At 43.4% G+C, this 72089-nt stretch overlaps 1 protein-coding gene and 1 non-coding gene across 2 annotated transcripts; both read left to right on the top strand.

Annotated features, from left to right (window-relative positions):
- Positions 1–32889: 32889 nt before the first annotated feature.
- LOC145416386 (5S ribosomal RNA) lies at positions 32890–33008 on the top strand. The gene has a single exon (XR_013900276.1). It is a non-coding gene; the product is annotated as a 5S ribosomal RNA (ribosomal RNA).
- Positions 33009–42548: 9540 nt separating this feature from the next.
- On the top strand, positions 42549–44983 carry LOC145416260 (uncharacterized). Its single transcript, XM_080285259.1, has 3 exons — positions 42549–42721; positions 43108–43393; positions 44729–44983. The coding sequence occupies exons 1-3, from the start codon at positions 42549–42551 to the stop codon at positions 44981–44983; spliced, it is 714 nt and encodes a 237-aa protein (XP_080141385.1).
- The last annotated feature ends 27106 nt before the right edge of the window (positions 44984–72089 follow it).

Genomic DNA, 72089 nt, shown 5'->3' with positions numbered 1-72089 from the left:
AATCGTGATAAGTCTGCTCTTCGCTCTACTAAAAATAATTTCATCCATACTAAATGCTCTCAACTCTCCAACTCGAATTCTTCCCGCTCCTTCTGGCATCTTGCCAAAAATCTTTCTAATAACTTTACTTCATCATCCTTCCCTCCTCTTTTCTACTCTGATGGTTCTGTAGCTATTTCTTCTACTGATAAAGCAGATCTCTTCACACAGACTTTCTGCTCCAATTCTACCTTAGACGATTCCGGTGCTGTTCCTCCATCACTTCCCCCCTCTGACTTCCTCATGGCTGACATTAAAATTTCTTCAGTTGATGTATTTTCTGCCATCACTGGCCTCAGTACTAACAAGGCATATGGGCCTGATGGGGTCCCTCCTGTTGTTCTCAAGAACTGTGCTTCTGTGCTTACACCCTGCCTAGGCAAACTCTTTCGTCTTTGTCTGTCAACTTGTACCTTTCCTTCTTGCTGGAAGTTTGCTCTCATTCAGCCAGTCCCAAAGAAGGGTGACCACTCCCAACCCTCCAACTATCATCCAATTGCTTTAACGTCCTGTATTTCAAAAGTTTTTGAGTCAATTCTTAATAGAAAAATTTTAAGGCATCTTTCCTATCACAACCTTCTTTCCGATCGTCAGTATGGGTTCCGTCAGGGACGCTCCACTGGCGATCTTCTCACCTACCTTTCAGACTCCTGGTCATCCTCCTTTCGGGACTTTGGCGAAAGCTTTGCCATTGCACTTGACATCTCAAAGGCTTTCGATCGAGTCTGGCATAAATCTTTAATTTCCAAACTGCCCTCCTACGGTTTCTATCCTTCTACCTGTGCCTTCATTGCTAGCTTCCTTTCTGGTTGTTCTATAGCCGCTGTTGTAGACGGCCATCGTTCTTCTAGATCTATCAACAGTGGTGTTCCTCAGGGCTCTGTCCTATCACCAACTCTCTTCCTTTTATTCATCAATGATCTTCTAAGCTGTACATCTAACCCTATCCACTCATACGCTGATGACTCCACCCTTCACCTTTCCATTCGGTTCCCGCAACGCCCATCTCAACAGTTACTTCAACAAACAAGGGATGAGGCTATGGCACACCTAATGTCTGACTTGGCTCGTATCTCTGACTGGGGTAAAAATAATATGGTTGTCTTTAATGCATCTAAGACTCAGTTCTTACACCTTTCAACCCGACAAAATCTTCCACAGGTATACCCACTAATGTTTAATAATATTCAGCTTAATCCTGCATCATCCTTGAACATGCTTGGGGTTTCATTTACTCGGGACTTATCTTGGAAAGATCATATTACATCTCTTGTAAAATCTGCTTCCAAGAGATTGGGTGTGCTAAGCCGACTCTGCTCTTTCTTTACCCCTGCGCAATTGTTGACTCTATACAGGGGTTTTATCCGCCCCTGTGTGGAGTACAACTCTCATGCGTGGGGAGGCTCCCCTCATACAACTCTTCTCAATAGGGTGGAGTCAAAGGCTTTTCGTCTCATTAACTCTCCTCCTCTTACTGACTCCCTTCAACCTCTGTCTCTTCGCCGCACTGTTGCATCTTTATCTCTTTTCTATCGCTACTTTAATGGTCACTGCTCCTCTGAACTGTCTGCTTGCATTCCTCCACCTCTACGACGGGCGCGTAGCACCCATCTGGCAGCAAACTCTCATCCTTTTTCTGTCCAACTCTCTAATGCAAGAGTTAACCGTTACTCCCAGTCTTTCATTTATGCAACAGGTCAGCTCTGGAACTGTCTCCCTCTGTCTGTATTTCCTGCTGCCTATGATCTCCAGTCTTTCAAAAGCAGTGTGTCCAGGCATCTCAAAATGATCGGATCTTGAATTTGGCTCTATATTGTATTTTGTTTTTCTCTTGGAGGGAACTGTTACTGCGGGCTCATGGCCTTTGGTTCCTTCTTCCTCGCATTTATATATTTAAAAAAAAAAAAAAAAAAAAAACTGGACCTGAGCAGACCTAACTGGACCTGGCTGGATCTAACTGGATCTGAAAACTTATGGATCTTAACAGACCTGAACATGAGTGAACATATTGGGCCTGAATGGACATAACTGGACCTGAATGGACCTAAATGGTCCCCAAAGGACCTAGCTGGACCTTAGTGGATATAAATGGACCTGAATGGGCATAACTGGACCTGAATGGCCTAACGGACCTAACAACATGAACAGACCTCAGTGAATGTCAATGGAACTACTTAGTTTAATCGTGAACAGCTCTGAATGGCTGTAGCTGATATAACTGAATTAGACTGGGTGTAAAGGACCTGAATAACCAATTAAATGGCCTGAATGAAACTGAAATTCAACTGGATGGACCTATAACTCACCTAAATGGTCCTAATTGGACCTAAATAACTCCTAGGTAGCTAAGAAACAGGTATGCTAATGTAATGGCAGAACATTAAAAGCTGGTGCAGCTTATGGTAAAAAAAGAAATATATATATATATATATATATATATATCCATCCATCCATCCATCATCCAATCCCAAACTGCCCCATGAGGAGCGTAGGAGCCCGGGGCTAGGCAGTTGGTCCCGACATTCAAGATGAGAGTGACCAGCCTCACCCATCCCTGAGTGGCATCACATGAGCAATCAACCCCAATCACCCCTTGGATATAAACCTTCACCAGCTCAATCCGATTGGAGGGCAATAATTAACGACTAAACCACCAGGCGCCAAAATTTGGTTCTACGGTTACCACCCAGCATAGTAAATTGTTTCCTGGTGCACAGGAAACCAATTGGCTTGTCACTCAGTGTAGAGTCACCCACAGGCTGAAGGAAGTGGAAAGAATGAAGGAAGGAAAGAAAGAAGAGGGAGTGTAAAGTCACCCGTAGGCAGAAGGACAAGGAAAGAATGAAGGAAAGAAAGACAGAAGAGAATGGAAGGAAAGAAGGATGAAGAAGAAAGGGCAGACACCCGAGAGCAGCACTACATCAAGTGAGTGATGAGTGCCCCCACCTACCACATATAAAATAACTATCACACAGAGGCAGCTTTAGGACACACGTCATAGTCACTTGGATCCCTTTCAGATTCAAACAACTGCAGTTCCCAAATGCACATTATCATCCTGCCCTCTTTCCTCATCGAAGAATGTGGTGAGGTAGGTTCCATAGAGCAAGAAAAAAACTGAGGAAGAACTATAGAAAGTCTATCTAGTTCAAAGGGCCACAGTCTCATTCACTCAGCATTCAAGCCCCCATAATCCTGACAATAAAAATAAAGGGAAAAACTTACCCAATGAACTAAGCACCCTCAGTGATTGAGAGGGAACCCAAGAAGTACTATGACAAAAGGAGCACCAGTAGTCGTTGTTGCTGTGGTTCCATTCTCATCATGACGTAAGCCCAGTTTACTGAAGGGGCCCGGCAACTTCAGGCCAACACTCCCAGAAATCTTTTGTTGAGGTTATGCTGAAGATTTGTCTGCGTTGTGAGAAAGTGATGCATAAGGTGAGTGTGTTATGGTGGTGAGGTAAGCTTACTGCCAAAAAGTTTTTTATTTTCAACTTAGGACACCTAGCATCTCTTCCTTAGCAATTTATTTTGCATACACACCTTACCACTCCCTTGTATGGTATTTGTCATTGTAATTTTGACATAAATGGCATAAACAACACTCATGATAATAGCATATTCCTTATACTCTAACATGGCCTAAAACTGCCATCTCTTCACCTTTAATGCTGACAGATAACAAAGGAATAACACTAGAGTAAGATATTAGTCATGAAGAAGTGCTGTGGAATGGATGTGGAGACATATCATTGTCTTTTTCTGCCACTGATATACATGAAATAAGCTGCAAAAGGACAAAAATCTGGGCCAGGTTAGAGTTAAAATAGAATACTGTGTCACATGAAGAATTAACTGGCAAGGAAGAGGTGCCTGGAGGTCCTTAACTGAATACATGTGCCAAACAGTGGCCACCTGTTGCACCCCATACAGGATGCAAAGGAGGCACATCACAGAACACCTATTCTGAATAAGAAGACAGTATGTCAACAGCCGTGGGGTAAGGTTGTTTGAACTGGACACAAGAAGCAACTTACCCTCTACTCAGCTACACTGATCTGGAATTATTATTCTCACAGTCATTTACTGTACAAATAAATTTCTACATGTACTTCTCACCCAAAATTTACAGGCTTCCACACATATACTACTGCAGTACATACACACATACCATTTACAATGCATGAGTGGTATCATACAATAGCCGAAAGACTCTTCCTCGGGGAGCATTCAGAAAGGGAGTGGATAGTGAAAAAATATCTGCTTTTGTGATTTACTTTCACTAAAGCCAGACAATTATACGAGTATTTAGCTTCACTAAAGCCAGACAATTATACAAGTATTTAGCTTAGGAGAGGCCCCTCACTTTAAGATATTATACACAATGGCACACTTACAGGCCTGACAAAAAGGACCAGCTTCAAAATGGTACCCTTGGATGTTAAAGGTTATAAAAAGAAAAAAAGGCTTACATATATATTTCTATATATTTTAACTTTAAACTCCCCCTTAGGTGGGTACATATAACTTCTAGACATAGCACATGAAGGTGAATAAACGATAAAGCCCGTAAGTATGAATGGCACATTTAATATACGGTTTTCCTAAGAAAATTTCATTTAAACGAAGGTGGGTTGTGAACAGGTACATTATTAAGAAAGAAGAGAATACTGGTACTGTACTAAATGCACTCAGTGTATCTTTTTATAATACACAAACTGAATTTAAATGATTTCATTACTTCCATTTTGCTATAAGTTTAGAAAGTGTCTATACTGCTTTCACCTTAACTTGGCCCAGATTTTTGTCTTTTGCAGCTTGTTTCACATAGCTCAAAGTAGAAATCAGGCAATGCTATGGTCCGATATCCTTTCCTAAGGATTTCTTCATGACTAGCATCATATTCTAGTTTTGATCAACTGTTACGGCTCAGCATTCAAGATTGGGATATGGCAATTCTAGGCCCAGTTAGAGTAAAAACATCATAGCAGTAAGATGATTATTATTTTATGGGTATATAAAGTTTGAGCATTATATACAAGCATTAACTACTACTGGTAATTCAGATTAGAAACAATCTCAATTAACTTCATCCCAAAGACATCATTTACATTCTCTTCCACCTACCACACCACCAGACAAATCTATTCAGCTCTGGACAAATCCTTCACAGCAAAGGAGTTGGAAACAAAATCTGCCAACCCCTTTTCAACCCAAGAAAAACAATAATAATAACCCACAGTCCTTGTGCAGGAATGAATGGGAAATTTTGATAACAAAAAACAAAGATTCTTCTTGGTTACTAACTCATCCCACACTTTGTTTTCAATCTAAACCATCTAGACATTCTTGAGGGTGGTGTTGCATGAAGAAGACTGAGAATGACTTGGAACAAGGTCATACAGTGACCCCATGGAAAGGCTGCTAGAAATTAAGCAGCATGGATAGCCACCATTTGGGGTAACTAAGGCCAGTGCTTGCAAGCATGCTGGAGCCTTTATAAATGAAAATGAAACAATAGGAACTTCACAGCCACAGGCACAGTCCATTATTCCCTGGGCAAAAAGGTATCTGCTGCAGTCTTCAAAGATCAGATGAGAGAGCTGGAACCAGACACCAAAATCAGGGTTCATAAGGCTTTTCGTCTCATTAACTCTCCTCCTCTTACTGACTCCCTTCAACCTCTGTCTCTTCGCCGCACTGTTGCATCTTTATCTCTTTTCTATCGCTACTTTAATGGTCACTGCTCCTCTGAACTGTCTGCTTGCATTCCTCCACCTCTACGACGGGCGCGTAGCACCCGTCTGGCAGCAAACTCTCATCCTTTTTCTGTCCAACTCTCTAATGCAAGAGTTAACCGTTACTCCCAGTCTTTCATTTATGCAACAGGTCAGCTCTGGAACTGTCTCCCTCTGTCTGTATTTCCTGCTGCCTATGATCTCCAGTCTTTCAAACGCAGTGTGTCCAGGCATCTCAAAATGATCGGATCTTGAATTTGGCTCTATATTGTATTTTGTTTTCTCTTGGAGGGAACTGTTACTGCGGGCTCATGGCCTTTGGTTCCTTCTTCCTCGCATTAAAAAAAAAAAAAAAAAAAAAAAAAAAAAAAAAAAAAAAAAAAATTAAGAGATCCTGGTACTACTGTTCCACATGGATGTACTGTACATGAACTCTCAGGCATCAGCAACTAGAGAGACACTAATACATCCTGCTATAAGTGGTACAGTACTGCAACTCTCCCATGATCAAAGCTCTCATGGTTCTACTAATTCATGTTCCAGACCCTGGTGATACTTCCCTCAAAGTGGATGCCCTTATCATTTACTCAAGACCAAGCTGTTTTAATGCTGTGAGGGCACTTGCTCTGACACATTTTCCATGGAGACAGATGGGGTGAAGTGGTTGAGATCTCCAAGAAATTATGATAGTGACATGATTCACCATGTGACTTTTCCACCTAAGTTATTGAGTTAGTCAAAAAGCCCTAAATGATATCAGGATGTACAGATTCCAAGTAAGATACACTACCTCATGCTATGGTAGCATCTATTCTGGTCTAGCACTGAAAAAAAAAAAAAAAAAAAGATAAATGAAAGATTTTGCTACAGAAGTGTTAGCCCACTCAGCCTGGAAACATCTTTCTCATATTTTTCTTGGTATCTCTAAATGATCTGATTCAGCTTAGGATAAAGTTTTTAATCTGGAAGTGTTAGATATACCCTATAATACCCCTTTAATATGAAAGATATTTCCTAACTTAAATATAAATAACAAGAAGTGGTAAGAATAAACTAAAAAAAAATATATACATCAACAGACTGAAGAGTTAGCATTCTCATACATAATTTTTCACTTTCCAGGCAGTGACTACCTGGACCTGCTTAACCTACTATGAACGTAACACTGCATACTGGTACATACACGTATAAGGTTGAGTTACGACATTAATCCACAAGAATGTTTACAGCACTGTGTAGACCAATGAAAGCAGGTGCAGTATTAAAATGCTTAAGAAGTATCTAACTTCTTCCAGTATAAGATTTACTTCAGAAGACATTAAAACTATCATTCACTAGCCCATGGTGTCACAATGAACCATACATAACAAAATAATGATTCTCTTATTTATCAACCAATTATCCCCTTATCATTCTATCAGGAGTGTAATGAGATTACTAACATTCACTGCAGATTATTAAACAGGTACAGGTTATGTATCCGTGTGACCAACTTCCCTGATCTAGTGATGTCTTGACACTATTTTTGCAGGAACTGCCCTATGAAACTTTGGTATTATTTATAAAGCCATTACAGTATCACCCACACAGGTAGATAACTAGGTCTGGTTAGTGACAGCCCTGGATCAAACCCTTCTACAGCCAGGAATACTGGCAGATACATGTTTAAGAGGTAAGAAAATAAAAGATACAAGGTAAACATTACTGGGAAAGCACTGTTTACAACTGACAAGTTAACTGCCTTAGAGGTAGGGGAGAAGATGAGAGAGAGAAGAGAGAGGTATATGTGAGCAGGAGAAGGGAGGTTAAGAGACTGGTGAAGGAGAGTAAGAAGAAAGTGGATGAAGAGTTTGGGAGGAATCTGAGTGTGAAATGGAGGGAGAGTAAGAAATTGTTTTGGAAGGAGGTAAAGAAAGTAAGGCAGTGTGAAAGGGGAAATAGTAGGGGAGTGAAAGATAGGAATAATAGATTGTTGGTGGAGAAGAGAGAGAAATTGAGGAGATGGAAGGAGCACTTTGAGGATTTGTTGAATGTAGAGAGTGAGAGCAGTGTGAGTATAAGTGGTTGGGGAATGGCTGGGAGAAGAAGAGATGAGAGGAGGGAGGAAGAGATCAGTAGGTCGGAAGTAGTGGAAGCGATGAAGAAGATTAAGCTGGGAAAGGCCCCAGGAATTGATGGAGTGTGTGGTGAAATGCTTAGGTATGGGGGTGAGATTGTTGTGGAGTGGATATGGAAGTTGTGTAGATTGGCTTGGGAAGAGGGAAGGGTTCCAGAGGACTGGAAATCAGGTATAATTGTTCCTCTGTACAAAGGAAAAGGGGAGAGAGAAGTATGTGGTAACCATAGGGGTATTTGCCTTCTTAGTGTGACTGGTAAAATATATGGTAGAATACTCATTGATAGGGTTAGGCATATGACAGAGGAGCTAGTTGGAGAAGAACAAGGGGGATTTAGGAAGGGAAAAGGGTGTGTAGATCAGATATTTGTTCTAAGATGTTTAGTGGAGAAGTATCTAGAGAAGGGAAGGAAAGTGTACGCTGCCTTCATGGACTTGGAGAAAGCTTATGACAGAATAGATAGGAAAGGTATGTGGAAGGTATTAAGAATATATGGAGTGGAGGGGAAATTGTTGAGTGCTGTGAAGAGTATGTATGAGGGAGCTAGGGCTACGGTGCGAGTGGATGGTGAGCTGAGTGAGTTCTTTGATCTCAATGTGGGACTGAAACAGGGGTGTGTAATGTCTCCTTGGCTGTTTAATATATATATGGATGGGGTCGTAAAGGAGGTACAAGGTAGGGCAGTGGATGTGGGGGTGGCCTTAATGAATGAGGGTGAGATTTGGAAGCTTCCGGTGTTGCTGTTTGCTGATGATACAGTATTGTTGAGTGAAGATGAATGGGAGTTGCAAGGTTTGGTGAATGAATTTGGGACAGTGTGTAGGAGGAGGAAGCTGAAAGTTAATGTAAACAAAAGTAAAGTTATGGTGTTTGAGAGGAATGAAGTCACAGAGTGTGCAGTGAGGTTGGATGGTGAGGATATGGAGAATGTGAGTGCATTCAAGTACTTGGGTAGTGTGATGAGTAAGGATGGAACTTTGGGGGATGAAGTACGTGAAAGGGTACAGCAGGGAAGGAAGGTTGTTGGCACACTGAAAGCAGTGATGAGAAATAGGGAGGTGAGTATGGAAGTTAAGAAGTCACTGCATGATGGTATTGTGATCCCTACCCTGACGTATGGAAGCGAGGCGTGGACCTTGCAAGAGGGGAACAAGTCAAGAGTGAGAGCAGTGGAAATGAGTTACTTGAGAGGAGCATGTGGAGTGACATGGAGGGACAGGTTGACGAATGAAGAAGTGAAGGAACGTTGTGGGGTAGATGTGGATGTGGTTGAAAAGATTAGGAGAAATACACTGAGGTGGTTTGGACATGTGGAGAGGATGGAGAATGAAAGACTGACTAAGAGGGTGTATGTAGGTGAGGTGGAGGGAGGGAGAGGGAGGGGTAGACCGAGGATGAGGTGGAGGGATGGAGTTGAGAGGTATATGAGGGAGGGGGGGGTGAGTTGGGGGGAGGGGAGTCAAATGGTGGGTGACAGAGTGACTTGGAGGCGTTTTGTCTGCGGCCACCCTTTGCGGGATTAGGGCATCGGGCTATAGATAGATAGATAGATAGACATATAAACGTGGCAAATGCAATACCAGCAACCAACGTATAATAACCTTTTGTCTGGCAGGAGTCTCCTCTATTGACTAGAATCATCAGGAGGTAGCCAAAATAAAACACCTATATGACTTCCTGCCCTACAAAGGGTTACGTGAGATTATTTCATCACTCTCATCAAGGAAGGTTCTCCCTCATATGACTAGAATCATCCAGCAGTAGCCAGGATAAAATACTACAGGAGAAATGCTTCCCATATACTGTAAATGGTTAAACACAGACATGGGACAAAGCAGGTACAAGATACTGTGCTGGAGATCATTAACTAGACTTTTTTGTTTGATGCATACTGGCTGCCAGTTTTTGCTAAGCCATATCACAAATTCAAATGACATGATGTTCTAAAACATCACCAGGAGCTGTATTTTAACTCTTAAACTTAAATTGTGTATAAGTTTGCCTGCATTTATGTCTGTCTTCATTCCTACATCTGCCAAATACTTCACCCTCAAATCACACTGACCATAAAAGCAAAAACAGGGAAGAAAAAAAAAAGGGTAATACCGTAAATAACCAGTGCGGAGACTTGTTCATCTTGTACATTAGATAACATCCTTTATAAATACTTCTCCAGCTATGTGGGTATATATGCCAGTGGCAAAACAAATATACACAGCTGCAAGAGATACTGTAAATACCAGTGGGGCAGGCTTTACAACGTGATTATTTAACCCCTTCACCACCAGGACACAAGTTTCATTATATTCTTTCTATTGCTAGGCACTTGTATTTGGCTTAGGGAATTTTAAGGATTACCTGTATTGATGAAGGAGTTAATGAAGGCTATATCTCACACATGCAGTTTCAAAAGCCTTCCTTATACTGAATAAAATCATTAGGAAGTACAGTAGCACAAATAAAATTAAAAGTACATCATCATGTTGAAGAGGTATTAAAATCTCAGGCTTTTTGGAGGGATGAGCCTTACATAGAAAAATGTATCTCTTACATACATAAAACACTGTGCTTTATTTTCACTGAAATATATGGCACTCAATAGAAGGTCATACTATCACAATCAACAATTTGCTGACAATCCACTTAGTTCTCATTCCTCCCTGAACTCAGACAGTTTCCTCCCTTTTCATTCTCCTTGTTTTGTGCATCATATCATCATCATACAAAAAGGTTCCATGGAACATCTTCCATTGTTACAGGTGGCAGGGAAGTGTCAGAGTGCATTTGATTGCGATAATACAGGCAGTTGTCATTTCAAGTGAAGGATATATCAGACTACTTTTCCCATACAACTTATGCTGTAAACTAGAAAATGCTTGCAAATCAGCCTTATTGGAAGCAATGGAAGCTTTGACTGGGAATTACTCTGTAATATATTTCCACTTTAAAGCAAAATTGCTGCCGAAAAACAACGCTTTATAATGAGGACTGCCTGCTTTACATTCTAGCCTGTTATGACATCATCATCATCATCTATTTCGACATTTGTGCCAGTACACTGTGCGCATAAGTCATAAATGAATTCTGGAGGTGGGCTGCAAGGGCTGCTGAATGGCATTGGGGGATATGGCCCCTAAACTCCTCATGCCGAGCGCTGGGCACCACGCGCAGGAACACATCCAGTGGAGCCGTCAGTACCAGCTCACCCAGCACATCTAAAACATTTCATACATTCACAAAACATGTAGCATACCCAATTCTTGTGTTGCAGGGGCAGCTCAGTTTGCTGATGTGAGGACAGCACACATTTTGGGCTCATTTGTTAATGTTCTAGTCAACTGTGCAATCAACAAACATATAAAAGCAAACACTACAATACATGAAAAGGCTTATGGGAGCAGATGATGGTGAGAAAACAACGGTAGAATTGACTGAGCCATCCCTGCAACATATAACAATAAGTCTGCATAATATATGAACCACCCTGTACAATAATGCTAAAATACCCTTACATCAGAAAGACCCACTATAAAAGGAAACAAATATAATAATAACAGGAAATCTGCAAGGCCAAAAACCTACTTTTCATGTAATGAGTGCATCTGCAGGCACTCATGAGGAAGAGACTTTTCAGCCATCTTCCAACACCATCCAGGCAAAGTGATAAGGTCTTGTGCTGCTCCCATAGTGGTGTGAGTGACAAATGTAGTAATGCATTACATGAGGTGAAGGGAGGTGGATGCTTCATTTGGTCTTGGTGAAGTCATCGGACGGTGTGTTGGTTGTTTAATTAAATGTGCTGGAGAATGATATCCTCTTGTGGTAGCAACAAAATGGCCAGATGGCAGATGTAACTGAATATATAAATGCCTCTTAACTTCCCTACCCTGAGTGAAGGATGGTTAGCAACCTCAATGGCACAAAGCCTTGCTACCATGGAATACATTTTTACATAATTCATCCTGAGGGTATATCCGAGCCTGCCAATCCCTCATAGTCCTCTTAGCTAGAGATACTGTATAAAGAACAACCCAGGCCCAAACAAACACTAACAAATTAGCCAAACATACACGATAATCATTACCAGTACAGTACGTCCAGACAACGGTCAATCGATTGTAGCTGCTGCAGAGTGGTTACATCCTGCCTATACCTGTATGCCAACATACTCACATAGCAACTCATAGTGGCTATATGGATACTGGTGAGTACACACGCAAGCATGCATGTACTGTTGGCCCCAATCACGGTCTTGATACAGGGTATATATAAATGACATGCTTGAAGGGTTGAGTACTGGGTATGAGTTTATTTGCTAATGATGCAAAAATTATGAAACATGTTAAAGGAGTAAATTGTTATAAAGAATAGAAAAAAGATCAAGATAAACTCTACAGGAGGAGTCAAACATGGAAAATGGAATTCATTACTAATAAATGTCATGTACTGGAAATGGGAGTCAGTGATAAGAGACCAAGGTATGTGCATAAGATGGGAGATGACATACAGTAATAAGGAGGGCAAAAGAAGAAAAGCACCTTGGCATGACAATACAGGATAAGTTTTTGCCAGAGAAAAATATAAACAGGATTACTGGAGGACCTTCCAGGCTACTGACTAACATGAAAGTGGCATTTTATTATATGGATGAAGAGATGCCGAGAGAGTTAACAGTGACCATGACAAGGCCGAGATTGGAATATGCAGCAGTGATGTGGTCACCACACTTGAAAAAGCATACCAGTAAACTAGAAAGAATACAAAGGGTGGCCACAAAATTGACACCAAGCTTGAAGGAGTTGTCTTATGAGGAGAGACTGGAAAAGCTGAAATTGCCAACCCTGCGAGAGAGGAGAGAAGGGAGATTTGATTACAGCGTTTGGCAGAGTATGAGGAACAGAACATGAGGACAGAGAGGACCTCTTTGTGAAACATGATGGAAGAACAAGAGGACATGAATTCAAGCTGAGGAAGAGTCGATGCCTCAGTGATGTAATGAAATTTAGTTTTCCAAACAGAACTACAGACAAATGAAATAATTTAGAAGGAGAAGTGGCATGAGCAGAGAGCATCCATGTGTTTAAATACAGATTGGATAATATATACTTGTGCAAAAGAGATGGGACAACTCAAGCTTAGCTCAAATCCTGTATAATACAATTAGGTAAACACACACACACACACAGGACTTTCATTACAGAACATATATAACAGATGGAGTGGAAAGATATATAAGGGAGGGGAGTGCAAATTGTGGGATGGACAGCCAAATGGCGAGGACAGAGCACCATGGCGGCAATTTGTTTGTGGCCATCTCTTATGGATTACGGCATTGGGCAACAGACAGATGGACATATATATACCACAGATAGATAGATAGACACAGACATAGATAGACAGACAACTAAAAGGTCTCCAACTTTACCAACACCAACAGATTGCTGTTAACTTACCATTAAGTACATTTGTGTACACCTGAAGGCTGGGGTCTGATTCTGGCAGGCTGGATTTATGACTGATCAACTTAGCCACCAACTCCTCCCACTCCAGGGGTGTTTCATACATGTCCTAGAAGTGTAAGTTTTAGGGAGAGATTGGATATTTATGAAAACAGAACACTCTACATAATGAGACATCAATTGACTCCTCAGGCTACTGTATTTTATGACTTTTTCATTCTAATCCTGCTGGCATCAGATGAATTTAATCAATTAAAGAGAATGCCCTAGTACTTGAGGAGTATAGTGAAGGCACATCAAACCTCTCCTTGCTCAAGGTCCAATCTATTAAAAAAAAAAAAAAAAAGTAGATAAAGTAGCATGAATACTGCAAAACATAGGGCACCTGGAATTCTTTCACATGGGTGAAGTAACTATTGTGTTGGAACTTCAACAAGATACAGTAAACTCTCAATTATTCGTCATCGCACTATCCAGCCTAATGCAATATCTGGTGCTGCTGGCTCAGTTCTATTAACCCCTAGATGCCGGGCATATTTCAGTGCAGCCATTCTCTCCCTATGGGCATTTTTCCCCAAATACCGTTTTCAAACCTTAATATCTCGGAAACTATAACAGTTTGGGAAATAAAGACCATATTACTCAACAACTCTTCTTCTTGCAAATGAAAGCACCCCCAGGTCTGCAGGTGGTCACAATGATGAATAAGGATGTGAAGAAAATTAATAACTTTTGATGCTTGATATGGGATGTATTTGTGCATGTGCGCACGGCCCTGACTCTGGTTTTGCTCACAACATGATAACTTCTCCACTACTAGATAAGCTAGACACAGTGGCATCCAAGGCATGCCCTATGGCACTATCAGAGAGCCCTTTCCTAGTATCCTTGGAAAGAGGCTTGGCAGGGGTGGATGAGGCAAGGGGTCGGCGTGAGACGGGAACGGAATCAGAAGAGGTTTCAGACACCATCGTTCTAAACCTGGCAAAGTGACAGAGAAGACTGAGGTACCCATGCATCAGGTGGTGGGAGTCTCTCTCTACCCTTTGGTGACAAATCAAATGGCAGCCACTTCAAACTGTGGCACTAAAACCAATTGTGACTATTACCAACACCTGGCGGCCTCTGTCCAACCCTTTTGCGTTGGTCCATACCGACATCTGGTGCATAGGGGTTGAAGCAATATCCAGTGGAGAAACAGGATGTAAATGGCGGTCTATGAAATATCAGGCGTTAAGAAGTAACAACCGGGTAGTAAACAGTAGCCAACCGGCACTGTAATGCTGTACTGTTTCATTATTTCATGCTATTTTATGCTTCACTTTCATATTTTACTCATGGGAAAGTTTTCAGGATAAAGGTGTGAGACAGTAACACAATATCCGGCTTGACACCATATACTGACCCGATGGGGGATACTATGCAATATCCAGCATTTTGCTTTAAACCGTACCATCCCAGGCATTTTTGCAATTTTATACCCACCCAATTCCAGACCAAAAACAGAAAAAAAATTTATTGCATAAAACAATTCAAAAGGACATATAAATCAAGGAAAAGCAAAGAAAGTACTCCTTATAGGAGAAATAAGAGCAGGATGGCTGTCCGTCGTGTTTTCAGCCCAGTTTCCCAAGCCGTGAGCAATGTTTTCCCACCTAGCTGGGCGGGATGAGAGAGAATGGGGGATTCCCGTTTTCAGTGTCCTTCACTGGCTCATATTCCTCCCCAGAATAGTCATTCATATCTTTCTCTTCTGAAGAATCACAGGTGTGAAAAGATTGAATTTGCTGGTGAGTCATTTGAGTGTGTGGAAGAGTTTTGTTATTTGGGAGACATGTTAGGTGCTGGAGGTGGGGCTGGAGCTAGCTTTGTGGCTAGAGTGAGGAGTGGCTGGAAGAAGTTCAGGGAGCTGTTGCCTCTCCTGACACAGAGGGCTCTCCCTCCGTGCTAAGGATCTTTGTATGCAGCATGTGTTAGGAGTGTAATGCTGTATGGTAGTGAGAGCTGGGCGGTAAGATATTTGCAGGCTCAAACGTGCAGAAATGGCATCCCTGAGTGTGAGGCCTGGGAGGGCTAGGTTCATGATGGAAGAGTTGAGGGGTAGGATGGGACTGGAGTGTAAATATTGGTACTGTGATGAGGACAGGTAGATTGAGATGGTTTAGGCATGTGGAGATGATGGGGGTTAATAACTGGGTGCAGAAAGTGAGAAATGTTAATGTTAGGGGTAGGGTTGCAAGAGATAGACCGAAAAAGACCTGGGACTGAGTGTGACCTTAGGGATAAGAGACTGAACAGGGAAGCTGCCAGAGATAAAGCAGCATGGACAGCCGCCATTAGGTGACCAAGGCTGACGCATGAAAAAATGTTGGAGCCTTCAAAACGAACAAACGAACTAAAGCACAGCAGTTAGAACATAATAAAAATTACCGTATATGTTAGTAAAGGCATTACAAAATTACTACAGAAGACTTAAAAAAAAAATAAAAGTAAAAAAAAATCTGATGAGTTGCTACTATCATGTGTCGGGATGGTCCCAGATTTCCAAACTTTGTGGAAACATTACCACCCCACTTGGTGAGGCAAAACACCAGTAGCTACAGTGAAAAAGGGGACTGCCACATCTTTACATGCTTGGTTGGTTCTAAAGCTTGCACAGTGGTTGAAAATTTAGTGAGGCGCTGTCCTACTAACAATGAAAAGGTTCTAAAAATACTGGTATATATATGAAAGGGAAACTCTGTGCCTCATGTGTGCTGTATGGGTGCAAAACATGGACAACAAAAGAACAATGTTTGCAGACCTTGGAAAAAAGAAAAAGACAGAATGGCGATTAATGCATATTAAACATGAGGGGCAAAATAAACACCGTGTGTAATGGCTCCCTCCAGTAACCTTTTTAGCATTTCATAAATGCAACTAATTGTTCAAGTGAGTGAGAACACCATACTTTAGCCCAGATTTGGAGTGTAAAATTCTTGCCCCAAATGTTTTGTATATTTTCTCTGCTTGAGGAGCACTAAAATCATGTTTTCTTCTCATCTTGGCTAATGAACTAATCTTGATTTGTCATACCATTATGAAAATGTCATGAAAAATGTCTTCCGGTGGTATCAGACTTTTTCCAAATGGAAGACCAAACAATGTACAGTACCGTACTGTAAGAGCTGAAAAAATATGCCCAAAACATTTCTGCTAGACAAGAACAGGGCACCAGTTTCTATTTTCACTCTCTTATTAGGCAAACTATAGCAAGTTGTACCTTTCAAAAATTCCTTTCAAGTGAAACCAGCCAATTAAAAAGTCCAGTGACCAAAAATACAGTCTTGTCCACAAAGACACATTCCACATCAGTGGTGTAGACATCTAGGACTATTTCCTATATTTCAGAAGAGATTGTCGTTTTGTGTTAGTTAAGGACAAGATAACAAGACCACTGTAAACACCCTGGCTGCAGTCAGGCAAACCAAACATGATGTGGGTCGACGAAGTACTGTTATGTTCCAATAAACAAAGACTACAGTACAGGATCCTGTGTTGCCCGGGGTGGGGCACTGAGACCTTAGATAAATAACAGCTGATAATGATGTAGAGAGGCATCTTGAAATTGTAGGCTCTGTGGCATAAGCAGCAAGCCATTGCAAATAAACATTAAGCTGAGAGTGAAGACTGGCTGTGTGGGCATGGTCTGTGGTCTGTTTCCACGTACCATACTTATTCCAGTTATGAAAACTGGGTGCATAGGTACCCAACAGATATAAGCTACAGTTATTTGACTGCCTAAATATGTAGTGCCAGCAACAAATCGGATGCATGATTCACATCTGGCAAGGTAGGTTGGAGGCCTAGGACATGGTAGATGGTGGTAGGGCTGCTACATGGTGTGATGGGAGAGAAGTGCTGTCCTCAAAGGCATTAATGCCAATGGCATGAGTTCATCATCTGAGACAACCTGTACTGAAGGAGGATGTCACCCCAAGTTGGCTGAGGGGGGTTGTGGAGCACAATGGGTGAATCTGATGATGGGACAGTGGTAGCGATTACAGTTCTGGCATCAGGGAGTGTGTGTGTTTTGTCTTATGAAATAAAGAGAATCATTTGAAATAAGATGAATGGTCTTCATCAACAAGCAGAGGTGTAGATGACATTCGTGGTTGGCCAGCTGACGGTACCAAGGCAACTGATGGAGGGCAGATAGGTTTATTGAGGGACTGGAGGCAGGAGTTAACCTCCTGTAATGTGGTCTTTCCTGAACCAAGGTTTGGAGAGAGGTAGCCTTACCATAGACTGGGCACAGCTTGAAGACAACCCTGTGGTCTCCCCCACAAAGATAGCAGCTGGATGGATTAATGCAGGTCTGGCCCTCATCAGAACAGTATGGGTGGAAACCACTGTATGCTGGTCACCAGACCTTGTTCCTTTAGGCTATTTGACTTGGCTGTGACTAAACATGTGACAACTGTAGCATCACAAGAGGGAAATGTAGAGATTGTCACGATAAACCACATGCCCAGAGTGACCTTGGGGAGAAGAGAGCCTAAAAAGCAGACACATACACCACAGGAGTCCTTACTGCCAGATTTTATCAGATCCTAAAGGGAAACCAATACACTTCCAAAACATAGACACACTCCCCACCCAAAGGTTGGACGTAGGCCCATAGTTCTTCAATAGTCACATCCAAAGCAATGGGCACAATCCATCCATAAGTAATGTCTGGTTCAGGATAGTCAATGCCTTATAGGCAGGGTAACTGCTGCCACCACAATGGCTCCATGTTGATGAAGAGTATCAAGCCCTGGCCTAGCACCTTCAGCTCATCTTCATAACAGTACGAAGGTAACTGAATTCTTAATACGGTAGCTCTGGTGATAGTCCTCAGGTCATTAAAACAGGCAGTACATCTGCAGATTTTACAATAAATGACATCTGACCATCTTTTTGAACGGATCCAGTTCTCGCTTGTTTGTCAACTGGTTCACAGATGCTAACGTCCTCCACACAGTCAGAAAACATGCACCTGACACCTGATCCACATGGAAATACGGGGTTTGTAGCTGGGGTCACGGAGCACTGGGCCATGTCCATGTTGGCCTTGAGTCAACAGAGTCCATCACCATGACAATAGAGGTGAGGAGAGCTCATCAAATGTCCACACATGGTAAAAACCCACGAGCATATCGTGTAGAATATATGCCGCCTGGCCTTTGTTTAGCTACAAGCAGTCGTTTGTCCTATTTACATTGCACATTACAGAAATGTGTCATGTACTGTGGAGTGCTCCATAATGTGTTATATGGGCATATTCTACAAGTAGGTTAGGGCACATGTCACCTGTGGCTCTATCCAATGCAAATCTGAGCTCGTATCTGAAAAGGGCTCGTTGATTACCTCATCTAAGCCTGGCTTGGTGAACTCAATCATTTCTACTAAATGATACCTTTGATGTAGATGTTTCTTCATTGCTAGTATTGTAATATCAGGAAGTTGCATGTTGCTGAAGTGGGTTTGATGATGTTGCTGTGCTGTTTTATGTGCTTAATCTTGTATGGCTTTATTGTATAGCTAATAACAGGTGTTGTGTGTGAGCACTAGGCCTAGCAGCCTCAAAGAATGCTGTGTCTTTCATAGTGAGATATTCTCCTACAGGGAGGACTTTGGTATCAAAGTGGGGTGTGTAGCCAGTGATGATATGTAGGGCAGTGTTCTGTCTGCAGGGTGCTGTAGTGATAGGATTGCCTGTGCCAGGGAAGCTGAGAACATCACTGATCTGATGTACCGGGTAGGTACTGTTTGTAAAGTAGGTCGAGTGCATCATTTTGCTGTCCTAGGTCTGTCCTTGTAAGTGTCCTGAGTCTGGGGGTGCACCGCCTCTTGAGGTTTTGTATACTGTCCTTGAAGGTGAGTCTGGTGTCATATGTCATTCCAAGGATCTCAGTGGAGGTTGGCATGTGTGGTACTGGTACACTGTTAAGTGCAATGTAGGGGGGTATACCAGTACCTGTGGTCATGTCTGCTGTTGGTAATGAGTGAAGTGGTGGATTTGGCAAGAGTGACTGTCAGCATGATGTCCTCAATCCATTTCAGAAGTGCGCTGAGGAAGTCATGTTGCAGTGTATGGTACTGGCTGTGTCTGTGATGTTGGGAAGTGACAGAAAAGTAAAAACCTCATGGAGCAAACTATGGTTGTAACTGACTTGAATTGCACACAGTTAGTCCAGTGTGGAGAGTCAGTAGCTATATTCAAAACAGTAATGAAATGAGTTTCTGAATAATGGACTCCTGGTGTCATGTGTCAACGATCATACGGGGTAAATTCGAAGCAAAGAAATGGCTAGCAATGGAACAGAAACAGAAAAGAAGATGTAGAAACGGTTTTGGCATTGAAGTGGTCTTGCTGTAGACGTGGTCTTGGCATTGAGGTGATCTTGGCGTTCAAGTGGTGTTGGTGTAGCCGTGGTCTTAGTGTGTAAATGGTCTTGGCATTGAATTGGTTTTGGTGTAAAAATGGTCTTGGCATTGAAGTGGTAGTGGTTTTGGAGTGGTCTTGGTGTAAAAATGGACTTGGCGTGTAGGCCTAAGTGAAGAGGAACAACTTAAAATACCAATAAAAGTTCTTGTTTGGTACATAAATCAATCACTGTTATAATCAATCGGCTGTTTTCCTTCGTTTACGAGGCCTTAAATCATTGGTGTCATCCCTTTTTCGCTTCCGCCCACCACCCTCCTGCCTGATGCTGAAATATCTGTACTCGGGACTCCCTAACTTCCTTCGCTTCCGCCCAGCGTCATCACTAGCCTCTCTCTTTCTCTTGCGTCCACGACTTTCCTTCTCCACATTCAAATTTTTACATGCACAGCACTGTATTTTATCAGTTTTCCTACGCTTCCGTCCTACATCAACACATTCTCCCCTTTTTCTCTTACGTCCACCACCTACCTGCCTCCCAATCAACCTCTCATACAATGCAATAACTGGCTTTTCACAACCCTCCACACTCTCACCTGTCAGTCCCAGACACTTCCTCAGCTGGGACTCGATAAACCTCCGCTCAGCCATCTGTCCCTCCTCCTCCTCTTCACCCAATCCCTAGCCATATGTGGAGCACTTCAGACACCCCAGATGCTTCAAGACATCCATCCCGATCAAAACCTCTGGAGTGTCCATCACCTCAAGCACAACACCTTTCTCAAGATACACCGTCTTGCCACAAATTTCAACACTTACATTAGGTACAAACATTGATATAACATACATTTTGTCAGGCCCCATTACAGTTATAGGCTCATCTAATGGTTTGAGTTGCCAATTATGCATGGACACAACTCGGGGTGGAATATTAACCCGAGCTGCCCCTGTGTCCGCTCTGACCCTCATATTTATTCCCAATACCCGAGCCATCATTGTGCCTGCATACCATGGTAGTATTGGCTCATTAATATATCTAACAGGGAAAAATATATGCGGTATTTCTGAATCCATGTTAATTGTGCATTGATGGCTGAATAGCACATCTGTGCCCAGAACACATTCCCTCTCAGCAACATTATAAGTTACCCCAAAACAGGGCCTGATGACCAAATGGTCACTCAGTCCTAAACGAAGCTACCCAACTGAACCAGCAAACCCAACCAGGGGTATATTTTCCTCAATAAACTTACTTTTTAACGAAAATCTCTCGACGAACCTGAATGGAATTGCAGTTATGGGGCACTGGGTGTCCACTAAAAATGTTACTTTATGACCACAAACCTCCCCCTCTACAGTTAAACACCCCCATCTCCACTTGGCCGGGATATAGAACCCACTAGCCATTCTTTTAGTATCAGCAAATACTCAGTTCGTTATACCCTCAAATTATATTTGTACAACGTATTAGTATAACAAATATTTTGATAACGGTATACGGACGAATAGTCAATTCCTAAGAACTAATGAACACCAACCCTTCTTCCACCACATCACCGACACAACTGACATTATTTTTGTTTGGGATCCGTTATATGGCGTGATTATTTACACCAACCGGTATGTTGTTATTTGCACCAACTGGTGAAAATAAGTACAGCATTTATTTGCACCAAACGGTGAAAACGAGAGACCTCAGCGGGCGCTACCCATGAGCAAGTCCCATACGGGCCGTACTATAAAATTAAACGCCAGTATTGCCGAATGTGAACGTCTGACGTTCCCGTGTTTCGTAACATAAATAAATTTCCTGGTCACGCCAGACGTTCGTCTGCTTTGTATGGCGTAAAATAGTATTGGAATGTGACAGGAAGATGAACTCCACAAGAGACACCCCTTTCGTACAACAGTTTTAAATATTCATAAATATGATAGCCGGTTTTTCAGTTTATAAGTACTGAATAATTCAGGAATAACGCTTTCCTTAGCAGGCTAAAATATATTTGAAATACAAGGCTGTTCATATAATTTTACAAGACTACACGTTTCCGTAACGAATACGAGTAAACAAAAACTTCCATTGTGGCCATGTGGCGTGTAATATTGGAGTTAGGATAATAAATTGTGCATTCTAGTTTATTTCCGGCTACCTGTGTACTTTCTCAATAGATTTTTGAAACGGCTGTTGCCTGAAAATTTGTGTGTTAGCCAGTTCAGTGCTGTAGTTAGCACATTTGAGGGCAAGACGGTAAGCTTCTTCCCCTAACCCATCAATACACATGTGTGACTTGCCTGTGAAAAATCTCGAAATGAATTACGTGTAAGAAGAGTGTATATACAGTGTTATATTACATGGCAGAAATTACACATATTGGAGTTGGGTCAGCGATGCTCAGTGGCTAATTACGTTTGTATTTTTCACTACCTTTAGTGCTCTGTTTTAAAGTTACGGAAATTGATAATAAAACAAATTTTTTTATCAGTACCAACAATATTTGCAAATCACTTAAGTTCTTGTTATGCTGAGTGTTTTTAGGCCGATTCCTCGTACTAAAGACACTAGCTACTGAACGGGGTCCTTTTTCCGGACCGGAAGTAATGCACTAACAAGGGAACAGGACATAAAAACTAGGCAGTCCACCTTTAACACATCTATTACCTTAATTACAACACCTTAACAATATCACATAGGATGGTATTATAAACAGAGGATACAGACATACAGAGTTACGTTAACGTAATATGGGATATTCACACACTCCTTAATTATGCTTTATAATAGGTTAAGAGTCCGTAAGTGGATGGGATTCACTTGTATCAAAGTCCAAAAGGTCTTAGCGTGTCGGGGCAATGGAGATGCCTGGGCTTGATGAGCCGAGGAGGGATTATTACTATAAGTTAGCAAGGGAGGTAGAGCACTAGAGTTCACTGTTTAGGCTCGGCGCGGCAACTCTCGCCCGTGCGTACGCTGACAATGGGGGGGGACTACTCTAGATTGGACTTTGGGATAGCACTGTTCGGATGAACCCAGAACTTATAGTCTTCGTTAGGGGAAGGTATTTACGGACACTTTTTGGTGTATTCCCGCTGGTTCACTCTGTCACTGGATCAGTACAGGGAAGGGGAAGTCACTATTCTTGCCCGAGTTTCTGGGGCGATATCACTTTGTCACTGTAAGGTGTAGGTCCCCACTCTGGTCACGGTGCAGGGAGACCCTCTTGCCTGGGGTCTCGACCTGTTGTAGGTCCTCCTCTGGTCACGGTGCAGGGAGACCCTCTTGCCTGGGGTCTCGACCTGTTATAGGCCCTCCTCTGGTCACTGTGAAGGGAGGCCTGTCTGTGTTGGCCCTAGGGACTGGGGCCAAACAGGTGTAGCAGACGGGCCTGACGTCGTAGGGTCTGCGGCAGGGGGAGGTCGGCGTTGACGGGTTGCCGGGCTCGCCTAGGGGTCCGAGGACTGCGGAAGTCTACCGGGGAACGCGCCGTCAGGTGTGGGCTGCGGCCTCGTCTCCCGCTGGTACCTGGGGAAGACAAGAATTTCCCGGGGGTAGGAGGTAGGTCCCGACTGGGACCAGGCCTCTGTTCAGGTGACACTTTAGGGGTAACTCCCCCGGTGGTGTCCGGCTACTCCTGCAGGAGTTAGCTGGCTCTAGAGGACACACGGAGGCCGTGGTCTGTCTTACACTTATGGAGGGTAGCACAGAGGCGACTCTCTCTCGTCTTTATAATTGCCGTGGCACCAGGTTGATCGGTACTGGGACCCACTTGTGGCGGTGTGTGAGGGTCTCTTACCCTTAGAGTGGCTAGGGGCGTGAGCCCCGTACAATCCACTATTGGGCCTCCTGCCCTATTTGTTATAGAGGGCTCTCTTCCCTCGTCAAAGGACCTCCTGTCCTGATAGTGGCAGAGGGTATTACGCCCTCGTGGCTCACTGTGGCAGAGGAGACAAGCCCCTCGTGGCTCACGTGGGTTACTGCGGCAGAGGAAGGGACTTCCTCGTGGCTCGCGGTGGCAGTAGGTGGAAACACCCCGTGGCTCACCTAGGGACCTCCTGTCCCGTTGGGGTGAAGTTGTGGTCGTCACCACAAGACTACGAGGGACTGACGTATCAGTCCCACCCCACTGCTGTCGAGGGTTAACCCGCCGTATAACTTGTTGCGGGTCTGGGCTCACCTGGTGTTCAGGTAGTTGCGGGGAGAAGGGGCCCAGGTCAGAGGTGGTCGGATGACCCTCTTGTCCCGGGTCACTAATCTGACCGTTATCTCCTCCTCGGGTGGTGGGGTGGTGGTGGCCCGGTGGTGGTGTGGGGGGTGGCGGGGCGGAAGGTCCGGTCGCGGGCATTTTAGTTCTTTATCGAAAAATGATTCATTTTTGCACCAGAATAAATTGATAAGCTGAAATATTTCCCAGTTTCAATCAAGCACTCTGATTTGAGCATAGGTGTGTTGGCTTTAAAGCAAAATTTGTTAGTAAATGCCGGTTATTTCATGAGAATTACAAAAAAGAAAAAAAGAAACATCCAGAATAAATTGATAAGCTGATGTAGTTAAGATAGGTAAGGTTACCAGATATGAGTGAATTGGTTGGTCAGAATGCTGGCTGAAATATTTCCCAGTTTCAATCAAGCACTCTGATTTGAGCATAGGTGTGTTGGCTTTAAAGCAAAATTTGTTAGTAAATGCTGGTTATTTCATGAGAAAAAAAACAAAAAAAACCTGAGGAATCTTTCTATCCCAAGAGCTTTTCTTGCTTGTCCATGTAAGTAGCTACAGGCCTAAGGAAATGGCCTGTACTATGCATATATAAAATAAAAAATAGTTAATTGGATAGAAAGGACAGTTATTATAATGGAGAAGTATATGGGTGTAGGAAAGGCCAGGAATAATGGTTAGGGTGGAAGGATTATACAAAAGCATAAATGGTTGTTGTTGGCGCCTACTCCTATCTGGGAGTTCTTGTCTTTAAACAAGATGGCTTATTTATTTATTTATTTATTTATTTTTTTCTCAGTCTCTATTGTTCATTTCTATGTTGCTCCTTATATTCATAATTACTTCTCTTCGTTTCATTATTCTGCCCACTGTATTTGCTACAACCTGTAATTCATTTTGTTTTAGTATTTCTGTTATTGATTCTTTTCCTTTAATGTCGCTTGTTAAATCTTCGTATGCTTCACATATGAATAAATGATGCTGATTTTCATTCTCTTCTTGGCACATGTCACATATAAGGTTAGGCTCATACTTTTTCTTATAATTTTCCTTCACTTCTAGCATTCTGGTTCGAATAAAAAATATAATCTTTGCGCTTTCAAACTCTATTTCCTCTAGGTATCTCTGTTGGCCTATTTCTTGTTCCACTGATTCCTTTGTGTTACTCCCTTTTCTCATGTCTTCACAAATTTCTTCTTTATTTTTTGTCATTATTTTTTCTTTTATTACCCTTTTTGCCACTCTCTCTTCTAGTGTTTCTAAGTCTTCAGGTATGCTGTACTTTTCTTTAATGTCTTTTATTTCTCTCACGTACTCTCTTTCAAAATCTTCACAATGTTTTCTCATCTTTACTTCAACAGCGTCTTCTTCCCTATTCTTGAGTTCAATGTAATATTCAAGTTTTCTTTTGATTAATTTTGTGTTCTATTTTTACTTCCTGTGTTTCATATAATAAAGCACATTTCGGTGTTGTCCTTGGTACCTTCATTAATTTTGTTAAGTACTGAGTCTGAACATTATTTAGAGCTTTCTTATCTTTTTCTCTTAATGTTTTCCCACTTTCCCCTCCAAACAACATTATCGGTAATACTATCTATCTATCTATCTATAGCCCGACGCCCTAATCCCGCAAAGGGTGGCCGCAGACAAAACGCCTCCAAGTCACTCTGTCACCCACCATTTGACTCCCCTCCCCCCAACTCACCCCCCCCTCCCTCATATACCTCTCAACTCCATCCCTCCACCTCATCCTCGGTCTACCCCTCCCTCTCCCTCCCTCCACCTCACCTACATACACCCTCTTAGGCAGTCTTTCATTCTCTATCCTCTCCACATGTCCAAATCACCTCAGTGTATTTCTCCTAATCTTTTCAACCACATCCACATCTACCCCACAACGTTCCTTCACTTCTTCATTCGTCAACCTGTCCCTCCATGTCACTCCACATGCTCCTCTCAAGTAACTCATTTCCACTGCTCTCACTTGACTTGTTCCCCTCTTGCAAGGTCCACGCCTCGCTTCCATATGTCAGGGTAGGGATCACAATATCATCATGCAGTGACTTCTTAACTTCCATACTCACCTCCCTATTTCTCATCACTGCTTTCAGTGTGCCAACAACCTTCCTTCCCTGCTGTACCCTTTCACGTACTTCATCCCCCAAAGTTCCATCCTTACTCATCACACTACCCAAGTACTTGAATGCACTCACATTCTCCATATCCTCACCATCCAACCTCACTGCACACTCTGTGACTTCATTCCTCTCAAACACCATGACTTTACTTTTGTTTACATTAACTTTCAGCTTCCTCCTCCTACACACTGTCCCAAATTCATTCACCAAACCTTGCAACTCCCATTCATCTTCACTCAACAATACTGTATCATCAGCAAACAGCAACACCGTAAGCTTCCAAATCTCACCCTCATTCATTAGGGCCACCCCCACATCCACTGCCCTACCTTGTACCTCCTTTACGACCCCATCCATATATATATTAAACAGCCATGGAGACATTACACACCCCTGTTTCAGTCCCACATTGAGATCAAAGAACTCACTCAGCTCACCATCCACTCGCACCGTAGCCCTAGCTCCCTCGTACATACTCTTCACAGCACTCAACAATTTCCCCTCCACTCCATATATTCTTAATACCTTCCACATACCTTTCCTATCTATTCTGTCATAAGCTTTCTCCAAGTCCATGAAGGCAGCGTACTCTTTCCTTCCCTTCTCTAGATACTTCTCCACTAAACATCTTAGAACAAATATCTGATCTACACACCCTTTTCCCTTCCTAAATCCCCCTTGTTCTTCTCCAACTAGCTCCTCTGTCATATGCCTAACCCTATCAATGAGTATTCTACCATATATTTTACCAGTCTCACTAAGAAGGCAAATACCCCTATGGTTACCACATACTTCTCTCTCCCCTTTTCCTTTGTACAGAGGAACAATTATACCTGATTTCCAGTCCTCTGGAACCCTTCCCTCTTCCCAAGCCAATCTACACAACTTCCATATCCACTCCACAACAATCTCACCCCCATACCTAAGCATTTCACCACACACTCCATCAATTCCTGGGGCCTTTCCCAGCTTAATCTTCTTCGCTTCTACTACTTCCGACCTACTGATCTCTTTCTCCCTCCTCTCATCTCTTCTTCTCCCAGCCATTCCCCAACCACTTATACTCACACTGCTCTCACTCTCTACATTCAACAAATCCTCAAAGTGCTCCTTCCATCTCCTCAATTTCTCTCTCTTCTCCACCAACAATCTATTATTCCTATCTTTCACTCCCCTACTATTTCCCCTTTCACACTGCCTTACTTTCTTTACCTCCTTCCAAAACAATTTCTTTCCCTCCATTTCACACTCAGATTCCTCCCAAACTCTTCATCCACTTTCTTCTTACTCTCCTTCACCAGTCTCTTAACCTCCCTTCTCCTGCTCACATATACCTCTCTCTTCTCTCTCTCATCTTCTCCCCTACCTCTACTCGCCAACCATTCACCATATGCCTTCTTCTTTTGTTCCACAGCTCTTTTCACCTTATCATTCCACCATGCTGTCCCTTGCACACCCTTGCATCTCCTCCTCACTCCACAAACCGCCTCACACGCTGCGCTTATCTCTTCCGTGAATATCTTACATACGTCTTCCACCCCTTCCATCTGCTCTAGCTCATACCTTCCCAATCTTTCTTCCACTATGCTCTTATACTCTGTCCTCTTCTCACTATCTTGCAATTTCTCCACTCTTCTCACAGGAGCTGCTTCCTCCTGTCTTCCCCTTCGCCTCCTCAACCACTTTCTTTGCAGCTCTACCTTGGCTATCACTAAGTGATGGTCCGAGACTCCATTCCCCCACCCTCTCCACACCCTTGCATCCAACACTTGTCTTCTCATTCGCTCATCCACACACACGTAGTCTATCATTGCCTTTCGTTCAACAAGTTCACCATCCATCCTCCTCATTACTCTCCATGTATACCGGTGGATCATCTTATGACGAAAGTAGGTGTTGGCTATTGCCAACCCCTTACCAGCACAGATGTCCACCAAAGCACTACCATTCCCATCTACTTCCGCTGGCACACACAAGTATTAAATAATTTTAGCCCTATTTTAATTCTACTTTTTTTCAGTTCTTTTCTATTTATGATGTTAATACATTCATTTGCTGCTACCCTTGCTTTATTTATCATATTTTCCACTTTAATATTCTGTTTCCCTTTTTCTTGTATAATTATTCCCAGGTACTTATGACTTTGTGTTCTTACAATTTCTTTACCATTTATTTTTACTCTTTTTCCCTTGCCTACTAATGCTGATTGCTTTGTTTTATGTTCATTAATTTCTAGTCTTTTTAATTTTAGAAATACTTCAATTGTGTTTATTGTATCCTGTATTTTGTAATTTTCCTCTATTGCCATGATATCATCTTGAAATATTAATGGGCTTATCCTTACATTTCCTATTTTCCAATTACTTTCTTTTTCCCTCATCATTCTGCTTAGTGAATCCATAGTTATTGAACTTATTTTGGCCCCTAGCACTGATCCCTGTCTTATCATCTCCTGTACATACACTCCTTTACATTCCCCAATTTCTGTCATAGGTATCAATTCATTTTTCATATTAATTTCATATATCATTCTCCAGTTTTTACCCTTTATTCCCTTTAGCCATAACTCCTTCATTACTTCCTTTAATACCATTTTGTCAAAACACTTTGATACATCAAAATATACTGCTGTTATTTCTTTCTTTTTCTGTTGTGCTTCTTCAATAATATTTCTTATAAAAAAATGATGTTCCCTTACTGATTTTCCTTTCCTTGCCCCGCACTGGTAATCACTCATATTCTCCAGCTTTTCTGTCTCCTTCATTTCTATTTTTTTCTCCATCATTTTCATCAGGTGTGAGTTCAGTATCAGTCCTCTATAATTGTTTAAATCTTTCTTGTTACCCTTTCCCTTATATATATTTTTTATGTATGCCTTGTGCCATTCATTTGGTATTATTTCTCTATCATATATTTTCATCATCATTCTTATTATTGAATCCTTCATACTTTTCCCACATCTTTTAATCATTTCATTGCTAATTTTATCTGGGCCAGTTGCTTTACCAGTCTTTAACTTTGTTATTACCATTTTCACCTCTTCCTCACTTAATTTTTCCACTTCATTGTTTTCATACATCTAACATTCTCTGATCATACTCTCTAAGCAGTCTGTGTATTCCTCATATCCCTTTGTTAAGTCATTTGTTTTGTATATCTCTTTATAGTATTCTGTAACTCTTTCTTTTATCTTTTCTGGGTTTCTTATATCACTTCCATCTTTATCTCTTACTACATACTGCCACTGGGGTTTCTTGTTAAGTCTTCTCCTTAACTTCCACAGCGTATCACTATTATTTCTTTTATCATTAAGCTGATTACTAATTTCTTCTATTCTTCTTTCCTCATTTTCATTTATATATTTTGCTATATTTTGCTCAATCTCTTTTCTTTCTGTTATAAAGTTTGCTTTTCTGGTTTTATCATTCTCTTTTCTTATTTGTTTCCTTAGCTTCCTTTTTCTTTCCATTAATATCTTCACTCTTTTATCTATTCCTGGTTTAACCCTTTTTGACATTCTTATTTTCCCAAATGCTTTATCCAGTATATTATACACTACTTTCTTCCACTTATTCCACTCAATTTCAATACTTTGTTCTTGGTAGTTCACTTTTTTCCACATCCTCTCAAAAATTTCATTTTTCTCTGTCATTTCTTTAAACTTTTCCCATCCTCCTCCTTTTTTAACCCCTTAACCGCAGGGCGTCACTTTCGTGACGCTTGGGAGCAAGGGATCATACCGCGGGGCGTCGCTTTTGTGATTCTGTGTTATTTTGAATTCACCCGGGCTTCCAAGTGGGGGCTTGTATCATCTATCAGTACTGCCAATGTCCAACACTAGTCAGCACTCCTAATCTCATCTGTACTCCCATCCATTGTTGACAATTTAGCCATTTCTCCCCGTTCTTGACTCCCCTCCCTACCCCCCCTCCATTACCCTATCCTCTCGCCTGCCCAGCCATGCTACGCTAAGTAAATCTTCCCTGGAATTTTTCACTGATTTCATCCATTGAAATAAGCCCTATGTCGTATTCTTATACCAAATAATATATACAAGAAAGAAATAAGGTAAGTGAGAGTGCCATACACCTGGAATTGGCTAATTATCACCTGACAACACCTCACGTGCACTTGTTCGCTAATTTTCGCTGTTTTTTCCCCTTGAAATATGCCGTATAATCTATTTTCGTAATAAATATACATGTAAGGAGGGAAGGGAGAAGCCTAAGTGATATTTACATTCACCTGGAACTACCTAATTTATAATGTATTGTCTAGATTTCCTGCCAATCATATCAGTGCTACACAAAGCTGTTTCAAGATTTAACATTGGTAGCTCTGATTATATATCTCCTAAGTAGGCCTCTAATCTATTTTCGTAATAAATATACATGTAAGGAGGGAAGGGAGAAGCCTAAGTGATATTTACATTCACCTGGAACTACCAAATTTATAATGTATTGTCTAGATTTCCTGCCAATCATATCAGTGCTAGACTTAGCTGTTTCAAGAACCAATATTGGTAACTCTGAATAACCCCTAAAGAGGCCTCCAGGCTGGCCCTGCGTTATCAGTTTACTCTCATCTTCCAAAGTGAGGGGACGTATGTTTCTTCTTGCTGACTTCAAGGCCTTTTTTCACCCCCATGCAAATGGCTCTGTGACCTTTACCCCCTACTAAACCTCGTGTGGAAAGAGGTAAAGGGCTGACAATTGATAAAAGAGTGACTACGATCTTTCTATTGAGTAAAACAGTGCAAGTGGAATTGTAAATAATGTGTAAATAATGTGTAAACAGCAAGTGAAAGTAATGAATGTAAATATACGTGAACAACGGAAAATAGTTTTATAAGTTATTTCAAGTGACAGTGCACAACACAGTGTAAATAAAATAGAAATGTAAATAACGTAAATAAAATAGAGAACGTAAATAGAAATGTAAATGAGTAGTATTATAAGAATACGAGTATATACCCTAGGAGTAATGAAAGTGAAAGTTTCACTCTAGCATGTCTGAATGCTATGAGTTATGAGAGTGAAGATGAAAGTGACATTCACTCTCAATGCCAGTATACAGGACGAGAAAGTGAATGCTACGTATTTTACTGAAAGAAATTGAATCTCTACAGTGACAATAAACTAATACTACTGAAGGAAACGTATGGATAAAGACTGTAGATATATATAAGTGTTATATAGTAATAGAAATATAAAGTGTGAGGGGTTTTATGAATAATAAATGACAGAGTACCAAGAGCGAACTAGTGCCAGTGCGACGATCAGACGCGCTCGTAATTTCCATTGCTTTCACAGTGTTTTTTTTTTTTTTTGAGTATGGATCCCAAACTACTTGAAAATTGTAGAATAGTGTTTATAGTGTTTGTATCTGGCTGTGGTAATCATATTACGGGTTGTCGGGAAGTGTAAAGTGGAGACTTCGTTACCCTACTTCAGAGGTCTCCACAAGTCCTACGGTAACCGACGAAGGCTCAACAATCATTCCAGGAGAAAGCTGAAGGTATGTGCCATAAGCATATGTAATTTTATTATTCTAGGACTAATAACTGATTTTTGGGCAAATATTTTTTGAGAGTCTGTCGGAGCCCAAATAACCCCGCGGCACACGCAAGTCATTGGTAAACAAGCCCGTGGTGTAGGGGTTAAAGTACCACTGTTTTACATAGTCATTCCTTACTTCTTTCATTTTATCATCCATTGCTATTAATATTGTATTATGATCTGTTTCTTTAACTTCTTTGTTTTTGTATTTTGTTAGCTTATACATTCCTTCCTCATCTATATTCATATCTATTATGTCCTCGTATACACTCCTATTCGTTATCACATAATCTAATATAGATTTTTCCTCATTATTTCTTGTGTTTACTCTTGTCCATTTACCTTTACATTTTTCTGTTCCATTTACAATTACACCTTTAACATTTTCTACCATTTGAATCAGTGCTTTGCCTGCTTCATTTTTCCCTACATTATTTCCAACTATACCATCTTCCTGATTTCTTATTTTTGCATTTAAGTCTCCAATTATTATATAATCTTCACCCACTTTTTCTATGTTTCTAATGTGTTCTTTGAGATACTGAAACTGTTCCCTAATTTTATTGTTTGTCACCCTTCCTTCTGTTTTTCCATATACACTAATTACATTCAGTGCTCTTTTTCTGGTTTCTATTCTTACTGTCATTTCTTCTGTATCTTCTGTTTCCTCACTGATTTTTACTGTGTTTAACTGTGAATTTATTTTGACCATAATTTCTATTCCTCCACCCACCTTATTTTCTCTGTTATTATTATATGCTTTATATCCTTCTAACTTCACCACTTCTCCTCTTCTCAAGAACGTTTCATTAAGTACTATAATTTCTGGGTCTATTTTGTTTGTCACTTCTCTTAAACTTACTTGCTTTTCTTTAATTCCTCTACAATTTGCATACAAAATTTTAATATTATTTTTACCATAATTTTGATACTCTATACTGCTAAGTTTTCTATTTTCATTTGTTTTAAGAGTAACTTTGTTCTTTATTTTGTCTTCTTTTTCCCTGTCATTTATATTCTCATTTTCCCTCACATTCTTTCTTCCTGCAAGTTTTTCATTTCCTTCCATATGTCTTCCACTCTTGATATCAATTTTTCTAATACTATTTTTCTGCTTTCCCCAAAATTTTCTTCCTTCAATATTTCTCTTATGTTCCTCATTTTTGTTTCACTATTTTCATTTACTATTTTGTCTTTTGTTTCCTCATGCACATAGTTGCAGAACGGCCATGCCACATTGAGTACACCGCTTCCCGTCCGATCAGCGAAGTTAAGCAACGTTGGGTCTGGTTAGTACTTGGATGGGTGACCGCCTGGGAACACCAGATGCTGTTGGCATACCTACGTGTCCAGTGGGGTTGGTGAAGGATTAGTGCCCCTCCCTGTAAAACAATTAACTCTAAGCCCTTGACCACCCCGTTTGGGATACATGGCGTCTGGCAATGGATGGATGGACAATACCCTTTTTCAAAGAATCTACACCTTTCATTTCTTATATGATAAAACCTACATCCATTCCCTTTCATACATTTTCCTTTCTTATAGTACTTGCATTCAATGTTCCTTCTTTCTATGACTGTCTCATTTATTCTCACTATATGTTTGTACCTACACTCTTTTCCAAACTTACATTTTCCTCTAGTAAAATACCAACATTCCTTTATTTCCTTGCCCTCTTCCAGATTTCCCTGTCTTTTTTGTTGTTTAACTTTTTCTGTACTTTCTTTCTGTTGTTCTTTTTCTCCTTCTGCCATTTCTTTTTTACCATTTTCTTTTCTGTCAGTAGCTTCATAATTTTCTTGTTCCTTATGCTTCTCTCTATCAGTTACTGTTACTTCACTATCTATTACATTATCCTCACTGGTTTTCACTGCTTGGCTGTTTTTCCCTTCTATTTCATATATTTCACTTTGTTTTTTATTTTCATTTTCTATTTCTATCTCTTTTTGTTTGCTTTCTCCAATTTTTTCTATATTTTGTCTGTATTCTGCTCTTTTTCTTTTCCTGGTTTCTTCTTCCATCTTGTCATACTGTTCTTTAAGTTTTTGTTGACTCTCAATATCTAATCTTCTTTCCAATGCAGTGTTTTCTTCCTTTACTACAATTAGGATTTCTCTTAGTTTTTCCTCATTTATTTTTGCTTCTTCTTTTTCAATACTTTCATACATGACCCTTTCTTCCAAATTTTTAATTATTTTCCTCAGATTTTTACATTCTTTTTCTTTTTCACCAAAAGAATTTTTCTTTCTATTTTCTTCATATTCTTTTTCTACTTTCTTTTGCATTTCCTCTGCCTTTTCTTTCTCTTTAAGCAATATTTCCTTCTCCTTTTCACTTTGTTCATATCTTTCCCTTGATTTCTCGAAATTTTCTTCCATTTTCTTATATCTTTCTGCCATAATTTCCAATTCCCTATGAGCAAGTTTTAATCCCTTCTTTTCCTTGCCTACTTCATTTTCTCTCTCACCTTTAAGACACTGATTGCATTTATACCTTATATTTACACACTCTCCATTGTCCTTTCTAACTGCCTCATATAATTCACTTGTCATTTTGTGTTCAGTGCAATGTCTTCTTGTCCCCATCTGTATGTGAATCCATTCTTCACATCCATCACACCACATTGCTTTGTCTTGTTTCCCCACATATTTTCTGCACCTAGCACACTTTCTTTTTGTATCTGGAGACTTTTGTGTAGATGTAATGATTTCCAAACTGTTAAAAGTAATGTTTACTGAGTCATTCTTGTCGTCTGTCACCTGTTCATTTTTCGTCCTCGCTTCCCAATTTTCCGTTTTTGTTTTTCAACATTTTTCCGTGCTTCTGTGTCTTTCATTCTAGGCTTCCGTTTCTTCCCATTTTCTTGTTGTTTATCCTTCTCCTCCTCACTGTCGTCGTTGCTGACAAACAGGAAGTAATGAGATAAATATTTAGTGAAGGAGGCAGACATCAAGAATATGACCAGTTTAGGAGAAGGCTAGGAAAACAGAACAGTAAATAGTCTGAAAATGTATAAAACAGAACTGGATGAAAGTACTATAGAGGTGGAATGATTTGGGAGAAAAAAGGAAAGCTTATCTAGCAGACTGGGACAGAAAAAGAAATACTGTACTATGTAACTTAGGAAATAATTGCATACTTCTTGAAGGGAAAGGTAATAAAAAATGTGAATACCAGAGTAGTATAATTACTGAGCTAAACTGGAAAAATACAAGTAACACCTGAAACAGGGAAGGTGACAAATATGGGAAAAAAAAACTATAGCTAGATATATAGAAACTGAATGAACAACTGTTCCAGTACACACATCTGATAACCTGTATTTTCCAGTTGGTGTACTGGTCATGGCTGGATGACAAATGTGGAAATTGCTGCAAAAGAATGGAGTGTTACTGCATCACTTTTGTGCTGGTGCTGCAATGAATGTCAGCTTTATAAAGAAGTAAATTAGTCTCCATGCTAAAAATAATTCTCCACTAACTATGTATTTACATCTTGCAATATAAATTTAGGAACACATCCTCCAAAGACGAGAGCATGGAAGGATGACGAATACCATGAGATGTCATATATGGCTACCGGTAGCTATTTACAAAAAATAATTGAGAAAAGCAATAATATAATTTTGGTGGGTGACTTTAACTGTAAAGAGGTGAATTGGGAGGAATGGTACTCGGGAGGTGGCGAGGATTCGTGGGGCACTATGTTATTAAATATTCATTTTTCATCATTCATTGCCAGACGCCATGTATCCTAGACAGGGTGGCCAAGGGCTAGCCCTTGGTTATTAAATATAATAATGAATAATGTGATGACGCAATGGGTCAAACAAGAGACACGGTTTCGAGGTCAGGACACACCAGCAAGGTTAGATTTACTGTTTACCAAAGAACCCGATGTAATAGAATCATTGAAATATTTCTGTCCTTTAGGAAAAAATGATCATGTGGTCATTGAGATCCAGATGTTAATAGGGAACGTTGGGCCAAGAGACGAGCTTCATAGACAGGGAAGATACAACTTTGGGAAAGCAAATTTTACAGGATTGAGAAACTTTTTTGAAAATGCAGATTGGAGAAAATTCAGAGAAACAAGAGAGATACAGAGGAAGTGGGATATCTTTCTAGACCTCTATAATTTGGGAGTGGAAAAATTTGTACCAAGAGTAAGAGGGAAAGAAAACAGGAAAAAGGAGTGGTTTAATAGAAGGTGTATGATAGCAAAAAAAGAGAGAGATAAGGCATGGAACAATTGGAGAAAGAGAGGTAACAACAGAACAAAGGAAGAATGTAAAAGAACAAGCAACAAATACACAAGAATACGTAGAGAAGAAGAAAGGAATTTTGAAAAAGGTAGGAGGAGGCCGTAGCACGGGCCGAACAGGGTAGTACTCCCGAGGGGAATGGGAATGCTGGTGATAGGGAGAGCTGGAGCTCCTGTTTCACTAGCTATCTAACCATCCCCCTTTGCTGACCTTTTCAGTGTGACAGTAACATGGAGAGTAGACCAGCATACTCTCCCAAACATTTCCTCTAACTATGCACTACACCACATGCATTTTACATTTCACACAACATATCCCACTACGTTACAGGGGTTGGCGCCAGCAAGGGCATGCGGCCAGAAAACTTTGCCCCCGCTACCTAGTGACGGACTTCTGGGGGGAGGCGTGGCGGGGGTTCCGCCGGCATAGATCATGGGTCCAAGGCGAGATGGGGCTCGGGCCTGTGCTAGAGGGTACAGGGCATTGCGGTTCCCAGGCTGCCGCTTCCGCCCAATAGAGAGGGGCCCGAACCTGCGAGTAGCGCCCCAGGAGGCTGCCCTATCAGTGGGTGTATAATAGCGGGATAGTTGCAGTGCCAAGACGCGCTTGGAGGGTGTCCCTGCAGCTGTCCTGGCAGGGTGCCCCGAGGCCACTACCACAGCCACTGGTAAGCTGGTGGGCTAGGGGTCCCAGATCCTTTCCTGGACCTGGGATTGTGCAGTGAGTGGGACATGTGCTGTGTCTGTCCCCATTTATTAATACTGAAGATGACAAAACAAAAAAGGTTTCAAAGCAAGCCTGAGGACAGTAAATCACCCATGGGGATGAGGGTGGGTTCATGGAATGTGGGAAGTTTGAGGGGAAGAGCAGGGGAAGTCGTTGAGGCATTCAGTAGGAGGTGGGTGGATGTGGCGTGTTTGCAGGAAGTCCGGTACAAGGGTGGATCAGCCAGAAAGATTGTTGGGAAGGACTGTTGCTATAAGTTGTTTTGGCAGGGGGGGACACGGATATGGAGGTGTTGGTGTGATGGTTGCGGAGAAATGGGTGGAATATGTTATGAATGTTTTGAGAGTAAGCGATAGGATATTCTATCTATCTATTGCCAGACGCCTCAATCCCGTTTGGGGTGGCCACAAACAAATCGCCTCCAAGTCGCCCTGTCCCCCGCCATTTCACTGCCCTGCTGCTCCCAACTCACACCCCCCTCTCTCATATACCTCTCCACCCCATCCCTCCATCTCATCCTCGGCCTCCCCCTCCCTCTTCCCCCCTCCACCTCACTCACATACACTCTCTTCGTCAGTCTTTCTGTTGGGAAGAAAGATAGCTGTGATTATATCGGCATATGCTCCACAGGCAGGATTGGATGAATCAGAGAAAGATAGATTTTGGGATGATTTAATACGTGTAGTGGGTGGTATGCGGGATGATGAGATAGTGATTTTGGGAGGGGACTTAAATGGTCATGTAGGTGAAGCGGCACAAAGTTATGAAGGAGTGCATGGGGGATGTGCATATGGTCTAAGGAATGCAGAAGGGGAAAGGATACTCGAGTTTGGGGAGGCAACGGACATGATTGTGTGCAACACATATTTTAGGAAAAGAGACAGTAGGTTAATTATGTATGAGTCTGGGGGAAATAGCAGTCAGATAGAATATTTTCTGGTTAGGAGGGCCGATAGGAGGTTAGTGAGGGATGTTAAAGTTATAGGAAGTAAGGTGTGTGTGCAGCAGCACAAACTATTGATTTGTGATATGGTGCTTAAAGAACAAGTGATGAAAAAGAGGACTTATGTACCTAGGAGGAAAATATGGAAGCTGAAAAACCAAGTAGTAAGGGATGCCTTCTATAGCAAGTTGAGGAGAGTGGTGGCTGAACAGGGAGCTGTAGACAGAGGTGTTAATGAACAGTACAGAGCCCTCAAGAACAATTTCTTGAGAGTTATTGATGTAACATGCGGCTGGACAAGAGGACCACCAAGACATAAAGTAACTTGGTGGTGGGATGAGGGTGTAGAAGCTGCAATTAAGGAGAAAAGAAGGCTTTTCCGGGAATGGAAGAAGGGTGGTAGCAAAAAGGAATATTTGGCTGCCAAGCGTAGGGCTAGGAGAGAGGTATACAGGGCAAAGTCTGAGTCACAGAGACAATTACTTGATAACCTAAATCATGGGGAAAGGAAAAATATATTTAGGGTGGCAGGTCAGGTGAAGAGGGATAATCGGGATATCATAGGTGAGCAGTGTGTGAAGAATGATGGAAGGGTAGTGGTGAACAGTGAGGATATTAAAGATGCATGGAGAGAGCATTATAACCGGTTGTTGAATGAGGAGTTTGACTGGGACAGGGAAGGTTTGGAGCCAGCAGATCCAGTGTCTGGCCCTTGGCCTTTGATTGATACCGGTACTGCTACTGTGAGTGAGGCAATAGGCAGGATGAGGGTTGGGAAGGCAGCAGGTGTGTCTGGGTTGACTGCCGAAATGTTGAAGGCCTCAGGCGATATAGGGGTGAGTTTAGTCACTGACCTGATAAATAGGATTATTTATGAGTGTGTTGTCCCAGATGATTGGCTGAAGAATGTAATTGTAAATGTGTGTAAAGGGAAGGGTGATGCCCTGGAAAGAGGAAATTGTAGAGGTATAAAGCTTTTAGATCAGATAATGAAGGTAATGGAGAGAGTTTTAGAAGGTAGGATTAGAGAAAGAGTGAATATTGATGAGATGCAGTTTGGGTTTATGCCAGGTAGGGGGACCACTGATGCCATATTCATTGTTCGACAGCTTCAGGAAAAATATATTGGTAGGAGAAGGGATCTTTATTTTGTTTTTGTTGATTTGGAAAAGGCCTTTGACAGAGTCCCTAGAGAGGTGGTGAAGTGGGCAATGAGAAAGCTTGGCTTGGAGGAGTGGCTGGTTAGGGTGGTTATGGCCATGTATGTGGGTGCTCACACCCAGGTGAGAGTGAATGGAGATTTGAGTGATGAGTTTTCCGTGAATGTTGGTGTGCATCAGGGGTCAGTCTTGAGTCCCATGTTCTTTATCATGGTACTTGAAGCCCTTTCACGTGACTTTAGAAACGGACTCCTGTGGGAGTTGTATGCTGATGATTTGGTGTTGATTGCAGAGAATGAAAGGGAGGTGGAGGAAAGGTTTAGGAAGTGGAGAGATGGTATGGGGCAAAAGGGTTTAAGGGTAAATGCAGATAAAACAAAAGTGATGATATCTAGGGTTGGTGGCGGTACTGTCAAAGACGAGGGAAAGTGGCCATGTGCAGTTTGCCACAAGGGCGTGGGAAGTAATTCCATCTTGTGCGGTGTGTGTGATAAATGGGTGCATAAGAGATGTAGTGGTATCAGAGGTAGACTGCGAGATAATGCTGATTTTATGTGTACGGTGTGCCGGGGTGAGCAGATGGAGATCGTCAGACGTGAAAGGACTGAACTTGCTGGTGAATCTCTTGAGTGTGTGGAAGAGTTTTTGTCATTTGGGAGACATGTTGTGTGCTGGAGGTGGGGCTGGTGCTCTGTGGCTAGGGTGAGAAGTGGTTGGAAGAAGTTCAGGGAGCTCTTGCCTCTCCTGACATTGAGAGGGCTCTCCCTACATGCTAAGGGGTCTTTGTATGCAGCATGTGTTAGGAGTGTAATGCTGTATGGCAGTGAGACCTGGGCAGTGAAGGAGGAAGATATTCGCTGGCTCAGACATACAGAAATGACAATGATTAGGTGGATGTGCAGTGCGTCCCTGCGTCCAAGGCCTGGAGGGGCTGGGTTTACAATGGAGGAGTTGAGAGGTAGGATGGGACTGGAGTGTATTGGTGTTGTGATGAGGAGAGGCAGATTGAGGTGGTTTGGACATGTGGAGAGGATGGGGGATGATAATTGGGTGAGGAAGGTGAGAGGTGTTAATATTGGAGGTGGGGTTATGAAGGGTAGACCGAGAAAGACATGGGACGAGGTCATTAAGTGTGACCTTAGGGTTAAGGGACTGAACAAGGAGGCTGCAATGGATCGTGCAGTGTGGAGAGCCGCCACTAGGTGACCAAGGCCGACACATGCAAGCATGTTGGAGCCTTTAAAAACAAAACGAAATGATAATAGACAAATGCAAGGATGAACCCAAACTGTTTTATAGATTTGTTAATGGCAAACTGAAACAAAAGGAAGGAATCACCAAACTGAAAGTAGAAGGGGAGGTCTATAAGGATGCGGCAATGCAAGCAGAAATATTGAACAAACGTTTCCAATCAGTTTTCACTAAAGAAAAGAAGCTTGTGGAAGGGGAGGGAGTGATTAGAAATGTTCCGGTGATAAAAGATATGAAAGTAGAGGTACAGGAAGTGTATAAATTACTTGAAACTCAAGATGTAAGGAAAGCCCCAGAACCTGATGGAATTTCTAATTGGGTACTGAAGGAATGCAGAGAACAACTGGCGGATAAAATTCACAGTTTAATCGTATGCTCACTGGAAGAGGGGAAAGTGCCACAAGAATGAAAGAGGGCAAATGTGGTACCAATTTACAAGGGAGGAAACAGGGAAGAACCCCTGAATTATAGACCAGTGTCTCTAACCAGCATGGTCGCAAAATTGTGTGAGAGAATCCTGAAAGACAGATGGATAAAATATTCGGAAGAGATGAATATTTTGGCTGAATATCAGTTTGGATTTAGAAGTGGAAGGTCATGTGTTTCTAACTTTTACTCAAGAGCGATTGACGTGGTACAGGAGAGAGATGGTTGGGGGGATTGTGTGTACTTAGAGAAGGCCTTTGACAAGGTACCTCATAAGAGACTAATGTGGAAACTAGAATATATAGGAGGACTGAAGGGGAAACTTCTGGAATGGATGAGAGACAGACAAATGAGGACAGTAATAAAGGATAGGATGTAAGCAACGTTGGGTCTGGTTAGTACTTGGATGGGTGACCGCCTGGGAACACCAGATGCTGTTGGCATCCCTACGTGTCAAGTGGGGTTGGTGGAGGATTAGTGCCCCTCCCTGTAAAACAATTAACTCTATGCCCTTGGCCACCCCGTTTGGGATACATGGCGTCTGGCAATGAATGAATGAATGATGTCATTATTTACTATAAATTTGTATTACATGATTTTACACTTGGGTACAGTCACACCACAACTGTCACACCTACACCGTGTATTACATACATTACGCTACATAACAATTAGTTGTTAATGTGTTTCATAATCATGAATAATAACTTAATATTGGTATGAAATAGATGCAAATATTTCATATCATTATTTTGGCTTTCATGATTATCGGTTCTTGCTGGCCTAATGCCCGTTCAGGGTGATGGCCATTTATTAATGAAAAAAACAGCAGAGACCTGCCCAGTAACAAACAAAAGGGTATGTGACCTATTCCCTTTAGTATTCACTTCTGTTAATAGATTATACCTTTGTCAACAAACTATCTGTATAACCTCTGTGTGAATAATACACTTCAAATGTTTGATCCGACTGACAAGCAAAAGTATAGTAATACCTCCCATTATATATTTATCTATCTATCTATCTATCTCGATCTATCTCTTTATCTATATATCTTTGTCTGTCTGTCTGTCTCACTCTCTCTCTCTCTCTATCTGTCTCTATCCATCTCTCTCTCTTTCTCTATCTCTCTGTCCATCTCTCTATCTCTATACCTCTCTCTCTTTCTATCTATCTATTTATCTCTATCTACTTAACAGTCTCTATTTATCTATCTGTCTATTTATCTATCTCTATCTATTTATCTATCTCAATCTATCTCTCTATCTCTTTATCTGTTTGTCTGTCTCTGTCTCTCTCTATATGTATATATATCTGTATCTATCTATCTATATGTCTGTCTATATCTGTCTCTATTTCTATCTATCTGTCTATGTCTCTGTCTCTATCTATCTCTCTGTCTATCTCTATCTATCTCTCTGTCTCTATCTCTGTCTGTCTGTCTCTTTCTCTCTATCTGTCTATCAATATATATGGGAGCCTCTCTGGTACAGTGGAAAAGTGTGCATTTCGCACACTGAAGAACGAGGGTTTGTGCCCCGCCAGGCTAATAAACTTTGGGAGCGTTCTTCTCGCCACTTACTGCATTAGCGGACACAAGGTGTGCTGTGGTTGAACCAGTGTCGCATACTATTTAAAGTATGCTTGCACCCAGTCACCTTGCGTGGGCCAATTACACTTGGTTCACAGACTACACACACATCCAAAGCCACTCCAACACAACAATTACACTTACAAGCACTTCTCACCCTACATACAATCTCTACCAGACAGCCTAAGCCAGTTGGTAGAGATACATTGGCTGTATCGTCTCCACTTCGGTGGGGATAGGCCAGTCCTGCAGTGGACACTCAAACGGTTGATGAGATATAATATATATATATATATATATATATATATATATATATATATATATATATATATATATATATATATATATATATATATATTGTTTAGTTACTGTATTTATTTACTCAGGTATGGCAGAAAGAAGAGGATGTGGACGTCGTCGTGAGCCTCGGGCCAACAAACCTTAGGATATTATGAAAAGGGGAATGATTATCTGTTGTTATCACTCCGGCCAATCATTTAGTGAGATAAGCCGAGAGATGGCCATAAGCCGGAACACGGTGAAGGCCTGGGTTCGGCGGTATGAGGAGGAGGGCCATGTAATGACCAGACTGCGATCAGGCCAGCCACGAACAACACTGCCACAGCAGGACGCAACGCTCTACGCCACAGCAGTCCAGGCACCATTAGAGACTGCGATTACAGCAACACGGTATGGTATCTATTATGTTTATATACCATATCCAATATGTTATGTATTAAAGCGTTTACAGTCTATTCAGTTCTTTGCAGTGGTTTTTCACAAAGTTATGAACCAAAGGAATTGCTAAGAATATTGGTCTTCCGGTGATGTTTAGGATACGCACAACTAGTTTCCGTAGTTGCAAATCTGTTGCAGATGTTACTTCCAGTGTGGCATTGATAGGTAACTTCACCTAGGTCATGAGCTCTTTTCATAGATTGTATGTTATGGAAGTGAAGGGCACCTTTTGGTTATGCCAGGCATACCTCCACCCTTCAAATAAAAGTCTAAATGGTATTAGTGTTTTACCCACCGAAATATGTATTATATTTTAAAATACTCTTCTCTTTCTGTAGGGAACTTCACCTGCCATGCAACATACGCAGAACCCGTAATCGGCTACTGGATCCTGGTCTTGCCTGCCATGTCCTGTCTAGAAAGCCATTCCTGACTGCAAAATATAAGGCTCAGCGATTAGAATTTGCTGAGAGGTATGCTGCATATGACATGGAATTCTGGCGGTCTGTGATATTCACATACGAGAGAAGTTTTACAGCGGTGTCCGCACCAGAGAGTCACTGCAGACAACACACCGAGGAAAGATATAATGCAAGATATATAATGTTCAACAGATCAGGCCGGGTCAGCCAATCATGCACGGGTGGATGTGGTATAGTGGGGATGGGGAACTTGTTTCAGTTGAGGGAAATTTAAATGCAGGTGAATATATCAATATTCTAGAAACCTCCCTCCTACCTAGTGTGTGGGGTTATGCAATCGAGGAGCCCCTTTCCTTCAGGACAGATCTCCGATCCATGCTTGTCGATTAGTGCAGGAGTGGTTCACACGGCACCCAGAAATACGTCTGCTTGACTGGCCTGCTAAGGGCTGTGACATGAACCCAATAGAAAACCTATGGGGGATTATATGTAGAGCGTGGGAGATAGGAGACAAAAGGAGGTATAATTAGTAAAAGCATGGAAGTTTGGGAGAGTGTTAGAGGGCGACCCGACATCTGCTCGCACCTGGTGGAGTCCCTCCCAGTACATCTGCAGCAGGTAATATAGGCTGAAGGGGGTTGGACAGGTTATTAATCAGGCATTTACTGAGTCATGTAATACATTGAGCCTAATGTATATTACGTAACTTTTTACGTAACTCAATAAATCTGATATGGGTGACGAATCATTAATTCCACCTTTGTGTATTTTTTATACAATGTTTCAAATACTTTAATATAAAGGGTCACTGTTACTACCATACCGTAGGACATATCCATCAATGAAAAATGTAATCTGTTCACGATGATAATATATTGGAAATCTTAGCTGTGGACAGCTATGAAGCCAAAAGATTGTTGGCCGACGTAGGCAGAATATGTAACAGTATGGACAAAGATATATATATATATATATATATATATATATATATATATATATATATATATATATATATATATATATATATATATATATATATAATGCAGTGTTAGAAATAGTTCATAATCTATATATAGTTATTACTATAGATGTCATTGTCCGGCGGACCAAACAGTTTTAATGGAGGATTCACACAAAACTTACACAGATATTTTGTTAGAAAAAATATAATTTAGTAACAAAAGCCAATATTCAGGGGACTAAGTCACTTACCCTTTTGACTGTTATAGAGCAGGTTTCTGTTGTATCTTTTTATTTTATTTTTTTAATTTAATAATTTAGGCCAGTAGTGTGTCTGTTGGCTATGCCATCCCGCCAACCCCATATCACGTCAACAAATGGCCCTTGTGCTGCATGTGAATCCGTTTCAAACTGAACACTTCGGAGTATATTTCCTCAGGCATCCCCTGTTGATGGTCTGTATAATTTTTCATTCTCAGATCATACGGCGTGCATCAGTCTCGAATATAGTATTTACAATACAATGCACTAACCTTTGAACTATATCATTGCATAATGACATGTAAAACCAATACAGTCACTGTTCATGAAATGTTTACTAGAGCAGGTACGATATGTTGGATGTGTTCAGATGCTCTGCCCCGTGGTAGCCGTGGCTTCCCATGACAGCCTGGTCAGGGACTTTTTGCCGCGAGTGTACTCCACCACCAAGACAATCACCCACCCGCCTACGCACGGCCGCCTCACCACGTGGCCCAAGCTCCTCGCCACCCACACCCGTCCTCACCACTGCCACTACCAGATCCAGCTGGGTCTCCCGCCCACCAGCTAGATACACATCCACACCCTCACCCACACCTGTCCTCACCACCACCACTACCAGATCCAGCCTGCTCTCCCACCCACCAGCTAGATACACATCCACACCCTCACCCACACCCCCATCACCCACAAAACTAACCACCTCCAGCAGCTCCTGGCGACCCCCTAAAATCCAGGTCGCCTCACCTGTCTCCAGCCTCCAGCCAGGGGGTGTTGGCCACTCACCACCTTCAGAAATGAAGATACACCAGGTGACCTGGACCCCTGCCCAGGGGAAACACCAGCGTATCCAAGGGACACCTCAACTCCTCAGCCTCCTCGTGAAGACACTGCAGACCCCCACCCTCCACGTCTCCTACACCCTGCACCAGAGACCCAATCCACCCACCCACCACTGGACCACTCTCCTCCACCACCTCACACCGGCCCACTGCAGCACAACCTCAGACAAACTACCACCTCCAGCCAGAGGGACGTGACTTTTTCCTCACCGACGATGGTGAAGTGCCCACCCCTATGGGAAGCCCAGGGAGGGGTGTCGCAACACCCATCCCACAGAGGACCCACGGCCAGGGTGGCAAAATACCCAACCACAGGGAAAACCACAGGGGGTACATAGAGTGCGTAAGGGATCCGAGCCAGAAGGTCCTATGTCCCCCACCACCATGCGCCCCTCTTCCTCTCAAGCAGACCCACCAAGAGGTATGCGGTGCTGGTACATTACCGTACACTCCAGCCAGACCAGCACTCGCCAGGATCGGGGTGGGACTTGTCTCAGCACAGTCCCAAGCAGCACTGCTGTGACAGCCACTGTACACACCGTAGAAGGGACAACCACTGTATGCCCTTCAGCTGTTACCCCCTGCAGCCCCGTGGTGACAGCCACTGTACTCACGACGGCTGCAGCCACCCCTGGAACCAGCCTTGAGGTGACAGCCACTGTAAGCACGACGGCTGCAGCCACCCCTGGAATCAGCCTTGCGGTGACAGCCACTGTACGCACTGGACAGGAAGTGATGGCCATTGTACACACTTCGGCTGGTAAACCAGGAACAAGCAGAACCATGGTGACGGCCACTGTATGCACTGGGGAAGGGATGGCTACTGTATGCCCTTCGTCTGCCACCTCCTTAGGGAACAGCCCTGTGGTGACAGGCATTGTACACACCGAGCAGGAAGCGACGGCCACTGTATGCACTTCAGCTGTTGTCTCTAGGGCTCGTGGAACCGTGGTGACGGCCACTGTACGCACCGGGGAAGGGACGGCCATTGCATGCCCTTTGTCCACTGTCCCTGAGACTATCCCTTTGAAGGAAGTCCCTGGCTCGGCCCACCACCCCTCCGGAGGCTGAGTGGGACGTCTCTTTCTCTCTCTCCTCACAGGTGCAGTCTCCCAAAAGGAGTTGCAGATCGAGGAGTTGTGGCGAGGGCCCATCCTGAGCCTGGGGATCCTTGCCCTGCAGGCCACCTCTGGACGACGCCCGCTGCTGATGGACTCTACAAGGAAGGGACACCACAGCCAGTGGCGGTCCAACCTTGCAGAGACCACAGCCCCCAGACATCCAGGGGCACCCCCAGGACCCCAGGGTGGGGCCTCCCAAGCTCCACCTGCAGACAACTTTCCTCCAGGAGCAGGTGAAGGCATGCACACCTGTTAGCCCTGTTCAGCCCCAGTCCAGAGGGTCACCTCCCAGGTCAAGGCCCCACTGGGAAAGGGCTTCCCTGCACAATGATCAGCAACCCCATCCAGACGACATCACCCCTGGCATTGGTCCTGTGCCTCCTATGGGAAGGCACACCTGACGAGCTACCTCCCACACCCGGGTGCCATCTGTAATCAGTCCAGTCCCCAGCAGCCTGGGCTAAGCCTGACAGTGTCCCTATTAATCTGTACATGTACAGTATATCATTGTGGTGTATTATAAGGATTGTAAGGCAATATATGTGTAAGGTTGGTCTGCTGAGTTTTTATGCCCTGTTCCTCTTGTAGTGTATTCTAGTTCCAGTCTCGAAAGAGAACCCCGGCTCAGTAGCTAGCATTCTGAGGATGAGAAGTCAACCTAAGAACACCTAGCATAACACTCTATAATGTTTTATTTATGTGACTGCTTGTTAATTGTGTAATTTAAGTCCATAAGCTAATAATTTACAGTGTTATGTAATGTACAAAAACTGTGCCATGTTGTGGTTGTCTCCAAGTTGGTAACTGTGCTCTCTCTCTCTAGAATACACCAGAACTGTGGAGAAGTAGATGTTTCTCGAATAATGCAAGCCTATATAAGGATGGGGAAGAGACTATTTTGAGTTCGGTCGGTTTTCAGTTCAGTTTGAGCGTAGTTCAGTGTCAGCGGTTGTGGAAATAGTGAAGTGTTGTTGGCATGCATTAAGTGTCAGTGCAGTGCAGTTTGTATATTTTCGGTACTTGTGAAAACAGAGAAGTGTTGTCAAGCATTAAGTGTAACTGCAGTTATAAACATTAGTATAGCTCCAGTGTTTGTGAGAATAGTGAGGTGAAGTTGGACAGCATTAAGTGTAATTACTTGGAAAATAAAGATAGTGAACTCTTACAAGCCAGTGTTTATTTACAATGCCTGAGCTTATCTTGTGTGCTGTACACCTAAAGGCTGACCATAGGAAGAACAACTTACTGGGCAACGTCCTTCCTGTACTGAACTACTGCTGTTGGAGCCTGTGGCAGTGTGGGACTGGGACATAACACTGATATAAGGAGTGTGGATAATTTCAGTGCTGCAGTGAGTCGAACTTTCGACATGGAAGCAGGAGGTGTGCAAACAAGGTCTCGAGCTGGGCAGGAGAAGGAAATGTCTCTGGCGACAATTGTGAAGCTATTACAGGCACAGAAGATAGAACTCAAAGAACAATTACAAGCACAAAGTGTCCAATTACAAGCACAGAATGAAGGACTTCAGGCCCTGAAGATAGAACTCAAAGAACAATTACAGGCACAGAAGAAAGAACTCCAAGAACAATTACAGGCCCAAAGTGAAGAACAGAAAGAGCTCAGAATGAAATCAAAGAACAACTGCAAGCACAGAGTGAACAACTACAGGCACAATGTGAAGAACAAAAAGAACGTTATGAACAACTTCAAGAGGCATCACAGGAGCAACAAAGGGAAGTACAACTGAGGGTGCAAGGACAGCTAGATACACTCCTGGGGAAAATGAAAAAAGAACAGCAACAACTTAAGGAGGAAGTAGATGCCAAGCTAGAGCAGCAGAAGTATGAGGGAAGCAACAATGTGATGGAGTGTAAACAGCATGTAGATAACCAGCATAAGATTAGCGAGGGACTAGTGACAGAGTGCAGACAGCATGTAATCAACCAGCTAAAGATTAGTGAGGGAATTGTGATGGAGTGCAGAGAGAATGTAGATAGCCAGTTGAGGCATGTAGTCGACCATGTGAAGATAATTAGTGAGAAAATGATGCTGTAGCGAAATATTGCACTGCTGAGCCTCAGGTTAGTGTACAGGGAGCATATGAAAAGAATGGACAGTGTATGGTGAATCTTGACGGATCCCAAGCATCTAGAGGCAGCACTATAGGGATGAATAATTAAAATATAGGAGATTTAAGTCCTGGCCTTAATTATGATGCCCCAGTTTTTAGATCCTAAACCAGTGAAGTGCATGGCTATAACGGGGGGGGGGGGGACTATCGTATAGTTAATAACAGGTATTGTGTGTCAGCACTAGGCCTAGCTGCCTCATAGAATGCTATGCCTCTCATATTGAGATATTCTCCTGCAGGGAGGACTTTGGTATCAAAGTGGGGTGTGTAGCCAGTGATGATATGTAGGACAGTGTTCTGTTATGTCTGGAAGGTGCTGTAGTGATAGGATTGCCTGTGCCAGGGAAGCTGAGAACATCACTGATCTGATGTACCGGGTAGGTACTGTTTGTAAAGTAGGTCAAGTGCATCATTTTGCTGTCTTAGGTCTGTCCTTGTAAGTGTCCTGAGTCTGGGGGTGCACCGCCTCTTGAGGTTTTGTATACTGTCCTTGAAGGTGAGTCTGGTGTCATATGCCATTCCAAGGATCTCAGTGGAGGTTGGCATGTGTGGTACTGGTACACTGTTAAGTGCAATGGGGGGTATACCAGTACCTGTGGTCATGTCTGCTGTTGGTAATGAGTGAAGTGGTGGATTTGGCAAGAGTGAATGTCAGCATGTTGTCCTCAATCCATTTCAGAAGTGCGCTGAGGAAGTCATGTTGCAGTGTATGGTACTGGCTGTGTCTGTGATGTTGGGAAGTGACAGAAAAGTAAAAACCTCATGGAGCAAACTATGGTTGTAACGGACTTGAATTGCACACAGTTAGTCCAGTGTGGAGAGTCAGTAGCTATATTCAAAACAGTAATGAAATGAGTTTCTAACTGAATAATGGACTCCTGGTGTCATGTGTCAACGATCATACGGGGTAAATTCGAAGCAAAGAAATGGCTAGCAATGGAACAGAAACAGAAAAGAAGATGTAGAAATGGTTTTGGCATTGATGTGGTCTTGCTGTAGACGTGGTCTTGGCATTGAGGTGATCTTGGCGTTCAAGTGGTGTTGGTGTAGCCGTGGTCTTAGTGTGTAAATGGTCTTGGCATTGAATTGGTTTTGGTGTAAAAATGGCCTTGGCATTGAAGTGGTAGTGGTTTTGGAGTGGTCTTGGTGTAAAAATGGACTTGGCGTGTAGGCCTAAGTGAAGAGGAACAATTAAAATTACCAATAAAAGTTCTTGTTTGGTACATAAATCAATCACTGTTATAATCAATCGGCTGTTTTCCTTCGTTTACGAGGCCTTAAATCATTGGTGTCATCCCTTTTTCGCTTCCGCCCACCACCCTCCTGCCTGATGCTGAAATATCTGTACTCGGGACTCCCTACCTTCCTTCGCTTCCGCCCAGCGTCATCACTAGCCTCTCTCTTTCTCTTGCGTCCACGACCTTCCTTCTCCACATTCAAATTTTTACACGCACAGCACTGTATTTTATCAGTTTTCCTACGCTTCCGTCCTACATCAACACATTCTTCCCTTTTTCTCTTACGTCCACCACCTACCTGCCTCCCAATCAACCTCTCATACAATGCAATATCTGGCTTTTCACAACCCTCCACACTCTCACCTGTCAACCCCAGACACTTCCTCAGCTGGGACTCGATAAACCTCCGCTCAGCCATCTGTCCCTCCTCCTCCTCTTCACCCAATCCCTAGCCATATGTGGAGCACTTCAGACACCCCAGATGCTTCAAGACATCCATCCCGATCAAAACCTCTGGAGTGTCCATCACCTCAAGCACAACACCTTTCTCAACATACACCGTCTTGCCACAAATTTCAACACTTACATTAGGTACAAACATTGATATAACATACATTTTGTCAGGCCCCATTACAGTTATAGGCTCATCTAATGGTTTGAGTTGCCAATTATGCATGGACACAACTCGGGGTGGAATATTAACCCGAGCTGCCCCTGTGTCCGCTCTGACCCTCATATTTATTCCCAATACCCGAGCCATCATTGTGCCTGCATACCATGGTAGTATTGGCTCATTAATATATCTAACAGGGAAAAATATATGCGGTATTTCTGAATCCATGTTAATTGTGCATTGATGGCTGAATAGCACATCTGTGCCCAGAACACATTCCCTCTCAGCAACATTAAAAGTTACCCCAAAACAGGGCCTGATGACCAAATGGTCACTCAGTCCTAAACGAAGCTACCCAACTGAACCAGCAAACCCAACCAGGGGTAAATTTTCCTCAATAAACTTACTTTTTAACGAAAATCTCTCGACGAACCTGAATGGAATTGCAGTTATGGGACACTGGGTGTCCACTAAAAATGTTACTTTTTTGACCACAAACCTCCCCCTCTACAGTTAAACACCCCCATCTCCACTTGGCCGGGATATAGAACCCACTAGCCATTCTTTTAGTATCAGCAAATACTCAGTTCGTTATACCCTCAAATTATCTTTGTACAACGGATTAGTATAACAAATATTTTGATAACGGTATACGGACGAATAGTCAATTCCTCTGAACTAATGAACACCAACCCTTCTTCCACCACATCACCGACACAACTGATTTTTTTTTTTTTTTTTTTTTTTTTTTTTTTTTTGCCTATCGACCATTGAGGCCGGAGCCTCTGGTCATTAAGGCAAATATATATATATGTATATATATTGACACATATATACATATATATACAAACATATATATATACATACATACATACATACACACATCCATGCAGATGAACATACACACTTTCATGCACACGTACATATATATATAATAATTTTTATTTTATTATTTTTTTGTAGTTTTATTTTTATTATTTTTATTTATTTTTTATATTTTTAACCTTATATTACTTATAAAAAAAAAAAAAAACCTAATTTAAAGACCCTAAAACTAACCACCTAACAGACAAATCGCTAACCTATACTAAATCCTAAGAGACAAATAACTAGGCCTACACTAATATTCAAAAAGCCTCGACCAAGAGAACACAATCGACTGCAGATATGTAATGCTTTTCTACATTACATACCTGCACTCATCACCTGATGACTGTCAGTCGAGGCACAACCTAATATAGGGGACATCAATATACGAAAGGGAACCAGACGAGTCAGGAACATTTCCATATACGTCAGCTGTCGTCCCTAATTAGAATAACTTAAGCAAGATAATATAATGTATTTACATAATTTATACAAAAATTGAAGAACCTCGCCCAGCAGACTACCATCGACTGCAAGTGCCCAATACCTTCCTATATTGCACACTTGCACTCATCAGCTGGTGACTGTCAGGCAAGGAACTTGACTTAATGTAGGGGACATCTATATTAGAAATAGATCGGTGGGAGGAGGAACTATTTAAAATATGTCAACTGTCAACCCTAATTAATATTACAATATATACATATTTACTTTTCATAAAAACCATAACCACACAGTAAAAAAGTCACATCACTCTGATCAGTCCGGTCTCTCTCAAGAAAGCCATCAATTTATCAGTCATAACAATGTCCCCATCACCCAGGATGGTGGAAAGGGTGAAGGGGACGTCTACTGCGCCGCAGTAATTTATAAGTGAAGCACGTTCAATGAATAAATCGCCGACAGCGCAGGATGATATGACTGATAGATAACACCGCATTACAGATGTCACAGTGCGGTGGGAAGCGTCTTTCCATATATGGTTTTATGTGGGTTACAATGGTGGCATTCAGCCGTAGCCGTGCCAACACATTTTCTTCTAGGCGACTTGGACGGTTGGCAGTGTCCCAGTCGCCCAGGTACGGCTTACAAGTTGGAATATTTAGTCTGGTCCACTGACCTTGCCACAGAAGATTTATTGATTTCTTTCCGAGAGATAGACTCGACCGTAGATCACGAGGAACGTCCCAAGTCTCCTCGAGCTCCACAGCCGACTTTGCAAGTAAGTCAGCCTGCTCATTGCCGTAGATACGACAATGACCAGGCACCCAGATCAGCGTGAATGACTTGTTGCATGAATGCTACTTATTAACGATGCGGCCCTGGATCTCGTGAGAGTCCGTAGTACAAGATGCAATTGCCTGAAGGGCTGATTTTGAATCTGAAAATATGACAAATGAGTCATGTCTAGAATTGAGAGCATAGTCTATGGCTTTGTCAATAGCAAAAAGTTCTGAAGTAAACACAGATGTATGAGTCAGCAACCGATACCTGAGGGCACATTCAGTCGACCACACACTTGCACCCACACATTCACTCGACTTGGAGCCGTCGGTGTACAATTGATGGGACCCCAAGTGACGAACAATGATCTTACGAAACAAGTGGTGGACCTCCGCCTCCGGCGCCTTGGCCTTTGGTGTTGGGAGCCATGATACATCCACTGTAAAGCTGGGTGGCTCCCAAGGCGCTATATTTTTAAGCACCAACTTGTCACAGTCACTGGGGTCCACATCAAGCTCCTGAGTCAGTAAGTGGAGGCGAGCGGCAAGTGGCCGACGCACCCCCCTCAGAAGGTGGTGGTATTGACGCAGGGGGGTACAGGCCACATTGCCGATATTACATTTCCTAAATGTCCTTACACCATAGGACAAGGCCAGGTGGTCACGGCGAATACGGAGGGGAGGCACATTCGCCTCCACTTCCATACGAGCTACACGGGTACACCGGACAGCTCCAAGACACATTCGCAAACATTTATTCTGCAACACATCCAATCCTTTCAGAGTGGCATCGGATGCCGAGCCATACACCTGTGCGCCATAGTCTAGCTTTGATCGAATAAGGGACTTATACACCATTAATAAAGATTTTCTGTCGGCACCCCAGGTAGTACCCGCTAGGTACTTGAGGACATTTAACGGTTTATCACAACAAGCAAGCAAAGTATTAACGTGAAGTTTAAAATTCATTCTACGATCAAAATATATTCCTAAAAATTTTACAGAATTTTGAAAAGGTACCGCCTGATTATCCAAAGTTAAGCACAAATTAGGTACGTTACGATTAGTGAAAACTATAGCGGCACACTTACGTACGGAAAACTTAAATCCCCACTGCAAGGCCCATTGGTGGACGGAGTCAAGGGCTGCTTGAATCCGCCCAGCCGAAAATTGTGCATTACGGGAAGAGTGCCATATTGCACAATCGTCAGCGTAGAGTGGGTATTTAAGATTCCTCGGGATGGGAGCTGATGACAGAATATCATTGATCATAATACTAAATAAAGTAGGACTAAGCACACTTCCCTGCGGCACCCCGTTTTCCTGGATAAATATATCTGATGTTACGTTACGGGGCAATTTGACAGAGAAAGTTCTGTCCCTTAAGAAATTTGAAATAAAAACAGGCAAATTTCCTCTTAAACCATAAGCATAGAGCTTCATTAGTACACCGTGTCGCCAGGTCATGTCATAGGCTTTATGGATGTCCAGGAACACCCCTATCATGAATTCTTTATTGGCAAATGCCTCTGCAATACAATGCTCCAAATTCATTAAATGATCTAGTGAACTTCTGTATTTACGGAAGCCACATTGTTGATCATTTAACAAATTCTTCGACTCTAAAACAAAAAGAAGCCTATTGTTAACCATTCGTTCCATGACCTTACATAGACAAGAAGTCAACACAATAGGACGAAATGAAGTGGGATTCATAAGACGACCAGCCTCTTTGGGTATCGGTATGACGTGCGCAAAGTGCCATGAGTTTGGGAACGTTCGAGACGCCCAAATCTCATTGTACAATGCTAACATCTTAATCAGGTTGTCCTGATTAAGATGCTGGATCATACCGTACGTGATGGTGTCTGGTCCAGGGCTGGTGTCTTTACAGGATTTAAGGGCAAGGAGCAGTTCATCTAGCGTAAACTCTTGGTTGTACGGGGAGTTTACGTCTTCTGTGGCAAAGTCTAATATCTGTAGCTCAGCCGTGCGTTTATGATGTTGGAAACGCGGGTCATAATTGGCTGAGCTACTTACATGAGAAAAACTCCTGGCGAGGATGTTAGCAACGTCCACGGGCTCGTCATAGATGTTATTATTTATTTGCAGGGTGGTAATGGGGAAATATGGGCCTTTATTATTTAATATTCTTATAGTGGACCAGACTTTACGTAATGGTGTCGTACGAGTCACCGTGGACACAAAGGACCGCCAGGAGTCACGTTTGGCCCTTCTTATTATTCTCCTTGCCTCAGCCCGTGCCTGTTTGTATGCAATAAAATTTTTCTCAGTGGGCTGACTATCAAAAATCCTGTATCTCCTATTGCGTTTTCTTAATGCTTGTCGGCAATCCGGCGTCCACCAATGTGCTCTATGCTTCGCATGAACTGTAGAAGTCTTGGGAATAGCAGCCTCAGCTGCGTGTAATATGGAAGTAGTTATATTTTCGACCTTAACATCCATGGTCTCCCCAGATATATCTAAATTGGCGATCCTTGAGAAGGATCCCCAATCTGCTTTCTTATAGTTAAATTTTGGAGGTGGAGGGTCCGAAATGATGTCGCGTGTATAAGAAAGACAGATGGGTAAATGATCACTTCCCAAGGAGTCGTCGTAAGGGTCCCATGAGAGATCTGGATGTATACCAGGGAAGGCCAAAGATAAGTCAGTGGCCGAAAAGTTACCAGTACGATCATCTACACGAGTCGCTCTACCATCGTTCAGAAGACAGAGGTTGGACTGTAGTATTAGGTCGGCTACTTGCTCCCCACGACCATCGATCCTCAAGCTACCCCATTGATAGTGATGGGCGTTAAAATCGCCCAACACTAACTTATTTCCAGGCAGATGTTCCACTAGTGAATTTAAAGCATCACTATCAATGGGGCCATGTGGAGGACAGTACAGAGAGCAAATAGACAGATACGTGTTATTAAATTTTACTCTGCACGCGACAGCTTCCAGAGTAGAATTTAGAATCACTTCCGTTTGTGGGTGTGATTTATGTGTGTATATGGCTACTCCGTGACCTTCATATCTTCTATACGAGTGGTAGTGTTTGAACTGTGGAGGATCAGGGTGATCCTCCAGGCGCGTCTCCTGTAAACAAACAACGTCTGGCCTGTGTATAGAAAGCAAGATTGCTATATTGTGTAACTTATTCCCAATACTTCTACAATTCCACTGTAGTATAGTGAATGCGGCGGTTTAAGATTTACGGGGGGGGCCAGTGTGTTTAGTTTTTTTATGCCCCCCGCGACCAGGCGAGTGGCTACCGGGGGACCTCTCCCGGTGCTTGCTGACGGAAACCTCCATATTATCGGCAATAACAAGGCTCCCAGATTCCACCGAGGAAGAGCTATTCTTCCTCTCCCTCGCTGGGCTAGGAGCAGGGAGGACATGAGGACGTGGCTTTGAAAGGGTGGTGAAGTTATGTTTTACAGTCTTGTCAGGCTTCGATTTAGGCTTGACTGACTGAGAAGCAGCAGCGGCCTGTGAGTATGATGAAGCTTTAGGGAGGTCAGTTAGAGAGTTGGATCGTACAGGAGGTTTAGAGGTGGAGGTGGAGGTAGAGTGAGTGACTTGATTAACAAGCACGAGATCAGTCTGCGTCTCCACAGTGCACATCACAGGGCGGGACATCACTGCCGAAGCATAGGACCTATTCGGTGTGGGAGTTGCATGCAACTCCTTCACCTTTTTCCTTGCTTCGTAGAAAGAGATGCCCTCAGTCGCCTTCACCGCACAGACCTCTTTCTCCTCCTTCCACTTGGGACAATCCCTAGAGGAAGTGAAGTGAGCACCCTTGCAGTGAAAGCAGCTGACACCCTCTGATGTGCAATGGTCAGCATCATGTCCTTGTGTTGCGCACTTGCCACAGACTGATTGAGAAGCCCGACAAGACTTTTCATGGTGTCCATATAACTGACATCGTAAACAACGAAGTGGGTTGGGGATGTATGTCCTTACGTTAACTATTTCATACCCCACTTTGATATGGGTTGGGAGAGTCACTTTACCGAAAGTCAATATAACCGTTGCCGTTTTCGTCCTCCTGCCCTCGGAAAATCTCGTGATGAAACGGGCTTCAATTACATCTTCATGAGCAAGTTCATGTACGATGTCATCCTCGTCCATGGCCATGAGGTCCCTGCAAGTGATGACTCCCTTGCAGGAATTCATGGAGTGAGGGATCGTTGGCACAACATCATAGCAATGGAATTTGCTCATCTTCATCAAATCCTTAACCTGGGACGAATTTGCAGTCTTTACTAGGAGATCTCCGCTAGCAAGTTTTTTGACCTGTTCCACCTCTCCTGCACATCCATCAATCACCTTCTTGATAATGAAGGGATTGAGGCTGGACAGGGGAGTGGAACCAACCGCATGAATTAAAACAAACTCGGCGTTATGTACATTAATGTCAAGGCGGGTACGTGTCTGGGGCCGTTCAGTCTGGGGGTAGTCAGTCCGTGAGACAGTCGGGGTCGGTCAGGACTACCTCCCCCCCTGAAGGGGAGGGAGGCAGCAGTGGCGTCCGCCATAGTTACCACTTCCCCCTCACGGGGGAAGTGGGAAGAAAGAGAAAAACGACCAAGGGAGAATTGCCCGGGGAACACACACCTAATCTGAGATTACCCTCTCAAACCACTCTCGGGAGGACGCGCCCGTGTGTAACTCACACCCCAGAGCGATCAGTGGGGGGTACACTCCAGAGGTGAGTAAGCAAAGGCAATCTCAGGAAACAGATATAGACACTTACTATATCTCTAAAGGGCTGGGAGGAGAATTAGTACTAGCTAACCTAACTTTATTGAAAAACGCCCTAGTGGCGGAGAAAACAAAGCTAAAGCCGGTGAGGCAACCCTGCAGCTAGACGAGAGCTCAGAAACACGTCCTCACTCTTCGCAACCATCCATCAAAGTCCCACAACTGATATATTTTTGTTTGGGATCCGTTATATGGCGTGATTATTTACACCAACCGGTGTGTCGTTATTTGCACCAACTGGTGAAAATAAGTACAGCATTTATTTGCACCAAACGGTGAAAACGAGAGACCTCAGCGGGCGCTACCCATGAGCAAGTCCCTGCATAGTGTTGCCACATGTACGATAATTATCGTACATATACGGTATTAACCTCCGGTACAGTCGGCCTAAGAAGTGACGGCGGAGTATCCAGAAGTTTTCGGTCAGCAATGGTACACATACTCTTGCTTATATCTCTACGAGGTGAAACCTAATACGTAAAACTGTTACAAAAAACAAAAATCAATGCTAAAGTACCTGTATATCTGAAAACTATGGGAAGCAGTTCGATAGTTACGATAATAGGAAATCCTAAACGGAACTAATTGAAATTTCACAACTATCGCTCAGGGACAGTCAGGAATTATTTGTGGAGTTCAAGTCTAGTATGGTAACACGCAATAATTTCATAGTAGCGTTAGAATGAACAAAAGGGTGCTTCAATAAACAATTAAAATTAATAATTATTATTTTTAAACATAATTTCCGTTACAATACTAGGGAATAATTTAAAGTCATTTATTTCCGTTTCCAATGTCTCCATTGACGACGACAGAAAGCGGGAAGGCGGCGTAAGCCAGTAAGCTATTTTAAATGTTTTGATCAACACGCACGAAAGGAGATAACATTCACTCAAAGATATGAAGTTATTACACTGCCTTTGGCCAGTTTTCCATCAAGAAAAATCTCTTGATTATTTAATAAATGCCAGAGGGCTATCGGTGAGAGAAGTATAAAAAAAAGAACCTCGAAAATTCCCTACAGTCGGAGCTCCTTGGAGAATGCTAACTTCTGTCATAGACTGGTATCCTCAGTGCATAAAAAACAAGTTGGCACAGGAAAATGCGTAGCACCTCTTCCTAAGTGACTTTAGTTTCCATTTTACTACCACATAAGGACTATAAAGATGTAAAAGCCAAATCGCCAAAGTAGAGAAGTTACAAAAATATCCAAAGCCAACTAGAAAATACGACACACAAACTCACCTCGACATATCGTCGCTGAGTAGTGACTGCAGTTTTTTTTTTTTTTTTTTTTCCCTGGCCTATCAACCATCGGGGCCGAAGCCCCTGGTTACCCTTAAAGGCATATCTTCACCATATTGGGATATTGTTTTTGTAAAACATGTGGTACCTTGTCTTCCTTTGAAGATGCTGGCCAGGCCGTCCAGGTATGTGAAGTGTTTGCCTAGGCCTATTGTGTGAAGTAAGTGTGCTCCCTCTTGTTTTCCCATTGTGGGATTTATTTGCGTTTTTAGTCCATCAGACCTATCGTATGCTGTGCAGGACTCACGATTTTAGGACTTAACGTATGCTCTACAAGTATAACTACTATAGGAGTGTGCCATTATTTTTTTGGAAATATATGTGTATGACTGTTTTATTGTTATGTATCTTATGTTATTATATATTATATATATTATTTACATTATATATTATAGAAATACTATATATATACTACATATATTACACTTTATATTATACTTTATGTACTATATTATTTTATTGGGTTTTTCCTATTTTTTTTTTATTTTTTTTGCTGATTATAAGTAATATTATATAAAGACTAAGATAAAAGTGGAACAAAAGACTAAAGTGAAGACTAAAGTGAATATAAAGAATATATCAAAGGCAAAGGACAAAGGAAAAGGTCAAGGAAAGACACTGCTGTCAGACATAGAACTAGAGACTCTTGTGAACACCAGTGCATCAAGTGTGACCTCTCAGTGTGTCTCAGCCACAGCTAAACCCTGTGTACCGATTGTGAGGGGATGTATTTCAGTAAAAAAAAAAATAACATTGTGTCTTATATTATCGTCATATTATCGTCATATAAAGTATCAGTCCTCATCATTTGGGTCTTAAAATCATAGTTTAGTGTCAAACGAAATTTACAAAGTCATTAGGGTGTATATACAGGGAACCATAACGTCATAAAAAATTTATATAGTGAAAATTTTCCTTTTTTTTTTTTTTTTTTTAGCTCTTTTCAGGGTGTCTTCCCACAGTGACCCTCATGAGCCAGAAGTGTGAGCCACTTACAGGATACGGCCACGGGACCTGAGAAGCAGCATATATAATCTCAGATCTTAAATCCTCATACGGGCCGAGTAATTAATTTTTTATTCAGTAACGTCAAAAAAAAAAGGCAATTTTGGTGAGGTTCCTTTAGTCACCCATAAAACATTTTTATTTTTCAATAATTACTAAAGTAAGTACAGTATATCACAGGAAAGTAGAAGAGTTGTTCTTTCTTTTCATGGCCAGAAACCCCATAAAAATTGATTATAACCATGTGTTTTGATTTTTCGAAAAAGGAGTTGGTTACACTCAACGTATGTCATACAAGACAGGTCCAACAACGTATGCCTTTAAGGCCGGATATATATATATATATATATATATATATATATATATATATATATATATATATATATATATATATATATATATCCGGCCTTAAAGGCATACGTTGTTGGACCTGTCTTGTATGACATACGTTGAGTGTAACCAACTCCTTTTTCGAAAAATCAAAACACATGGTTGTAATCAATTTTTATGGGGTTTATATATATATATATATACAAACATATATACACACACACACACACACACACACACACACACACACACTTCCATGCATACATACAGACACACTTTCATGCAAACGTATATATATATTTATATATAATATATATATATATATATATATATATATATATATATAATAATTTTATTTTTTTTGTATTTTTATTTTTTGTATTTTTTCTTGGTTTTATATTTTTTATACCTTATATTATAAAGGAAAACTAATCTAAAGACCCTAAAACTAATCACCTAACAGACAAATCGCTAACCTATACTAAATCCTACAGAGACAAATAGCTAGACCTACACTAATGGTAAAAATACCTCGACTAACAGAACACCATCGACTGCAGATATATAATGCCTTTCTACATGACATACCTGCACTCATCACCTGGTGACTGTCAGTCGAGGCACAACCTAATATAGGGGACATCAATATATGAAAGGGAACCAGACGAGTCAGGAACATTTCCATATACGTCAGCTGTTGTCCCTAATTAGAATAACTTAAGCAAGATAATATAATATATTTACATAATTTGTACAAAAAGTGAAGAACCTCGGCCAGCAGACCACCATCGACTGCAAGTGCCCAATACCTTCCTATATTGCACATTTGCACTCATCAGCTGGTGACTGTCAGGTGAGGAACTTGGCTTAATGTAGGGGACATCTATATTAGAAATAGATCGGTGGGAGGAGGAACTATGTAAAATATGTCAACTGTCAACCCTAATTAATATTACAATATATACATATTTACTGTTGATAAAAACCATAACCACACAGTAAAAAAGTCACATCACTCTGATCAGTCCGGTCTCTCTCAAGAAAGCCATCAATTTATCAGTCATAACAATGTCCCCATCACCCAGGATGGTGGAAAGGGTGAAGGGGACGTCTACTGCGCCGCAGTAATTTATAAGTGAAGCACGTTCACGAATAAATCGCCGACAGCGCAGGATGATATGACTGATAGATAACACCGCATTACAGATGTCACAGTGCGGTGGGAAGCGTCTTTCCATATATGGTTTTATGTGTGTTAAAATGGTGGCATTGAGCCGTAACCGTGCCAACACTTTTTCTTCTAGGCGACTGGGACGGTTGGCAGTGTCCCAGTCGCCCAGGTACGGCTTACAAGTTGGAATATTTAGTCTGGTCCACTGACCTTGCCACAGAAGATTTATTGACTTCTTTCCGAGAGAGAGACTCGACCGTAGATCACGAGGAACGTCCCAAGTCTCCTCGAGCTCTACAGCCAACTTTGCAAGTAAGTCAGCCTGCTCATTGCCGTAGATACGACAATGACCAGGCACCCAGATCAGCATGAATGACTTGTTGCATGAATGCAACTTATTAACGATGCGGCCCTGGATCTCGTGAGAGTCCGTAGTACAAGATGCAATTGCCTGAAGGGCTGATTTTGAATCTGAAAATATGACAAATGAGTCATGCCTAGAATTGAGAGCATAGTCTATGGCTTTGTCAATAGCAAAAAATTCGGAGGTAAACACAGATGTATGAGTCGGCAACCGATACCTAAGTGCACATTCAGTCGACCACACACTTGCACCCACACATTCACTCGACTTGGAGCCGTCGGTGTACAATTGATGGGACCCCAAGTGACGAACAATGATGTTACGAAACAAGTGGTGGACCTCCGCCTCCGGCGCCTTGGCCTTTGGTGATGGGAGCCATGAGACATCCACTGTAAAGCCGGGTGGCTCCCAAGGCGCTATCTTTCTAAACACCAACTTGTCACAGTCACTGGGGTCCACACCAAGCTCCTGAGTCAGTAAGTGGAGGCGAGCGGCAAGTGGCCGACGCACCCCCCGCAGAAGGTGGTGGTATTGACGCAGGGGGGTACAGGCCACATTGCCAATATTAGTTTTCCTTAATGTCCTTACGCCTTAGGACAAGGCCAAGTGGTCACGGCGAATACGGAGGGGAGGCACATTCGCCTCCACTTCCATACGAGTCACACGGGTACACCGGACGGCTCCAAGACACATTCGCAAACATTTATTCTGTAACACATCCAATCCTTTCAGCGTGGCATCGGATGCCGAGCCATACACCTGTGCGCCATAGTCTAGCTTCGATCGAATAAGGGACTTATACACCATTAATAAAGATTTTCTGTCGGCACCCCTGGTAGTACCCGCTAGGTACTTGAGGACATTTAACGGTTTATCACAACGAGCAAGCAAAGTATTAATGTGAAGTTTAAAATTCATTCTACGATCAAAATGTATTCCTAAAAATTTTACAGAATTTTGAAAAGGTACCGCCTGATTATCCAAAGATAAGCACAAATTAGGTACGTTACGATTAGTGAAGACTATAGCGGCACACTTACGTACGGAAAACTTAAAATCCCCACTGCAAGGCCCATTGGTGGACGGAGTCAAGGGCTGCTTGAATCCGCCCAGCCGAAAATTGTGCATTACGGGAAGAGTGCCATATTGCACAATCGTCAGCGTAGAGCGAGTATTTAAGATTCCTTGCAATGGGAGCTGATGACAGAATATCATTGATCATAATACTAAATAAAGTAGGACTAAGCACACTTCCCTGTGGCACCCCGTTTTCCTGGATAAATATATCCGATGTTACGTTACGGGGCAATTTGACAGAGACAGTTCTGTCCCTTAAGAAATTTGAAATAAAAACAGGCAAATTTCCTCTTAAACCATAAGCATAGAGCTTCATTAGTATACCGTGTCGCCAGGTCATGTCATAGGCTTTATGGATGTCCAAGAACACCCCTATCATGGATTCTTTATTGGCAAATGCCTCTGCAATACAATGCTCCAAATTCATTAAATGATCCAGTGAACTTCTGTATTTACGGAAGCCACATTGTTGATCATTTAACAAATTCTTCGACTCTAAAACAAAAAGAAGCCTATTGTTAACCATACGTTCCATGACCTTATATAGACAAGAAGTCAACACAATAGGACGAAATGAAGTGGGATTCATAAGACGACCAGCCTCTTTGGGTATCGGTATGACGTGCGCAAAGTGCCATGAGTTTGGGAACGTTCGAGACGCCCAAATCTCATTGTACAATGCTAACATCTTAATCAGGTTGTCCTGATTAAGATGCTGGATCATACCGTACGTGATGGTGCCTGGTCCAGGGCTGGTGTCTTTACAGGATTTAAGGGCAAGGAGCAGTTCATCTAGCGTAAACTCTTGGTTGTACGGGGAGTCTACGTCTTCTGTGGCAAAGTCAATGATCTGTAGCTCAGCCGTGCGTTTATGATGTTGAAAACGCGGGTCATAATTGGCTGAGCTACTTACATGAGAAAAACTCCTGGCGAGGATGTTAGCAACGTCCACGGGCTCGTCATAAGTGGTGTTATTCACCTGCAAGGTGGTGACAGGGAAGTATGGGCGTTTATTATTTAATAATCTTATAGTAGACCAGACTTTATGTAATGGTGTTGTACGAGTCACCGTGGACACAAAGGACCGCCAGGAGTCACGTTTGGCCCTTATTATTCTCCTTGCCTCAGCCCGTGCCTGTTTGTATGCAATAAAATTTTTCTCAGTGGTCTGACTATCAAAAATCCTGTATCTCCTATTGCGTTTTCTTAATGCTTGTCGGCAATCCTGCGTCCACCAATGTGCTCTATGCTTCGCATGAACTGTAGAAGTCTTGGGAATAGCAGCCTCAGCTGCGTGTAATATGGATTGGGTTATATTTTCGACCTTAACATCTATGGTCTCCCCAGATATATCTAAATTGGCGATCCTTGAGAAGGATCCCCAATCTGCTTTCTTATAGTTAAGTTTTGGAGTAGGAGGGTCCGAAACGATGTCGCGTGTATAAGAAAGACAGATGGGTAAATGATCACTTCCCAAGGAGTCGTCATAAGGATTCCATAAAAAATCTTGATGTATACCAGGGGAGGCCAAAGATAAGTCAATGGCTGAAAAGTTACCAGTACGATCATCTACACGAATCGCTCTACCATCGTTCAGAAGACAGAGGTTGGACTGTAGTATTAGGTCGGCTACTTGCTCCTCACGACCATCGATCCTCAAGCTACCCCATTGATAGTGATGGGCGTTAAAATCGCCCAACATTAACTTATTCTCAGGCAGATGTTCCACTAGTGAATTTAAAGCATCACTATCAATGGAGCCATGTGGAGGACAGTACAGAGAGCAAATAGACAGATACGTGTTATTAAATTTTACTCTGCACGCGACAGCTTCCAGAGTAGAATTTAGAATCACTTCCGTTTGTGGGTGTGATTTGTGTGTGTAAATGGCAACTCCGCGACCTTCATATCTTCTATACGAGTGGTAGTGTCTGAACTGTGGAGGATCAGGATGATTCTCCAGGCGCGTCTCCTGTAAACAAACAACGTCTGGACTGTGCAGTGAAAGCAAGATAGCTATATTATGTAACTTATTCCCAATACCTCTACAATTCCACTGTAGTATAGTGAATGCGGCGGTTTAAGATTTTCGAGGGTGGCCAGTGTGCTTAGTCTTTTTATGCCAACCGTGACCAGGCGAGTGGCTACCGGGGGACCTATCCCGGTGCTTGTTTGTGGAGATCTCCATAGTCTCATCAATAACGAGGCTCCCAGATTCCATCGAGGAAGAGCTATTCTTTCTCTCCCTTGCCGGACCAGGAGCAGGAAGGACATGAGGACGTGACTGTTTAGTGAGGGTGGTTAAATTAATCTTGTCAGATTTGTTGGGCTTCAATTTTGGCCGCACTGACTGCGAAGGAGCAGCGGCAGCCTGGGAGTATGAAGTGGCAACAGGGATGTCCGTCAGAGAGTTGGATCGTACAGGAGGCTTAGACTGAGAGGTAGGGCGTGGGGCATGAGGAGCGAATGTTAGGTCAGTCTGTGTTTCAACGGTGCACATCACGGGACGGGACACAACCACCGATGCATAGGAGATATTAGGCTTGGGAGTTGCATGCAACTCCTTCACCTTCATCCTTGCATCATAAAAGGAAATGCCCTCGATTGCCTTCACTGTGCAGACCTCTTTCTCCTCCTTCCAGTTGGGACAAGCCCTCGAGGAAGTGGAGTGAGCATCCTTGCAGTGAAAGCAGCACTCCGTCTCAAATGTACAGTGTTCAGCAGAATGTCCCACAGTCGCGCACCTACCACACACTGGCTGGGAAGCCCTACAAGCCTTTTCATGATGCCCATAAATCTGGCATTTTAAGCAACGCAGGGGGTTTGGGATGTATGGTCTGACGTTAAGAATTTCATATCCAATTCTCATGTTGGAAGGTAAAGTAACTTTGCCGAACGTTAGGACAACTGTGGCGGTCTTCGTCTTCCTGCCTTCCGAGAATCTAGTTATGAAACGTGCCTCTATAACATCCTGCTGAGCAAGTTCCTGTACGATCTCTTCCTCCTCCATGACCACAAGATCTCTGCAGGTGATCACACCTTTGCAGGAATTCATGGAGTGAGGGATCGTGGTCTGAACATCATAACAATGGAACTTGCTCAGTTTTAGCAAATCCTTTACCTAACTTGAGTTCCTAGTTTTAACGAGAAGATTTCCACTCGCAAGTTTTTTCACTTGTTCCACCTCACCTGCACACCCATCAATCACCTTCTTGATGATAAAGGGATTGAGGCTGGACAGGGGAGTGGGACCAACCTCATGGATCTGTACAAACTCGGCGTTTCTAAAATCAATGTCAAGACGGATACGTGTCTGGGGCCTTTCAGTCTGGGGGTAGTCAGTCCGTGAGACAGTCGGGGGTCGGTCAGGACTACCTCCACCCCTGAAGGGGGGGGAGGCAGCAGTGGCGTCCGCCATAGTTACCACTTCCCCCGTGAGGGGGAAGTTGGAAGAGAGAGAAAAACGACCAAGGGAGAAATTGCCCGGGGAACACACACCTAATCTGAGATTGCCCTCTCAAACCACTCTTGGGAGGACGCGCCTGTGTATAACTCACACCCCAGAGCGATCAGTGGGGGGTACACTCCAGAGGTGAGTAAGGAAGGGCGATCTCAGTAATTAGATATAGACACCTACTGTATCTACTAAGGCCAGGGAGGAAAATTAGGTCTAGCTAACCTAACTTTATTGAAAAACGCCCTAGTGGCAAAAAAAGAAAAAGCTAACGCTGGTGAGGCAACCCTGCAGCTAGAGGAGAGATCAGCACACGTCCTTTCTCTCCGCAACCATCCATCAAAGTCCCCAGTGCAGTTCATCGCTCCGTGCAACTATATCCCGGACAACCTGCACAGTTTCAGAGCAGGATATTTCGTTGAACAGGTCAGACACAGTTGGCTGGCGCCACCGTCGACGATGCTCTCGGCAGTCGCCTAACTGGTCAGGTGGTGGCGCAGTGGTCTCAACAAGCCTTTTGAAATACCCACCCAACGGATCGATCCCGACATCACCACCCCAGGAGCAGCACTTGGGGAGGTGGCGGTAAATATCGGTTTTCTGCCCATACTGCTTTTTCCCACGAAACTTAGGCTTTTCTGATAGATTTTGATGTGATTCATTCGATTTTGAGCATCATTTCTATCGGAAATGACCAGGTTTTGATATATGACTCCACCCCCAGTCCCCCTGGAATAATGGGGGATCTTTGGGGAATTGCTGGTTTTAGGGAGGGGAGAAACATAGAAAATGGTCATTTCCGACTGAATTGAAGCTGAAAATTGAATGAATCCTACCAAAATCCATCGGAAAAACCTAGGTTTCGTGGGTAAAATACAAAGCTCAAACATCCTAACCTAAAACCAAACTAAACCGAACCTAACCTAACCTAGAACCAAACCTAACCTAACCTGACCAAACCTAACCTAACCTAACCTAACCCAATCCAGCCCAACCTAACCCAAACTGGAAGTAACCTACTATTCAAACCTTACATCTTCTTACCTTACTCGTCAGACAGGGACACTGAACATATAGGGGCAAAACACCGTGGGACCTACGAAATTCAATGCTTGAATCGTTTTCAAAGCACCTTTGAAAAATGCGGCCGGGAACCGAAGGACGACTGCTGCACCGGACCGCCATATCTACTCTGATTTTGAAATGAAAGCTGGAGGTAGTGGGGGAAGCAGCGCAAACGCTGATTGCCTGTAGGTGATTTGGTGACGGCTGTGATTGGCTCGCTCTCGCCGACGTTGAGAGCTCAGATTGAACCGAATTTCGTTGAGCCAGCAAGTCATCCTTGCTGGCTTAGAGGGTGGGATGGGGACATGCAAATATTATTATATCTTCCTTAAAACCAATTTGCGACAGAAGTGTATAAGGAAATTGTTGATGAACTTGAAGAGATGAGTGTGTAGAACATAATAAAATTCACGGGAATGATTATGGGCTGAAACCCGATATTATCCGAGGTGGCCCCCACCCCAAGAGGAGGCAATGGGGAGACGCATAGGCGTTCTGCGCCAGAGCGGCTCATATCCCACATGATCCTACGCACCCTTTCCACACAGCCGGACCACCAGGAAGTACCCCGACTGAGTATACTCTCTGACAGGGAGAGCACATGCCAGAATCGGGGTGGGACTTGCCCTTCGACAGTCCCAAGTAGGCCCTCGGATGCAGTGTCCACCAGACCTGCCTTCACAAGAGGGAGAGCCGGCACCAATGCTCACAGTCCTACTATATCCCAGGGGAGCAGCAGTTAAGTAGTATCCATTGGATCTATTGTAGGAGGAGTGTCCACTGGATCTCCTCCTTTTGCTACCCACCTCTGGGAGCAGACCTCTCAGACCGTCACTTCAACGACCTCTGCCTGTGATTCCCAGGAGGGCGGCTGGCCCATGGTAGTGTTCACCGGATCTGCCACCAGGGGAGAGACCACTGGTCGTCCTCCAACTGCATTGTTCCCTCGACAATAGCAGGGTGGCAGAGTCCACCGGACCTGCTGCAAAAGCCAGAAGGCCCGCCGGGCTTTGTCCTCCTACCATCCCCGGGATGAGTGGTCACCCGGCAGCATCCCCCGGACCTGTCAGCCCAAGGGAGTGTCCACCGGATCTCACATAACCACTACCCTGGGAGGGAGCCTGGGTAGCATCCCCCGGACCTACCAGGCGGAAGGAGTGCCCTCTAGACCTCTTTCCTCTGGCCTGGATTGGAGATTTGTCAGGGGGCGTCAGGCCTGCCAGGCTGAGGGACAGACCACTGGTCGTCCCTCCTCCACTAACCCGGAGGCTCCCTGGGAGGGTGCCGTCTCTTGCTTGGCCCACTCCTCCTGCAGCAGAGATGCTCCTCCCGCTCCCCCTCCTCTACGAAGGGTGAAGACTGCTCCCCAACAGGGCCTCTGTCGGAAAGTACCTGGGATGGACCCACCTCGATGCTAGGCATCCTGTCCCTGCAGCCCAGCCCACGATATCCCAAGCAGCTGATGGACTCCCCCAGGGCGAGCGGCCGCAGTCAACCCCTGATGGCCTCTTCCTCCCAGTGAGACCACAGCCCCAGGACGACGAGGGGTGCCCAGCAGCCGATCCCAGCCCTGGATCAGCCCGGACCCGTCCCCAGGACTCCCACTATGGCCAAGGGCAGGTGCTGTGCTGCGCGCCTCTTAGCCCAGTTCGGCCCCAGTCTAGAGGGCCATTACACCCCCAGGGCCCCCACCAGGGAAGGGCTGCCCATCATGCTGCCCTCCAGCTCGACCTGGACCCCTGATCACGCCATACGAGACCTGTACCAGGAATGCACCCCGGACGCCCCTCCTCCAACACCGGGTTGTCACCTGCGGCTACCTGTGTCGCACCCTTGGGTGCACCCTCAACACCCGCTGGTGACCCAGCCTACACTGTGAGATACTCCCCCGACGATTCCCAGTGCTACAGACCCTGTGTGAACCCCTCTCCCCCCCCCCTCGTCCAGAGTGTCGTGTCCCTGTGTGTACAAATTCATACTAGACCCTTGTGTAGTGTTCCCTGTGTGTATTCCCGTGTGTACTGCCCCCACACCCCCGTGTGACCCTTCACCCCGTAGGCAGTACCCACACCCTCTGTGTATTATCTGTGGCCCCTACATGTTATAACGCGACCCCTGTGTCATACGAGTGATGATATACAGTGTCTTACTCGTGTGGAATATCCATCCCCCTTGATATATATACATCTATGTAAAAGACTTGTGTGATATATCTTGTTGGTAGTATATTTCAGTGTAGTGTAACATACTATATCTGGATCATGGATAGTGTTGTTCTCCTGTGCAGTATACTGTATACTGTAATGCTAGGTGAAATTAGGCTCGACTTCTCGTTCCTATTCCACCTAACGCGGAGCGGGGTCCTCTTTCAAGACCGGAGCTAGTGCAATTAAGAGAGGCAGGACACAAAAACTCTAGGCAACAACCATTACATGTACATTACCACAGTCAGACACAGGACAAATCAGCAGATATTACAGCACAATATATAGCAATATAAAACCTTATCTAGGATATGTGTATCTCGCAGGATACTTGCTTCTCTGATACTAATGACAACACAACAATCCTAGTGTATCAGGAGTGCAGTAAATATAGGCACGCGCGCGGGGGCGCGAAGAGGGGCTTGAGACTCACTAGAAGGAGATAGGGGAGGTGCGGGGAGTGACTTGTGATGGCTAGGAGAAAGTTATGGTAATACTGGAAGGTGGCAGATATTAGCCGTGAAATTTATATGGTTTCCACTAGCCAAAATACTTTGGTAAATGAATATTATCTTTGATTTACACTTACTTGAGATTTGGGAGGGAGAGCGAATGGTAAACAAGGTTTTATGGGTAGCGTGGGGGAAGGAGAGAAAACTATTAATACTTCCTTTCACAATATTCCTTCACAGTAGTGGGGGTATGTCTTTATAGGCACAGGCTTATTAATTATATAACAGAGATGTCACTCACACGTATAGTCAATCAGATCTCGTTCCACAGCGTGGGGGGAAGATAGAATACTATTAATACTTCCTTTCACAGTATTCCTTCACAGTAATGGGGGTATGTCTTTATAGGCACAGTCTTATTAATTATATAACAGGGATGTCACTCGCACGTATAGTCAATCAGATCTTGGTCCACATTCTCGTCCTTTAACTTCTCACTGTGATCTGATTTACCCCGATATTCACTATATGAAATCACTGCACAATACTTACACTAGGGGAGAATCACGCTTAACCTAAATCACTCATGTTACAATATCACACGTATTCATCAGGGGGATAGGCAGGAACATGTCATCGGTGATCCTGCTGGGCTAGGGGCACCGTCAATGCGGGGCGTGCCGAGAGGGAACGGGACGGCTCGCAAGGGCGTCCTCTCGTGTCCTGGACTCCCCGTGGCTTCCGGACTTGGCTCCGGCGTGTGGCCCTCGGGACTGGGGCTGAATAGCTCCAGGAACCTCTGTGACAGGTCCCGTCGTCGTGGGGGCGTAGAGAGATCACGCCCGGGTGTCCTGGGGAGAACCGAGAGAGACTGTGAGCTACGGTCTCCAGCGTCTAGGGGCGCCGACAGGGGAGGACTGCGGCAGTGACTTCCACTGGAGTCCGTCAGGTGCATCTGCTCTAGAGCCAGGCGTAGAGAACAGAGACCAGGGGAGGCTGGGAGGCCTGTTGGGTCACTCTGGGACAGGAAGCCTGGGCTTCAGTCTCCTGCCGTGAGGACGTCCCTCTACTCTGCACGCCCTCGGAGCGACCATAGATTGTCTCATGAGGGAGGGAGCGACAATAGGTCGTCTCTACTACAACACTCTCGGAGCGACCATAGATCGTCTCACGAGGACGGGAGCGACCATAGATCGTCTCACGAGGAAGGGAGCGACCATAGATCGTCTCACGAGGACGGGAGCGACCATAGATCGTCTCACGAGGACGGGAGCGACCATAGATCGTCTCACGAGGACGGGAGCGACCATAGATCGTCTCACGAGGACGGGAGCGACCATAGATCGTCTCACGAGGACGGAAGCGACCATATATCGTCTCTACCGGAGCACCTTGGGAGCGACCATTGATCGTCTCTACCTGAACACCTTGGGAGCGACCATTGATTGTCTCTACCGGAGCACCTTGGGAGCGACCATAGATCGTCTCTACCGGAACACCTTGGGAGCGACCATAGGTTGTCTCTACCGGAACACCTTGGGGGCGACCATAGATCGTCTCTACCAGAACACCTTGGGAGCGACCATAGATCGTCTCTACCGGAACACCTTGGGAGCGACCATAGATCGTCTCTACCTGAACACCTTGGGAGCGACCATTGATCTTCTCACCTGAACACCTTGGGAGCGACCATTGATCGTCTCTACCTGAACACCTTGGGAGCGACCATTGATCGTCTCTACCTGAACACCTTGGGAGCGACCATTGATCGTCTCTACCTGAACACCTTGGGAGCGACCATTGATATTCTCTACCTGAACACCTTGGGAGCAACCATTGATCGTCTCTACCTGAACACCTTGGGAGCGACCATAGATCGTCTCTACCTGAACACCTTGGGAGCGACCATAGATCGTCTCTACCAAAACACTTTGGGAGCGACCATAGATCGTCTCTACCAGAGGGGCACCGTCTGGAGTTTGTTTTCTAACTCCACCCCTAGCTAGCTCAGCAATTCCACTACGCGAAGGTAGTGTCCTTCTCCTATGGTGGCGGCGGCGTGGTGGCTGCATGTCACGGGCGCACGGCCTGGGCTGACATGCATCGCTGTTGCCCGGAGTGGTGGTGGCTGGTGGCGGCTACTCCGTGGGATCCGTGTGGGGGTGTCGGCATATTTGAGGGCACACTACGCTGTTCTTGGCTTGCCCTGTCGTCTGGGATACTATGGTATTCTTCGAGGGCACTTTTTCAAGCCACGCATTTTTCCACTCTACCCTTGTAAAAAGTCACGTCCCTGTGGCTGGAGGTGGAACACATGTGTGTTGGAGGTGGTGTAGATGGGCTGGAGGTGTTGCAGCGTAGTTTGCCAGGCGACAGTGTAGGAGTTCTCTTCTTGTGCTGGGTCGTAGGTGAGGAAGAGTGTGGAGGTGGCGGTGGTAGACT

This window comes from Coenobita brevimanus, chromosome 105, assembly GCF_032717465.1.
Source record: "Coenobita brevimanus isolate Jiangsu-jjx chromosome 105, ASM3271746v2, whole genome shotgun sequence".
Classification (NCBI taxonomy): Eukaryota; Metazoa; Arthropoda; class Malacostraca; order Decapoda; family Coenobitidae; genus Coenobita; species Coenobita brevimanus.
The sequence above is the reverse complement of the archived record's forward strand: the minus strand, read 5'-3'. Positions and strand labels throughout refer to the sequence as shown.

What these genes read in the sequence shown, in the direction of transcription:
- LOC145416260 (XM_080285259.1), top strand. Translation starts at nt 42,549, where the DNA reads ATGGCCATAAGCCGGAACACGGTGAAGGCCTGGGTTCGGCGGTATGAG. An exon ending in ACTGCGATTACAGCAACACG is followed by an intron (nt 42,722 to 43,107) that starts GTATGGTATCTA and finishes CTCTTTCTGTAG; the next exon opens with GGAACTTCACCTGCCATGCA. An exon ending in TGTTCAACAGATCAGGCCGG is followed by an intron (nt 43,394 to 44,728) that starts GTCAGCCAATCA and finishes AAACCAATACAG; the next exon opens with TCACTGTTCATGAAATGTTT.